The 60,948-nt window shown below is 30.5% G+C and overlaps 1 protein-coding gene across 6 annotated transcripts; it reads left to right on the forward strand.

Annotated features, from left to right (window-relative positions):
* The first annotated feature begins 39,590 nt into the window (after window positions 1–39,590).
* LOC122533599 (diacylglycerol lipase-beta-like) lies at window positions 39,591–60,424 on the forward strand. 6 transcript variants are annotated; one of them, XM_043663468.1, is made up of 15 exons: window positions 39,632–40,076; window positions 40,673–40,894; window positions 41,189–41,287; window positions 48,592–48,804; window positions 49,770–50,086; window positions 53,096–53,239; window positions 54,307–54,475; window positions 55,297–55,420; window positions 55,505–55,648; window positions 55,769–55,880; window positions 57,581–57,673; window positions 57,761–57,915; window positions 59,179–59,322; window positions 59,449–59,567; window positions 59,719–60,424. In XM_043663468.1, exons 3-15 carry the CDS (start codon window positions 41,193–41,195, stop codon window positions 59,870–59,872), a joined length of 1,983 nt encoding a protein of 660 aa, XP_043519403.1. In that variant the 5' UTR covers window positions 39,632–40,076; window positions 40,673–40,894; window positions 41,189–41,192; the 3' UTR covers window positions 59,873–60,424. The 6 variants fall into 6 exon arrangements, with proteins under 6 accessions (XP_043519404.1, XP_043519407.1, XP_043519403.1 ...); XM_043663469.1 differs by lacking the exons at window positions 39,632–40,076; window positions 40,673–40,894 and adding an exon at window positions 39,591–39,613; XM_043663467.1 differs by lacking the exon at window positions 40,673–40,894 and having other exon boundaries at window positions 39,633–40,076.
* Window positions 60,425–60,948: the final 524 nt, after the last annotated feature.

Genomic DNA, 60,948 nt, shown 5'->3' on the forward strand with positions numbered 1-60,948 from the left:
GATAAACCGTTTTGGCGTTGCTGTTGTTTGCCGTGATGAATGCTCCCGGAGCTGCTACTCATTATTTACACATGTGATATATACCCACATAACAACTTTGAATTAATTTCTCCTAAGTGACAGGTATGCAAATTAAATTTATGCATTTCTTATTAAATATAAAAGTACACTGTCCTTTATTTACATTTATACGAATTGTTGCAAGGATTGTAACTTTCATTTCGTAAATTATTGTCACACTTTGTAAACAATTTTGCTGAGACAGGCATAGTAATTATTTTTTTGAATTTATTATATTTATTATATTTGAATAATTGCGTTCGTGAAGAATAATTTTATTTACAAAAGCCATAAGTTTACAATAATTTTGAAAGTTGAAATTTTATAAATATAAATGTATATATTAAAAATATTAAATTATACTATTACTATGATAGATCTCCACTGAAATAAAATAGAGGTCCTTTAATATACATGTATTGCATACAAATATTTAAGATTTTGGTATTACAAGGTATTACAAGTGCTCAGTCAAGTAAAATAAAAAGGACAAGTTATATTTAGAATATAAAGTATTAGATGCTTCAGATTCTGGAAATATATTATTTCACTTTCAAATATGACTTTTTAAGCCGTTCAACACCATACCAAAATAATTGACCTAATATAGCAATTTTTAAGTCTCGATCAATACAACTAAAATTTAGAAAAATCTCTATGTTCAAATACTCGTTGTAAATAGTTTCTTTTTTTACAACTCTGTATATTTAGGATGATTTATATAATTCTTTCATAATTTATGAAGAAATAAATGAATATTTTATTTATATACATATATATATATATATATGTTTTTAATATGTTTATATGGTCATAAGTAAGTGAATAAAAATTTGTATACAGAATATGTAAAATAGATATATATATATATGAACAGTAAAATCATAAAACAAGTAATAAAAATTTCAATCAAGAATTAAATAATTAACAATTTTTATTTTCATTTCGTACATCGCAGACTTGCAGCATGCGAAACTTCAAAAAGCAATAAATACATTACATATTTTGTAATATGTATATAACGCTTTAAAATATAAAAATAAATTTTATATAAATATTTTTTACATATTAATATTCAGACTATTAGTTACTTATATTTATAGTATACTCAAAAAATAAGTAAAATAACAGTGTAATTAATTTTTTATTTCATAAAACGTAAAAACAGATTGACAATATTTATATTAGTTTTACATTAAAATGTCATTTATTTTTATAAATAGAGAAATAATATTTATAAAAAATTCAATTCATTAAATCGACAATTTCTTCTTTCAATTTGTATAAATCTATTATTAATTCTTTCTCCAAAATTTTTCACGAGTACAAAATGAGTGATGTAACATTTGATAATTTTTAGTCAAAAAATTGATTTTCTTCGATTTATCCGTTAAAATTACTGCTTCTTCATATGTCAAAAAAAAGTTCAGTTCATTGTGATTTTCTAGCAGTTTATTTCATGTCTCTTGAGAATGTACAATCCTTTATAATCAATTTCATATTAAATTAGATATAATATATTTGATTAAGATATTTCTTATATTATATTAAATTACCTATATATAACATATTGTATACCTTATAAATTTATAAAAGAAGAAAATAACATTTATAAAACACGAACACTTATTATTATCCTTTCACATTTTACAACTGTCTATTTAATTTTCTCTCCCCATTCATCTTAACCTTTCTCTTATATCGTTGAATAACTACACAATTCCTTTGTTATATAATTTTTGATAAAATATTTATTAAATAGAATAAAATATTTACAAAATGAAATATTCGTGAAATAAAATATTTATAAAATAAAATATTTATTAAAAGAGCCTATGCTATACCTCCTTTCACTCACAGAACGAGAACTATTGCGCAGAAGAAACTACATCGGTAATAAAATCCAGTCATTAATAAACATACGAACAAGCAATACGAATAAAGAAATTTCCATCCAAATGACTGTATAAAGTTCGTTCGCTTGATCACAAAACGTACAACGGACGTTTGGACAATGCATTAGTATTGGGTGTCTATGCAAAAGCATAATCGCGAGTATTTAAGAAGCGCTCGCACGGGCACGCACCCATCTTCAGGTGTTAAGTTACCCCTGTTGAGTCCGGCTCGGTTTCTATCGCAGATAAAAGGTCAGTTTTACTGTGACTGCCGCGGCGCGTAAACGTGCGTAACGGCTCGATGAGATACGCCGACCGTTAAACGCGCACACGATATCCAAATAAAATCAGAGGTGAGCCTATGCGAAATAAATATTAGGTAGACGATCCTTTAGGATAAGAGTGGCACGAAGAAGAGGCGGACCGAGTGTAAGAGGCCTTCAGGTCGTGGCCGCAGGAGATACAAATGATATCAGCTCGAAAACCTGCTCGGAGCCACCTTGCCTCCTGGATAGATATACGCGATTCGTGCCTCCTTTGGATTCGTCGGCCGCGACCACGCGTGCAAATAACCACAGGAGTACTTGCAATTTTTCCGAAAAAACTTCTCGACCAGTCGGGAAAGTTCTCGATGATTGATACCGCGCGGTTTAACCTTTGTACACTAACGCAGTAGAGAGGAAAGCAATGGGATTCGGGGAACGATCTTTGAAATCTGTACAGATTACTAAATTCCAGGCCATTGTAATAACGCCCTGAATCTCTTCGTTCATCTTGCCATTTGCGCGATAGAGTAACATTGCCTCCGTTTAGAGAATAAACGTTTGTTTGGAGAAACTTTACATTTCGATTGTTCTATTTAACATTGAATACATTTATGTATGTATATATCGGTCAAGTGTCGTATTTATCCGGATTGAACGGAGATAATTACTATGGAAAACAATACATAAAGTAACTTTTAAATAATAATAAGAAACAGTTATTTATTTTCATTTTAATTTTTAACAACGGAAATTTTTTTTCACTCAGAAATAGCTATTTATTAATAAATATTGCGTTCTTGTTTGTCACACTTTTCGTAGATTATATGTTTTCCGAATTAGATGCATTCTCAGAAATTTTTATTTAACGTAAATTTTTTAATCAGTTATAGTAAATAGATATGGAAGTCAAATCATGTATATGTATGTTTCTCATCGAAAAACGAAACAAAAAGGAAAAGATCACATCTTCTTCGATCGAAAAATTTTTATGAGAATAATGATTTCTTATCTTTCTGTAATTTTATATTTGTAACGTAATAGTTTGGAAAGTACAATATTCATATAAATATGAAACATAACAAGTAAAAAATGTTACATACATAATAATCTTTAATTAAAAAAATGTTGCATATCATCTGAAAATTAGACTTACAGTATACTCCTTATTTTTAACATTTTCGAATTCTTAAAATACCGTCTTTTCTAATACTATATTCATATTTTCAAAAGTCAATTATTTGTGCCAATCATTGTCTTTTATACTGTAGATAAAATTCTTTGTTCAGTTTTCTATCCGATATTACTGAAAAATTACATAAATTTAAAAAATCAGCTAAGTTTTGTTGTCGAGTTTGATGAAATTTTAATTCTAAATTTTAAAAAGAGAAAAGTAGAATAAAGGGAAATATTATTTACTACGAGCGAAAATTTCCCAAATTTAACAAATACGAATATATTATGTATTTACCTACATAATTATATATATATATGTAAATATTAATCTATTTATTTCACATTATAATTACGGCTATGTATCTACTAGGAATATAATTATTCAATTTTATAGATTATAATATCATACAACTACAACTTTTGTTATAAAAATTCTGACCTTACAGTCGGATTATTTCAAAGAAAGATACAAAGGAAAACGTTTACTTACAAAGCGAAAATTAAATAAGCTACGTTTTCAATTTATTTAATTTCCATTACGTTTAACTCACACACTACTTCAGAAACATTACATTAGGACGGATGCATACTCGTGATTAAACTTAATGTTTCGATCGTATCACATCCTGCCCGACCACTGTTACGTAGCGACGATGTAATTGAAGTAATTTAAACATCGTCAAGTATTATTAAAGTGGTACGTATCGTCGGCAGGATCATTGATGACTGTCATTAAGGAACCCATATGTTCAATTAGCACGTGAAACATTAATTACGTGGCCGGCGAGACAGCCGAAACGTTTCCCTACGATGTGCCACTTTAACAACTCCAATTAATAAATCCGCAATTTCACACCGGCGCGCAATTGTTTATACGTGCGAGCGCTTGGTTAAATTCAAAGTGTCCGGGTTCCTGAAGCGTGCATAAGTCCGGACCCCACGCTGGCCTGGCATCAACATTTTTTACCACCGTCCGGGGGAATAGGTACGGCCGTACGGAGCTCCAGTAATGATGGATTCGAACGAGCGTTCATTTCGCGCGATCAAACCGTTCATCTTGATCGTAGCCCAGCCTAGCAGATTAACCCGTGATATTCATGAAAATCAGGGAAAGGCATAAATCACTTGTCCCGCTGCGTTATTACATTATTGTGCACCTCGCTTCAACTAACTCGTTAATGTAGCGCAAACGATAATAGTTTTTCCACCGAATCTGATTTCAGGCTCGGCAGCGTTAGAACCAAAGTTCATCGATCTCGTTACACTGAAAATGTTGTGTACGCGTGTGCCGGCATGCACGGCAATGCACGATAGCATCGGTGTGTGACCGTGTGGATGGTACGTGCACACAGCGAGTATGCTACACCAGAGAGATCGATGTAACACAGAGGAGTATGTATACCTACGGTAAGTAGATATATACTACCTGCAGCCTCCAAATACACTTTATGAAATTCCATTTTATGGTATCTTGTCGGAGTCGGGGCCTTCGATTTGGTGCTAAGAACTGAAGCAACAGGTGTGCCGCTCTAGCCTCTGCGCCGTTGCCCCCAGAAGCTCAGGTAATACGTACGTTGTCGGGGCAAATCATTTTAAGAAATCTTTTATTCACCTTGCTCCCTCCGTAGTGTGGCTTGTGTATCTATTGTATTCCTCTATATACGGCGCCCTATACAATAATTGCATTTATTATGACCGTCCTCACGTGCATGGAATTTCAAATGTATCACTGACAAACATCTTGGAGGATCTCTCTTCCACTAGTGATTGAAAATTGATACGAAGAATTTTAAAATATCAATAGCTCGACGATTTGCTGATAAGAGGAAACGAATTTCAATATTTTATGTTATTGGTGATTTATCGTATTCGAAGATTTAACAGTATATAGTGCATACACTGACCGAATATTTTATACACTGTGATGTAAGTATTGTATTTTTTTTAATGTGGAATATTTTATATTTATTTTCACTAGCCACTTGTGTGATATTCTACCAATTTTCATTTGATCGTATTGTTTGGATGAGTTTGTGCGATGTCGTGGAGCCATCGCTATGGTCACGACTCGGATCTCTTAAGAGGCAAGCAAACCACTCACGCAGCGCAGCGAACCGCGAAATCGACGCTCACATATGAACTGGGTACGAGAGAGAGTTTCCTTTTTTTTTTCTCTTTCGCTTCTTTTATCTCGACGTGGAAACGAAAGAAGGAGGAACGGATCGTGTACAGTCTTTACCGGCAAATTTCCGCAACCATTTCTGCATCTTTTCACCTTTATACTACTACTACTATGCAAATACTCTATACCACTATCTCTTAATATAAACATTTTTTTCTTTTGTATGTATATCTCTTACCCATATTAAAATAAATCTTTATACGATTATTTATTCGTATAAGATTTTTCATTTCTTTTTGTATATGCTAATATTTTTGTAATATTCCTTTTCTTAATATTTCGTATATCGTTTGAAATATCATTTCACAATATTATATTTTCCTGCATTACTGAAATTGATTCTTTAATAAACACAGTCTACATAGCTTTGGATTCAGATAATTTTAAAATAGTTGTTAATCTGTATCCTGCACTTTGCATGATAATAATATTCATTATCCAAAAAATAAATTATATAATAAATTATATAAACTAAATAATTATAGATGAATAAGAATAAAATATAAATTAAATAATAAATATAATAAAATATAAACTAAATAATTATAGATGAATAAGAATAAAATATAAATTAAATAATAAATATAATAAAATATAAACTAAATAATTATAGATGAATAAGAATAAAATATAAATTAAATAATAAATATAATAAAATATAAACTAAATAATTATAGATGAATAAGAATAAAATATAAATTAAATAATAAATATAATAAAATATAAACTAAATAATTATAGATGAATAAAAGTAAAATATAAATTAAATTTAAATATTTTGAAATTAAACCAAAAATGGCTACAGCCACAATACTAAGGTAAATAATGTTATTCCCCACAAATATGTTATTTCAGTGTTACTATTTTTTATAAATTTTACTGTAAAACAGTTTTAATTACCAATCTGCAAAAAATAGTTTAACATGTACAAAATGTACGTAATTACGTATGACAACATGGGGAACATCCGTGCTTCAAGAGGTGAAAAATTCGTTGGGGGAGAAATTTTATCTGATCGCAACACGCCATAGTACTCGTGACACCCTTCTGGGGTTGCTCCGAACAAATTGCTTTCCCTCGGACCAATATGATTAATTAACATGGAAAACTGAGTCGATATATAGAAGTGTACCTATATCGCGAATGTACGATCTAAATGTACGAACAAACATTTTTCGTTCAAAGATTATGTCAATATTGATTCATCGAATGATGTTAAATTTGCAGTACTTGAATGTCAATGTTTGTGAATATTTTTGAATACTTTTAACAAAGACATTCGCGAGACATTCTTCCAAAGTTTGTACTATATGAAATGTGCAATTGTACATTTAATTGGTATTACACGTCGAAACTTGTTTCTCATTGTGGTGAAACTGATCGATGAAATGGTATCGAAATATAGCAAGCCGTTCCACGATAGCAACACGAAACTCATGATCGAAGGAGAATAGGTTCGTTTCAAGGGACACGTATGCGAACGTTTCGTTCGAAGAAGGAAGGGGAAGATAGATTTATGCTGGATCGCCAGGCACCGCCGTGTTCGTGTCACCCCTGCAGGGAAGGGTGACTAAGAAGAAGGGGTGGAAAGCAAACCGGGGGAGGGAGACAAAGAGGGAGTTTTAATGTATGCCTACCGAGAGAGGCTATAAAAATCAATACCTCAAATTACCAGGCAGTACTTAATTTTCTTGGAGCAACCAGCCCCGGCACGTTGCCTCTCCGCGACTCTCCCTCCCCCCTTTTCCACCACTTCCCACCTCTTTTCGCGAAACTCGGTTCCGTCGGCGGCGAATCGACCAACGAGACGGATTTCCCTGCATTCACGTGCATTTTACTTCCAGCAGGTCCTGCAATTACGCGACGCGGAAGTATTTTTAAATTTTTAAAGGGGAGAATGCGGTATTAAAAATGCAGCAACGACGACAAGAACCACTCTTTTCCGCGCACTCTGTCTCTTTCTCTCTAACGTTTTATTCTTCTCTCTCTCTTTCTCCTTTTCTGTCTGTCTGTCTGTCTGTCTCTCTCTCTCTCTCTCTCTCTCTACTGGTTTCTTTTTTCTTTGCCTGCCTCCTCCCCGTCTTAATCATTAAACCACGGGGATGAGGAGGCCAGAAGCGGATCTGAATTACTTACAAATAAGTGCCGATCTCGGATGTTCTTAAACTCGTATTGAAGGCCAGAGTTATCGGGGATACGAGTGGAGGGTGCTCTCGTGGCTTATTGAATTACAGAAATTAAAGTTCATTTGCGCTCGGTGGAATGATATAACTTTTGATACTCGTTGGGAAACGATTCGCGTATATAAACCACTGAAATGTTGAACGTTCCCGTTCCCGTTCCCGTGATTCTCCCCGTCTCCTCTGAATATCTATAACCAACGACGTTCCTTGCAATCGATAGAATCTTCGGGAGTGAATTGTCCCGTGAACGGGATACAAATTATCGCACGTGCGGTAAAGAAAAAAAAAAAAAAAAAATTAAATTACAAGTGTGTATCGTAATTGATCAGCGTTTACCATGTTTGCATTCGCATGCAACACGTACGTACGTCGCGTGATTTAACAAAATAATGCTAATTAATTACAGCAGCAGGAAAGAAAATGGGATCTTGTAGGCCTCGACCCTTGAGTGGCGAGCAAGATTACGACTCAACTCTAGCGGAAGGGTTGGAATCCTGCCGGTTGATTTTATTGTCCGCCCTCTCTCCCGCTTAACCACTCTAGCCGCCGTCGTCGTCGTCGTCGTCGTCGTCGTCGTCGTCGTCCCGCTTTCCTTCCTCTCCGAGTCGTCGCAGTCTCGTTTCTTTCGTTTTCCTTTTTTCCTTTCCCTTTCGTCGAGTATACCGATGGTTACCGATGGTAGAAAAGTTTCTTCCTCGTATTCGGTTATATCTTTCCGTGTACGTACGTACGCGCCTGTGTTGGTGTACTTGTGTCTGCGATCGACTGACCCACGCAAGACTGACCAGAAGAAAGTGTTTTTGCACCCAGAGGTCAAGGTATCAGGCGAGATTCTTGGAAGTTAATGCCCGCTGCTTTATTTCGCATCGAATTCTCGCATCCAGTGTGCGATTCTTGATTCAATTTTTATGTAAGACGTTGCTAAAACTGTTGTACACGCGGTTAAATGATTTTGTTTGTAAAAGTAAATCAAGAAAGTGTTCAATCGGTGAACGGTAAATCCATATCCATGTTTTCGTCATATTTATCTTGAAATTAGTTTTTGGCTGTTAAATTTAATAACAATTAAGGTACGATGATAAAAATATAAATATTTTATAAATTATATTGTGTTGGGCCGAAGTGATTCAGCATTGCTTGAACGAAGATTGATTTTTATGCAGGAACATGTACATTCAGATAAGGATTTATGGAGCGATAGCATAACGGTTATTAACCTCGTATATAATGTTTGCAAAATTTTCTTAGATTGGGAATATCGATAAATTATTGTAATAAAGTATATGCTTAGAAGTAGTAAGTATATGATCGTAGAAACTGCATATATTCATGATTAATTTAGCACATTCATATGTGCTAACTATTGTATATTCAATAACGAGGGTATTCCAAACAGTATTTTAATTATTAATGTAAAGAATTGTTATGTTAAATATATTACTAATTTAAGCAAGTAAGTAAATGTGGCAATATATAAATAACATCTATGTAAGTATATACATAGTATAGATGACTTTCAAGTTCGATATTTTAAGAAATTAAGCCTTACATAAAAGTTTCCTTGTGTAAAAAGTTTCATTTACTTTTGCATGTAGAATCACTTCCTATTGATTTATAGAGTACTTTCTAGATTTCACACTGGATATAAGACCATTTTCTTTTCTGGAATTCATAAATATGCTAATTAATAAATTATATTTTATATTTTTAAAAATAATATATTCTGTTCGTTATGTATACATAAGAAAAAAGAATATCATTTACTATATATTTAGAGACACAAGAGATGTAATTAATATATTGCAGTGCAAGTTATATTTATACTCGCACACAATTTTTTTTTTTTCAAAAGCTGTTTATCACTATCATTGATTATTGATAATCATTTACGTTAATATATTTCTGTTAAATTCTATGAAATTTTTATTAAATTTCTAATAAAAATTCATCTCGGCGCAAGACCACAAAAAGTCATGACTTTTGATATGAAATAATGAAACGTAATACTCGTTAATACTGAAAAACGTATCAATGAGCAAAATTGTATTACATTGTTAAGTATGAGATTATCTGTGAATAATTAGGAACAAGTAGGAAAAGAATAATACAGCATGAAGTACATAGGTCAAACAGGGTATCATCGTTTTTTCCAATAACATAAGAGATTCAATATACGGATGTATGGCATTATTTTATAACAGTCCTTGATAAATCGTAGATGCGTGCACGTCACAGTTTTCATGTGAAAAATTACATTAGAAAAAGAGGGATATTGCATTTGTGATGTTTACTTATAAAAGAATATCTGTTTGAGGAGGAGTCAATTATAGCAAGTATACTATTTTATTCTCTGGTTTATCTACAATAATTTTTGGCTGTTTATTCTAATCATAATTGTAGACAAAAGAGAACATGCACCTTAATATGGAACAAAACGAAGTTATCTTTTACCTTAACTTGCGCGGTCATTTGATGGAAATGTTAAACTATGTCCTTGTTTCGTGACGTTTACAATTCACAGTTCGCAAAAATCTAATTCTTTATTTTAACTATACTTTAACTTTATTTCAACATTTTTTTTTGTGATTGTAATTACATGTCTTCAGAAAATATTCAATGTTAGGTGTTCATAATTCTCTTTGAATATTGAAATACTTTGGTTCTTACAATCAACGATAGGATGAAAGCAATTTCTTTCCATCTTATTCATCTATCCTTATAATTTGACTGATAGAAAGCAATTGTGTTATTCTTAATGATTCACGTGACATTAGGTTGTATACAATAAGAACAGCAAGTTGATAAAGTGAAAAGTATATTAACAAAGTAGCCGTCTAATTATGTTCAAAAACTATTTCTCGTTCCTTCTGAAACGTATGTGTGTATTTTCCAAGTTGTGCCATGAATATATGTTGTTTCGTAATGAAAATTTCGAAATTTATTGGAGCGTAGTTGTAATTTAATAATAACAAAATCATATCGGCATAAAGTAACTTGAATTTTTATTATTTAAATTAATAAGTACTATCTCATATATGTTGTCTCGGATGATCAGATACTGATCTTAGTAATACACAATGTTTCTTTCTCTTTAAATTAAAGGCAAAGTTCCCTTGCAGTCGTTCATAACGTTCTCCAGTGAATTCCAAAGGGTTCCAAAATGTAAACGTCGTTGAACATCCGTTCTCGCGACGAAAACCACGTAACGTGAATAGTTCTTTTTCTCCAGTCAACGTATGTAAATGCACGTGTCCCGGGGGACAAACGGTTTCGTTCTCGTTGCTCAACGAGTCGAAAAGCAAACGGACTGGTTGCGACGGAGTAGTACATACAAGCGTGAACTGACCACCGCTAGATTGTGCTGGTCATGGTTGTTTCGACTCTCTTCACTCTCTCCTTCCTCCTCATTTACTATCGTGCCCTTTTTCTCTCTTATTTTACGATGACCTTCTCTCTCTCTCTCTCTCTCTCTCTCTCTCTCTGTCTTACTTTCTCTGTCGGACAGTAACCCCTGTGTTCTTTTCCTTTCACGGAACGGGTCCCTCCTTTCAGATCGAAAAAGGAGGAAAGAAAGACAGATAGGGAGAGAGAGAAAGAGAGAAAGAGAGAGAGGGGGATGGGCGGGGGCCAGGGGTCAAGGGAGAGGGTGGACGACCCGAGAAAAGAGGGAAAACGGGAACGAGGTCCGAGAGGGAAAGTTGCGAGGGTGGGTGATAAATTGATAGTGGACGTGCGCCACGCGCCCTTCCCTAGGCCAACAGACCGACAGACCAGCGGACCGAATGACACCCTCACCCCGATCAACTGCCCCCGACTGTTGATACTCTTCCTGAACTGGAATTAAATGATCACCGCGGCCGTTCAGTCACGTAAGCCATCGTTTCGCTTCACAGTCGAGATATTTAATAGAAAGCATCCGATTGAACACGGTCAAGTTTGTTTTCCTTCGTTTGCATCCTTTTATCGATGCAGGAGATCTTCACTTGTGTACGTATATGAATTTAGACATATTCGCGATTATGATATGAATTGATCTTTCGTTTCGTTAACGTTTCATTGGCAAATTCTTTTTTCCTGTTAGAATTAAAAAATTTGTGCAGAGTGCGAATTTGGATTGTATTTTATATCTTCCTTCTGTTTTATGCTTTATGTAGCATTATACATAGGTTCGCTTACAGAATTGTGACCTGAAATATTTACTTTATATGTATTTTATTTCAGAATGATCAAAGTTGAAAACGAAGCACAGTGTAGAGACGCAAGTAAAGCAAATATGCCGGTGTTCTAATTTTATTTAATGAACATAAAACACATTGTCTTCGTACATTTTTTCTTGACTGAAAGAAAACCTTCTTATTATATCCGATTGTTCTATCATTATATTGTATTCTGTCCCACTGTATCGAGTCATTCGCGGTATGAATTAATTTTGGTCATCATGTACAATGAGTGTTACTTGAAATCGTGCACTTATTGTGCAAATGAGCGGTTTGCGAAAATAGTAGAAAATTTAGTGGATATAAAATATTTTTACTTCACATACTTCAATAGATATATATTCATTTTTCCACTTTATTATACGTGTTAGAATTTGTATAGTTGATCTTTGGCTTGGTCGAACTTAAACTTGAAACACTGAAGAGGATGTTTTCATTCAATTGATTTTTTTTTCTGTTTGGTAACAGAACTCCGAAAGTGTTATTCCGTTACTTTTGATGTCCTTGTTATGTTTAAGTATATTTGCATATGTTCAAGAATATCAGTTTTGAATCCTCATACACTTTTATGACGTTGAATATATCTTTATACCAGTCATGAAAAATATAAATATTTGTTTTAAGAAGCTTCTTCAATAACGCTTAACGTTGGAAAAATACAAGTAAACAGATGTTACAAACTTTCAGTCTATTAGTTTTAGAATCGATAAAAACAATAAAACGATAAACCTTAACTTTAATTACTTTCAAATAAAAAACAGCAGAGGAATTGCATTTTCACCACAAAATCTAACGTCACTTGAATTATTTCTGATATATGAACTGTAATTATATGAGCTATAATTGTCTCAAATAAACAGATATAAGTTGGATTTACATATGTATATGTACATAGGCTATTATATTTTTAAAAAGTTTGATTTTCTTTGTTAAAAATTAAAGAAAAGTATTGCCGTTTTTTAATAAAAAATAAACTTTAATGGCTACGAATTTAGATGTTACGAACTATGAATTTTTACGCATTTATAGAAAATTTTAAAGCGTAAAATTGCATGGAATAGACATACATATAAATTTATACAAAAATCCACAATCTAGTTGTTCATTAGTCGGTTATGAAAACTTAAATTGTACTTTTAAAATTTTAAAGATACTACTGACTCGAGTTGTCAAATTTTGATTTCTCAAGATTTTAGAAAATATCATTATGATCCTTAACTCCTATGCGTTTGTTGTAAACGTATATTCGACAATCTCTGTTTATTTTTAACTAAGATAATAAAATTCTTAAATTGCAAGTGTATTTCATAATATAATGTTCAATGTATCAGTACTTTATAGATTGTTTGCTGTGTAAAATATTATTTAATTTTTCGAGTTACTTTGTTACATGTGTGTATTTAAAAGAATTAGAACTTATAAATAAGGTCTACAGTATATGTACGTGTAGCATATAATATAATATATACGGACAATAACACAGTTCATTTGTAAACAATATATACAACTCTGTACACGTCTTATTATTTTTTGTAAATTATTTTTTGCAATATGTACTTATATTATGAACATATAAAAACATATAATAACTCCTTGTAACTTCTTTTTAATTTGTGAAATATATTCAAATCAAAAGGTTTTCGCTCACTTATTTCCTGAATGCCATAAAACGATGTAGGATATGTTACGTGCAAAACTGAAGTTTATAGTCGGCGGGAAAGGGTAAGGTCGAACGAAAGATGAGTGAGGTCAAAAGGCAGAGAAAGTGGATGGGAAATCCGAAGTCAAGTTTCCGACCTTATTCGACTTATTTACATAAAGTAACATATATCTACAAGGAAATCATTACGTACAAATCTGATTCAGAGGATGTGAAAAAATGCATTGCGATTCTTGTTATATTATACTGATAAATATTGCGTTATATTACTGACGAATAATTGTTATTATTGATTAAGTTGCTATCGGCGAGACTCAGAACTACAAAAATTGAAATACATTCAAATTAAATTACGCATTTCTTTGATCAGTACAAGCATAAAATTAACATAAAATTTTTATACACGTAAAGTTAAATAATATTGTAAGTTAAACATGCTCAACTTTATTCTAGTTTATCATGGTTTTATTTCCCCGCTGAATTGGGATACTTCCTCACCTCTTTGTGTTTTATAATTTCATTATTTAAATTTTTATATAAAATTAAAAGATTAATGTCAGTTTCACTTTCAAGCAATATATTTATAGTTATTTATTCTGAATGATTTGAATTTTTAGCAACTTGAATGCTTTTCAATGATTATCTTATTGTTTTAAATAGGATTGTGTGAAATTACAAGTATATTTTGATATTGTTGCTTAATTTACTTTCGTTATTTAAAACTTTCAAGTTTTACAATCGCGGTTGTTTATTCAAAAGTGAATTTATGTTTAAAATAGAGTTCTTTGAGTTAGAGTTTCTTTAATCTTACATTACAAGTAAGTAAATATATCATTAAAAAACATAATTCAAAGCAAAAATTTGAATTAGGTTGTCTAATTCCTTACGGTTTACAAATATTCGAAAAAAATAAAAATCATTCATAAAGCCAAACAAAATATGATGTTATTTATATTAGAGAGGTGGAAAAAAAAATAGCGAATAGAAGTTTAAATATTTAGAATCATACGCTTCATTATTAATTAGCATAGATCACGAGATGAGAAGTATTAAACTGCAAAAGTTCAGAGAATATACATAAACTTAAAATATATAGATATGTATAAAATATCGAAAGTACAATGCTTTTTAGTACGTAGAACAATAGACAATGAATGGAAAGCATGGAGAAACAAATTTTTCATAATTTTATAATAAAATAAAATAATTTAGAATATACATAAATTTAGATTATATAGATACGTATAAAATATCGAAAGTACAATGCTTTTTAGTATGTAGAACAATAGACAATAAATGGAAAACATGGAAAAACAAAATTTTTCATAATTTTATAATAAAATAAAATAATTTAGAATATACATAAGTTTAAAATATATAGATACGTATAAAATATCGAAAGTACAATGCTTTTTAGTACGTACATTAATAGACAATAAATGGAAAGCATGGAAAACAAATTTTTCACAATTTTATAATAAAATTAAATAATACATAATTAAATCTGTACAAAAGGGAAATGATTAATCTCATTAAATAAATATACAACTAAAAGTAAGTTTCAATCACGTCTTTCATTTCTTCCATCTTATCCCAATCTGCCAGCCTGTCTTTCTTTCTCATTATCTTTCTCTCACACACACACACACACACACACTCTCTCTCTCTCTCTCTCTCTCTCTCTCTCTCTCTCTCATCAAAAGGAATAGGGATTAAGAAGGAATAAATACACAGAGGCAAAATATTGAACTCACCCGCTGCCAAGTAGTAACCACAGGCTGGTTGGAGGAATGTCGGATGCGACCTCCGTTTTAATCAGTACGAATCCGAGTTATTAAAATTCCTGCAGAATTTTCGCGGTTGAATAGAGCGGGTGGCCGAGGAGCGACGCGAAGAAGCGTGGCTTCGGCCACTTCGAAGGCAGTAGCGGTAGTGGCAGCGGCGGCGTCTAAAAGAAAAAGAAGCTCATTCATTCCAATAGACGAAAGATATAGAAAGTAGAGCCGAGCGATAGCCGCGTCGGGCAGAATATCGGCAAACTAAAAACGTTAATTTATTCGATGGTAAAGAAGCATGAAGACATGAGAGTACTGCACCCTAAGAGATGAGCCTGAGAACGAAGAAGAACAGAGAGAACGAGTAACTCCGGAGGAAGGCTGATTGAGTAAGGACTTTCGGTAGGGTCGAATAGGGGCGAAAAGGCTGGTTTCATCGAGGGAGAGGGAGGGAGGGTCGGAGGGAGGAAGAGAGAGAGAGAGAGAGAAGCCGATGAAGGGGGTGAAGGGACTTTGGAGTCAAACGAAAGCCTCCGGCAGTTTTTCTACCGGCTCCGTTGGAACTCTTGAGTTTCGCAAGTTTTTTCTTTCTGATTTTTCTAATTAATTATCGGTATTGATTGGTTCTCGATTTGACTGCGGAACGCCTTTGGCTACAGAACGAGGAGATGGAAATGACCGCATAGAATAACCGTAAAAGAGAGGAGAAGCCAAGCGAATTAACTGTCCATAATTTGCCCCGAGTCGTGATTAAAGAGTGGCTTTACACTGAAAGCCAAGGGAAGGATTTTTCGATATCTATTCTTTGCTTTTTCTTCCACATTTTATGGAAAGCTACACCTTTGTGTGACACGGAGCTCTCAGACTTGTACGATAGTATTTCTATATTGTCATCGATACAAACTTATTGTACGTAGACCAATTGCGTGCGATATCGATTCGTAAATATTATATAACATGAGATGTGTAATATATATATATATATATGAATTTATTGTTAATATAATTGATTACTGGCGAAATGAAAGAGACATATGTGTGCATATGATAAGGAAAGCTTGTTCTCCAACCATACTCAAAATGACTGATTTGTTCGCCTCGTGTTGAATTAAGAGTTTCTTAATTTCAAAGGTAAAAGTATAAAAGCTCTTTGAAATGTAGTCAGTGCGTTGCAAAAAGAAAGACAGATTGCCTTGGATAGTAGATCGTAGAAAGGAACAAGAATAGTGGTCAAAAGAAGAATGAACTGAAAAATATTTTACAGTTTGAAAACAGTAATTTGAAATGTTAGTACAAGTACACTGTAAAAGTTAATAATTAATCGTGAAATCGCTTGTTTTTTGTTCCATCCTTTTCGACCTGTCAGACTTAAACTTACATTACCAAGACGTTGGGAGATCATACCTACAAGAAACGGATGAGAAATGCTCCAAGAATCCACGTGGAGGTATTATACACAAAAATCGCACGAGATAGAGCGCGGAGGGAGGAGATCCCGCCGAAAATAGCCTGACCCATTCGGTTGGAAAGTAGAACGATTATTTCGATCCTCGAAGCTCTGTTTCATCACTCGTAGCCGGGACAATGGCAAATAAAGCAAAATCCAGTGCAGCGTTGTCCGCAGAACCGACGATTAACCATTCACGACTTTTTCCTCAAATCCATCTAGCCACGAGTGCCAGTGGAAGTTTCTCGGAAGGTGGTCAGTACGTTGTAAGACGGAGGATTGATTGCCTCCGAGGTTTCACGATGAACCGGCGGGAAGAGAGGACGACGAGAGAACGGGGGCAGGGGGGGGGGTTGGAGGAACCGCGGGCAAAAGCAAGAGAGACAACAACAGAGAGGGAGTTAAAACGGGAGAGTGTGGCGCAAGGTGAACGAGAACGAGAAGGAGGTAGGTAAAACGACGAAGGGGTGAGTCAAGGGTGAACCGTGGGGCTGAGAATGCGGCCAAAGTACGTGAGCGCGGAGGGGGGAGGGGAGGGGGGGATGACTTGTGGTTGTGTGTCGCAAGATAGGGTTGCTATATACCACGTGCTCTGTCCTGCGTCCGTCGGTCCGTTCGTTTCTCGTCGTATCGTCCGTTCCTAACCACTTCTCTCCTATCCTCTTCCTTGAAGGTCCTTTCCAAGACTGCCCTAGGAGAGGATGGACGAGGTGGTCGAGGGTGGCTTGCAGGGACCAGCGGGATGTTCTTGCACTTCGGACCGTTAGTTGTGTGCACCGCCGTGCCGGTGAAATTGTGTGTGAACCCGCACGTGGCTTCACCTACGGTGTCGCGGATGCGCGATCGTGTGTGTGAAGAAGCAAATGCTAGCCAAGGAATTACGTACTATCACACAGCTTTGCCATTTATTTCGAGGAGGAGCGCGAGTAGAAGGCTAGATCTATCAGGTGGCACGACTATTTGAGCCCACGTACCGCGTTGTGCGTACGACGGCGCACATTCCGATGCATGTTTCGATCTAATGAGACTGTTAAAGCTTCGCGTGCCGACTTGTGTAAATGAGGGTTTTAAACCGTGCCCGTCCCATGATCGAATGATTTAGAAGGATTCAAGTTGGCGAAGCTGGTTCGACGGTGTTGGATGTGTAATCGTGCACCTCGGTTCGAAACGACTTTGGAAACTTTCCGTTCGAATGAAAACTTGGATCTTTCGAATCACGCTTCCCAGCTCCTTAGAATGTTTCTTAAAATGCTTCAGCGACAATCGTTCTATATAAACGTCTAAAACGTTAAACTGAAACAAAAGTGTCGGACTCGATTGAATTTGTTGCAACCCTTACATAAAGATACACTCTTATCCTCCGCTCTACAATTCTCGCGAATTCAACACCATTCAAACACGACAAGTTTGCATTTATGAATTCTGAAAAGAGCGGAATATGTATGTAAACGTACATCCATGATTCGGAGAAAATTCGACAGTTAATCGTGGTCAAACGAAGAAGCAAGAATGTGGGACGGTGTCAGCCTCGGTGTCGCCAACGAACTGTACCGGTCGCGGCGCGTACAATAAGATCTTCGCACGAGTTTGTAACGAATGGAAGTTCCCTTTACAGGATGACACCCGTTAAATGCCGCTAGCTCGCTATAGGGACCATCGGACAAGGCATGTAAGGAACTCGGATATACACGTACGAGGTCTTTCGGAACGTGTGTGCGCTCGCCCGCACGCATACCATCTTGTGCGAAATCTCACGACAAATACACACATGTGAGAAGCACAATAATTACTATAGGTAGTAAGGAGGGTACCCCGCGGGGGTAGCTTGGCCAGCAATCGATATATACACACACGCATGGGGGACACGCGTACATACACATAGAGAAACCGGTAGGTGCCAGCGTGAACACACGCAGCAAGCGAGTGCGCACACCGTTACACGGTTTACATAAGTGAAGTTCCTTGGCCACCACCCTCAGTCACCACCTCTTATATACCCCCTTCCAGCCAGTGCCACCCTCTCTATCCTCCCACGCTACCCTGGCCCTCTTCCTCCTGCTTTCTGCCCAAGCGTTTCTAATTTGCATTCCCCTCCGTTTGCACTCCTCACCCCTTCTCTCGCTTTCTCCTTCGCTCGTGCCAACTTCTCTCGCTTCCTCTTTTACTTTCTCTCCTTCTGTCTTTCTCCCTTCCTCTCTCTCTCTCTCTTTCTCTCTCTCTCCGTTTCTCTCTCTCTCTCTCTTGCACGCTTGCTCGATCCCCTGTTTCAACCACCTCCGCCTTCTTCTCATCCTACACCTTCAAGCCATCCACCCAACAACCCCGTTGTCCGTCTTGCGAGGCTTCACGCACACGCGTGTCTTTCGTCCGTGTAGCACGCATACGATGGGGAAAGAGGAGGGGTGAAGGGGTGAGACAAAGAGACCACCCTTAACTTCGGGCCAGGGAGTAAGACGGCCACGGAGTGTAGGGTAAGGAGGATGAGGATCGGTCCAGGGCTGCTGCAGTTAGGTTAGGGCTGCCTGTACCTTCTTAATACCTTTCGTCGGGTTCCCTTGTATACCTATACGCTTTGGATCTTGATCGTTAAAGGTGCCGGGGCGATCTGTGTCTTATATAACAACCATGGACACCCTTGATCAGTTCTAATCATATTTTCGTTGGAAAGATGCTCTGCCCCGGGAGAGTCGTTCCGATTAGTCCATAGGAAATCAAGATTGTGTCGGATGTATGGCGCGCGACTGAAATTTGATTTGTTACGAAAACGGCTGAGCCGTACCTCGTGACTTTGTAATTTTCCTGTAGCCCCCAACTAGTTACCCGAATGGAAAAGTCACGAAACTCGTTTTGAATTTACAACGGTAATTTGTTACTTCTTTTTCCTTTTTTCTTCTTCTTTTTTTTTTCTTCATAGCAAGTTGTCCGTATTATGAATGTATAGCTGGCGAGTTTAGTGGCAAAAGTTTCATCGCGGACTGTCCTATAGCGATTTGACGCCGCGGCTCTTAGCACCGAGTTGAGATTTACGTTTGCATAAATTAGAAGCCGGTAATTTGGATTAGCATGGGACAACTTTTGAAAATGTTACAATTTTCAAAATTGTCAAGTGAGCTGTTACCTCTGGCGGATTTTCGTTCGATCGACGTTAAGACCATGTTCGTGTAATTTACGATTATGGGGCTACGTGGTACACGAATATAACTCATCACCGGGAGGAAGTGTCCATATCCACGTATATACTTTTTACCATCATTCGCATCATTCGAAAAAAATCTCTCTTGTGACAGTAAAAGTCCGTGCATAAAATCACACAACTGATGACATCTTGTAACAAAAGATTCGCATAATAAAGAAGATGAACGTTTGATACGTGTCCAAGTCCCGTTAAAAGATCCAGCGGGCCAGGAAAGTAGAGGAAAGTATGGAAAATTGACCGCGAGGAAGCTTTATCTAATTAAAGTAACTGATACGCGATCCATGGCAACATTGACCGAATACGAAGAGCCTTCGATGAGAACAATGGTAGCAATGGAGATAAAGAAGGGTCGCGGCGGGCATAATTCCGAAGTGTGTTAAGAGATCCGACTGACTGACGTATCTGTCAGGGATGGATGGCAGTAAGGGTTACGAGCATCACTCATCAGTAGCGGCCATATTGCCTGCCGGTACCCCCAACCCTTCGCGAGGAACGCGAGCCCTGATAATTCCCCGACCCCCTTCGCTTTCTATCTCCCTTTCTTCCCTCTCTTTCTCGCTTTATCTCGCGTTCGCTCGCCCGCTCACCCTTAGTGCCTTAGTCTTACTGGTTTCTTCTCCTTTTCTCCCTTCTTCTTCCAGCAACGCTTCTTCTTCTTATTTAAACCCCCAGCGCGCGGTGCCCGGGCTGCTTAATGAGAACCTCCACCTCTTCGTACCACTACCACCACCACCACCACCATCACCATCACCGCCACCACCACCGTCGCCGCTGCCGCCGCCTCCACCACCGCCGCTCACCACTCTCGCCACCCTCCTCTCACCCCCTGGTCGCCTGCCCGTTCTCCACCACCCTCCCGTTTCAACCAGTAACGTGGGGTTCACCCAACTCCCAACATCGAGCTATGACCCCTACACGCGGCCGGCCTGCCACACACGCTAGACATTTTAGACTTTTAATATTGATCACACGTTGAGAGATGAACAACATATCGTGTTGGCAACAATCACGTTGGATCTCGTGGATCCGTTTCTACGAGACGGCCAGTCGTTGACAGACGCTTCGTTCCAGGTGAATACAATACGCGCGAGCGAAAATTTAACATGCGATTGTGTACCCGTACTTTTCACGAAGTCGCAGTTGGATACAATTTACTGTAGGGATGTTATATTTTTTTTTTATGATTTGTTTGATTGAAAAGATATTTTAATAATCGCTACGTCCGGTTGTTTTGTATTAATGATAAATATTCTGACGATCAGAGAAGTCAAATAATGGTCGACAGTGATTTGTCATTTGGTTTCTCACTTGAAATGTAAATGCGTGTTAAGTAGATAAAGACGAGATTCTCGAAGTAGTAGAAGTCAGTAAATCACATTCCCGTCTTCTTTAAGTTCAAGTTAATTTGTATAAATGTTAGTAAACTGATGAACTTCTTATGAAAAGCTGACAATATATTTGACATTATAATTTATTATTAATGTTGCTCACGCAGTAGTAAAGTATTTACGTAGTAAAAAAAAAAGAAATTTAATTAAAATCGCGACCCAAATTCCTAGTAAAAGTATTCTTCTATTTAATCATAAATTTATATCTGACTCTGATTATAAAATCAGACTAGCTACAGTTCTAATTAATTTCTAATTTTAAATCTATTATCGAAAGACGAAAGCAAGTTTGGCACCGCAACGAAACTAAATTTCAACGTCAAATTAAATTGCGGCATTGTCAATAATGATTGCCGAATGCTGCTGGCTGATGCGTATTAAAAGAAGTACGATCGTTGGCCTTTAGGTTTCGTGATCAATACGGTCCCTTAAATTTGGCCTGGAAGGGATTATTACTGTTTCGTGTGTAGTTAACCAAATCAGAGTTTCAATCTGATTTGTATGTCCTGGTCATTGATTACATGCGGACGAATTAGGTCACATGTAAATGAAACTCATAAATCTCTCGGTTTCCCTTTCTCGACTCTTTTCGTATTGTTTTCAAGTACATTATCCGAAATTAACAACGAATAAACGATATAAATCACTTATTTTCAGCTTGTTAAGTGCCAAAGTCTCGTAAACGTATGTATGTACCGTAAGTAATCAAAATTTGTCTGATTTGTATTCAAATGACAAAATAAATTGATTGATACTTCGCGTGATAATACCCAAGTTATTTCGTATCAAGGGGAACAACCACGTATACTTTAACAATACTTCTTTTATGAAAACTGATTTGAATCGTTAAATGAATAAATTTAAGTCGACGTATTTATTGTATAAAATCATCTTAATAGTATAAAACAATTACGTTTTTTTCTTTCCATCTGACAAATTGTTTTCTTATTTTCCACGAAAATTTTCTGCCATAGAAACACGAAAATTCATTTTCAGCAAAACACGAAATAGAAACGAGGCGAATATTAATCCCTAAAACTTCGACACAAATCTACAGATGTAAGAGTCACGAGGAATATCTTTCTCTGTCCACCTACTTGCATAGCACAATACATCTTGGACATATTTACGACTGTTTTCTCCATTGGCAATTGATCAGCAGTCCAATGGTTCATTGTACAGCGTACCAATAAATAACTAATGTTTTTTATTTTTTTTTTTAATACAAGCTCTAACCATAGGTATATACCTACATGAAAATTTCCTATGTAGGATGAAACGGAAACAATAGGCGATGGCAATTTTTATATAATTTTTCAACATAATTTTGGTAAACGATGTAAAAGAATTTGAATGGTAAATATATATATATATATATCATAATTGAAAATTAACTCTCTACATACAGCTAGAATTCTGTTTACACATAAAAGAAAAAAAAAAAATTATAATTCCGCGTGGATACGGGAATTTGTTATTTTAATCGGAAATCTAGAAATGAATAATTATTACGAATAGTTTGGTTGATCCTAGCTGTAATGCCGTACGAATGAAGTATATATATATGTAGAATGGCAAGTAAAGAAAATGTAAAGAAATAGATGGAATGTATATATGTATGCAATTATTACGATACTAGATACAATGGTAAAAAAAAGGTAAAACACTCGACCGGCGGTCACGTAAAGATGATCGAGAAACTGCGTAACGAATAGCCTGAAAGGGAATCTAACGATCGATTGAAATACAATACAAAATGAGACAAACGAAAAGAGGGAATTTCAAGAATCTTGTCCGGAAGAGAGAAAAATCGTTAACGAGCCGTGTCGTTTGATTAAATCGGCTTGCCGAAACCGCGAGGGAAGATGGACACGTATAGTAGAACCGAGCCATTTATCGTATTAAAATCTACACAACGACATGATTCCTGTCTGCATTCTCGTCTAATCGCGGCACCGTGGTATCCATCCCTTCGGCGAAAGCCCTCGGTTTGCATGTATACATACATTCGCAGGCTATTACGGGAACGGCATTTGTATTTCTTTGTGCCGGGAAAAGCGAATAATAGCAGGGACGTGGATTAAGACTGTACGGATAAGATCGTTTCAAGGATCCACTCGAGAGCCAGGACCATTGTCCCGATCGAAACGATCTACTAACCGATCGTCTCCTCCACTCGTCAACCCTCTCTCGTTTCCCTCTCCTGTCACCGTTCCTCCTTCGTCTCGTTCCGTCCGTGTTCTCCACTCGCTCGCTCTTTCCAGACACCGACTAGCAGCGTATCCCTCTGCCTATGGTCTCTCATCTCAGCCGTGCAGTCACGTCTTCGGGAGAGCAGAACGAAGAAAGACGGAGAGAATCTCAGCTGAGACGTGGAAAGAGAGGCGGCGAAAGTTTAAAGGACGGAAAGAAAGAGAAAAGAAGACAGAGGGATAGACAGTGGATAGCGGGAGGGAGGGGCAAGGGGAGGGGGGGAAGAAAGAGGGGAAAGAAGCGGAGCGAGGAAGAAGCGTGTAAGGAAGGTGCGGAGGTGAAAGAAGGAGAGACGGTACCGCCGGTGGGTCGTTATTTTTGTGCCTGCTTCGTCTTTAATTTCTCCCCTCCTTTTGCGCCACGGCGCGGACGCCGCGACGCCGAGCAGAGGAGCCGTGGCTGGTTGGTGTGCGGTTGTCTTAGTTCGTATGCATATCTCAGTGCCTCACATATTGATTCAGGGCGTCATTACGCGTCTTAGCTCGGCCCACTCCCACCATCGCCTAAACCACCCTTCCCCCCCTTCCTCCTCCACCTCATCCTCCTCTTCATCCTCATCCACCTACTCCAGCAACCTCCACCTTCGCCTCTGCCTCCTTCTTCACCTCCAGTCCTCCTGTGGCTCTCCTTCGCCGACACAACCACCCACCCACCTACCCTTGCCCGAACCTTTACTCTCCACGACTCGAAGAATCTTCTTGCAGACCGCTTCTTCCCCCACCCTCGCTATTCTCTCTCTCTCTCATCCCTCATTTGTGTGTTCATCTGTGTATTTTTTAATTTCCACCTTTGTTGCGTATATGCATGTAGTTGACGTTTCACTTGTGTGTTTCACGTGCCTCTGTGAAAGGCGAGCGCGTGTATGCACACATGTCCGAGCACATATACGATGTTATTAAGTTATATACGATCGACATCCGATTTTTGATTTCCAACGAAATTGCAACTGCGATTTCATTTGCGATCTGAGGATGACGCAAAACGAAATGGTTTTGACAGTTGTGTGGTATGGCGCTTCAAAGTTTCTCGCAAGAAAATGAGAGAACGCAGAGAAATTGTTGAGCGATTTTAATACGAGAATGATAGACGAGAAAATGGAACAGGCCGTTGATAAGAATCGGAAGCTTCGAAATTAAAGAACGCGAGAAGAACTTGCAGTTTATTGGTACAGATCGGAGCTTCTGTTCTATTTCGAGATCTTTGTAATTGTGGCGACCGTCGCCGCTATGATTGAGGAATGAAAATCTTAAAGCGCGTGTACGGACTTTGCCGAAGTAGTTCGAACCTATAGTTAATCAGACCAGCGACTGAGGTTTAGCTCCGAATCTCCTGCTTACAATTAGCTACGTTATAGCAATATATGATTTTTTCATAATAGACAATTAAATAGATATTTAAATAGAAGGCATTTTTAAATATAGTAAATGTTTAACATTTCAAATATATTTATGTAAATTAGTAAATGTTGAAATAACTGTTCCGTATGATTGAGTACTTTGTTGTGTAAACTTTATACATTGGTACAAGTGCATGTTTTGTTGTACCGGATGATGATCTTTTTAAAATGATCAAATTAATTTTTCAAATAGATTAAACTGAAGATTTTTTGAGTAATTAGTTAATTGTTAACAATTAGTTAATGAAAGATAATTAATTTACAATAACTGTTAATTACTACGTTTGTTTTTACTTACAATTAGGAGAAAATATTCTCCTTGTTTCTTTCTCTTAATCTCTTCATTATCTCATAGTAACATTGATTAAAGAATTTAAAATTTTATATAAAACTTTTATTAATTTATTAATGTAGTTATTTCTATCTTATTAATTTTATATAAAATTTTATATCTTCTATATTAATTTTTACATTATATTTACATAATAAAAGTTATTTACGAATGGAATGTATTACGACATAAATAAATCATTTCTGTTACCGATGTCTATGGAGCCATCTACTGGAAATACAGTTAACAAAAAAGTACTGAAGACATAAGTTGAGAAACATTTAAGTTTACATATTATCTTCCTATTATATTGTTTTTAACGATAAAGAAAAATCTATGTTTAATTTTACACATTCGGTCTCTATTTCATAGTACAGTTTACATTGTATAATTTACTTATAATGAAAATAAAACGTTACATGTAAAAATAAAGTTGTAATAACAAAGAAATTGGAAATTAAATCATTTATTTAGCCAATAATTATAAATAAGTTAAATATTTTAAACAATATAGTACTTTAAACGATATGCAATTTGTAAATTATCGACTGATGGTAACAAAACTTTTCACAGATTACATCTCATAGTTTGAAATAAAGTCCCCGGTAAGCGTGCAGACTCGAGAATTACTAAACGAATGTTTACACTATTTTCATCATTCTATAAAGCATTTTTTGAAAAAAATTTGGATTTATAAAACATAAATCTCTATACAGTATAAAAAGAATCTATGACAAAAGATATATTCACACACCTCGTCTGTGCTATGACAAAAGGGAGCTGAACTCAGCAGAAGAAAAATTTCGAGATCATTCTTAGCTTGCGTAGTCCGAAGCATTAAATATATACGTATTAGAACAATCTATGGAAAAATTGTCAGGCATAAAGAATTCTATAAAAATGTTTGCAATAGCATGCATTTAAGGCAAAAGATAACTCTCAAGCATATTTATACTACAATTTGCAATGTCAGAAAGTCAATCTTAAACTTATGAACTTATAAACTATTTTTTAAAATTAATCTCTTAATTAATCTCAGAATTGTTTATTATTGTTTAGTCTTACGTAGATTAAATATTTTTTTATAATTTGTACGTTTTTAGAAAATATTATTAACTCAATGGAAGCGAACTCATTTGCGAAATATTGCATTAGAAGAAAGACTCGAGCCGTACATAAACAGAATATCAAAGACATTTTATGAAAGTTTTGTTAAAAAAGCCTATTGCTGTCAATTTAAAATTTATCAGGATGGATCATCAGAATTAATATGTCTGTAATACAAAGGAATTTAATTAATAACTGGGCTACATAATTATTTAATATTTTAATACTTACTTTATTGTTAAAATATTAATTTAAATTCTGTGTTTATAGATATATTTTACTTATATTTACGTATTTAAGAAACAGGCAGCCAATAAAAGTATATATACATATTATTTTCTATTTTAATATATTCCGCAAAGAATATTAATAAATCAATGTTATATAATGTTTTTAATATTTATTAAGAAATATTCATATATGTAATTTAATATAAGAAACATTTCATATATATTGAAAATAAAAAGTTTCGACCTTGTATTTTATATTTCGTACGTTAATATATCCACTAATGCGCTAGAAGATGAAGTTACTAGTATCTCAAAAATTATTAATACATTAGAAGATGGACTTACTAGTGTTTGAAAAATTATATAATTCCATTTAAGAAAAAGAAATTGAAATTCATATTTCTTCTATGCGTCCACTTATTAAAAAATTATTAGCAACTGTGTGCTCCTCGACATCAAGTAAGTTCGACATCTGACGCATTTTTTTTATCATTAATAACAATCAGGATATGTAAGTCGTTTGTTTTAGATGACTGTGTTCTAGATGTTTATATTGGCATGTAGTTCAATGTATTTATTTATATTTTATTCTCTTCCCGAAAACAAGATACAAGAAATTGCATTTATGCTTTTATATTTTCAAAAAAGAAGATACGGTTGAATCGTTCAAAAATGATTCAAAAATTTTCATGGTAAAAATATTGATCTCATCAATGACAAACATTTTGGAATTGTACGTCTTTTATTTAAATTAGTCTTAATTAAATAAATCTCTTATATTAATTTTTTTCAAGCTGTTGGTAACATCGAAGATATTTTACATCAAAATGTTGCAACTAGTAAATGTGTTCATCGGATTTGAAAATTCGTTATTGTCATATATGTTAAGTTTGTTACATACAAATATGTTAATATAAATCATTTAAAGTATAACTAATTTCGCACGATAATTTAATATTTTTTAACGATATTTTGTACATATTTATGTTATAGAACAATCCCAGTACGATACAGGAAATTTTATTATATAAGTTGAAAACAGTGAAAAATCAAACAAAACAGAACTGCGTTAAAAATACTTTATATAAAACATGTTTTATAAAATTTTATGATTTGTAAATATAAAATATTATCAATCTTATTTCTATATTAATAATATTGTACATTAAAATATAAATATTTTCTTACAAAAATGCCAATGTTTCATTACATTATTTATAAATATATATATTAATGAAGTATGAAAGAATAATTGTTGATTAAAAAAAATTTATCATAAGAATAATTCAAATTCATTATCCGAAAATAGAACGTTCACAAAATTGAGGTTACATTATAATTGTACTAATGAATATGTAGAATACCATTTTATGCCATTTAGATTTCATTCAAATGTTTATTCATTATATTCATTTATACTGTACTGTGATATTAATATATTTCAAGGATTTCTTCAAACGCTTACTCTTTCATTCAGTCTGCTTGAATAATGAGTTCTTTTTTCAAATTGTCAAATAAACATGATTGAACAATTTTTTATGAAATTTTAGAAATTATTTTTATATGCACACTATCGTATATAAGTATTTGGATACTTGTAAATTATTGCAGTATAAAATTTTCAATTTACAAGTTAAATGAATCTTTTTAATTTAATCTAAACAGTTAATAAATGTTAATTAATGTTAATCTAATAATTAATTTAATCTAAACATATATAGTTAATATTGATAGAGAGAACAGCTAATATGTAATATTAATAATTTTGTATCTTACATTTTAGTAATTATAGATTTATTTTGCAATTGTAGAAAATATATAAATATAAAAAGTACCTATTAGCTAAATATTCTGCTCGGATAATAGTTATTCAGATAATAGAATATACGAATAATAGGAGTTTGGATATAGAAAGTTCTACTGTACAATTGAACCATTTACAGGTCAGAGTGATTCATTTTTTTAATTTTTCGAAATTTTAAATTGAATTTTTTTAAAATTTCCTAAATAAACTTAACACCAGACTATTAACTATAGAATAATAAATAATTTATTTTAAAAATCAATGTAATTGACCAAATATAATTCCAATATACGATTTTATGCATTTTGTACGTCATTAGTTAAAAACTATGCCTATAATAATATATTGTATAATATTTATTAAAGTTTCAATTTTAAAAGGAATTTTAGAAAAATATATATACATATATTATCTTATCAATTTTTCCACCATATTTATAAAATTAATTGATTTCACAAATGAATGATTCAATTACTAATATTTCATAAACACTAGACTCAGAGAAATAGAAGAAAATGATTCTGTGAATAAAAGAATTGCACATGTGCAATGTAAATTATAATACCTCGATAAAAAATAAATAATCAATATTCATATTTATACATATATAATTTCATATATAATACATATTCTTTTCCTGTTTGCATATGTTTCACGCTTATACGCTTAAATGATATATTTTTTACATATTTTGCGTAAATATTCGTACTGTAGCTATGACCAACTGAAATATATTTCACTTATCAATAACTATTATAAACGGCAAGAGAATAATGATTATCGGCAATGACAAATATTTTCAGTCATTTATAATTACCATTTGTATCAAAAATGTTGAATTTTTTTCATCACGTTGTTTTTTGAAAATTTTCTTTATATTTTGAGATACTGTTCAACCTAACAACTTTCAATATTTTAACTTTTTTCTTAAAATTTTTTGGAATAACTATAATTTTTGGTCGATGGCTGTTATAAAGTATCGCCAGATTCTCGAGATGCTCGAAATCGAGACTGATTCGCGTAAGAATCGTCGTGTGAATACCATCCATTTGATTACGTGCGCGTATATTCGATATTTATCATATGTGTATCGCTACAAGTATCTGAAAGGGGCCAAAGTTAATTCGTCTTTTATTTATATTATATATCAACGAAAATTAGGCAAGTTTGGATAAAGCTGTATATGCGTGTTTGTAAAAAATATGTCTTTTATAACTCGATTAACAATGAATATTCGGTTAGTATTTCAATTCCAGCTTCCATAATGTTCGTACGCACTACACTGGTTTATTAAGATACACAAAACCGAATAAATTAATAACTTGTGACGATTTAATTACAAAGTAGTATGTACTGCTTACTGCGCACCAACTATTTCTTCGATTTGAACGCAATACAAGTCTCAGATTCAGAAAATATTTAGGGAACGATCTGTACTGATTAGAGATAAAATTTCTTTCAAGTAAGCGAATTGTATCTTTTTTCTGGTATCGAACGAGTTCTCTATTGTATGTGATTTGCACTTTACCGGAGTCAGACGATTCTTCCTCTCCCGAAAACCGATGGAAAATTGAGAAAGACTTTCTCGTTTTGGAAAAGACTTCTCTTTTCATTGACTTTCCTTCGGTTTTTGGGGCAAATCGTTAACATCATTTGTCAACTTCACGCGGAACGCGCTTCGTTTAAATATTTTTTCATCTGACTATGTCACGCTATCATCACCTGATTCTCCAGTTCCAATGAGCGAGGACGTGCCATAAATCTGGCCACCACTAGAAGTACTCATATACTGTTTTATGATATACGAAAATTGCAAATGAATGATCTCTTTCGGAATATGCAGTTGTGAATTTATGAATTTTTATAGAAGTTATTTGTTTGGGTTTGAAGAGGGCGATAGTTGTGCCAGTAGCACATACACACTTGCGAGTGTGTCGCAGATGCACATGTGTATATTGGTAGGATTCAATAAGTTAGTAATTTTTTTGCGAATATCTCAGAAACTAAGCGACTATAACTATATATATACATACAAACACACACATACATGCACACACGCACGCACGGTATACTATACCAATGAATACAGATGAATAAATACATATATAGAAAAAACTTATTCAAAATATTAATTTCTGCAACATATTCAAAAATTGTTCAAATAGATGAGGAACGAGGCAGTTTCATCGACAATTGAACAACGAGTAAAATTTCATTTGTTATCTGATATACAACTTTGCTACATGACGCTACATTTAACATTTGACAAATCTGAATATCAAACGGGTCGAAGATCGGAAGTCCACTGTATTACTTAACTATTCATTTTTGCATTACATTATGAAGTCCAGTCTTCTCATTTACATTGAAGTTTGATGTAGACTAAAATCTTCAAGGCATTCAGAAACACTCTTTCATTTTTCAGGCATTGTCGATTCACCGATCAAAAATTATTATTTGTTATTTCATTAAAAAAAAATTGAACTTTTGTTTCATGAATAACATTACAAAAATTGGAGTATATCATACTAATTATGAAAAACATTACAGCCTTTTCTCGTTTCACATTTTTCAAAAATCAGCATTTATAAGAAAAATCCATATTCTGTATAGTCGTCTTTACAAATTTTGCTGTAGTCTTACAAAAAACATTTTTCATAAATTATCATTTCATGAATCGTAGCAATCAAGTCGGGCAATTATGGCTGGCCCGAGTGTCTTGTCCATTGTTGAAATTTCAATACTAAATGGTATTGAAGCACAGATTCATGATATTATTAAAATAATAATTATTATAATATAATAATATCATTAATTCATTATTTGGTTATCAAATGAAATAATTTGGTATTTTATTTTCTATTTTTTGTATTTGAACAAAAATTTATTCGAATAATTTCTGAAATACTTTCTAATTCTTGTCAACTGCGCCACAGATTTCAAATAACCTTGTTAGACTATTTGTCACTTTTATTTCATAATCGAATGAACTCAAATAAAATAAATTATTTGGAAATGATTTACTTCACTTTACTCTCATACTAAATAAATACTTTCCCTATTTCATTTCCAAACTACCATGATAAATTAGCTGAAATGATTCATTATTTCAGTTTGTTTTTTTTTTTTTTTTTGTATTTCATTTCGAATAAAAAATGCTTAAATCTGATTTGTGTCAATGTATCCGAAAATTATAAAAATCGGTGAAGTTATGTACAATAACCTTGCATATATTGTTTCAACACTGATTGAATGGGAACAGAAGTATATTTCAGATATTTACGATGTTCGTGTCGTATATTACGCTAATATTTCACTTTCGAGAAACTACATACTTACTCAACTGCGACACGATCACGTAAAATAGTTCAATGGACTTGTATCATTCTGCTGAAAGTGTTCTTAAATCAGTTGTATTCCGATTATTATTGTTATTTGAGTTGGTCATATTTTATAATAGAAAGAATTACTGTTCAAAATTTTAAATAGTACTTCGTAAATGAAAACATATTAATGCGACACTTTTCCTTATAACTACAATTTTATATAGGAGAATAATTTTTCTAAATCAGTAACTTTATCGCTCTGAACAAAACAAAAAATCCAAACTTTGCATATTATAATGATTAACGGGAGAATATCTGTTCAGAATATTAATAAAAGAATCAAAGATATTAAAAACAGTTCGAGAAACAAATTCTTAAAAGTTTATTTATGTACTGGTTAATTACTCTGAACGCAATAAACAACTTTTTCATTATGATTAGAATTCGATTCAATATATTAGCTATTTTATTACTTCCGAACACAAAACGTATAGCGTATTTTATTATTTAGTATTTTAATAAAATATTCAACATCCTAAATATGTACAGTTGAGAGGAATAAAATTAACTGAAAATTAAAGGAAGAAATATTTTTAATAGATTTAAATAATTTTTAAAATAGAGAGATAATAAAATGATATGAAATTAAGATATTTATCCAGTAACAAAGAATGAGAGAAAAATTCAATATTCTGTTTGAATAAAAAATTATTCAAATTTCGACTAGAATTTTATGATTGATTAAGTACTTGATTCTCTTTTAGAATACTAAATCGTACAAACGTATTAACCAAGTCGTGTATTTTGAGAAAAATTCTTAAATATTTGAATTTAAAGAATGAGAAATTTATTCCATTGAAATAAGAAAATTATCCCCTTAAAATATGAAATTTGTAAAATATGAAATTTTTTTGCAACCACTATAACTACATAAGAATTAAAATTATCTTAAAATTTCTAATTTTATGTTTTATACATTTAGATTTTAATACAGTTGATTTTCGCAAAAGGACGTATAAAATAAAAAGAATACATAAAATAAAATAAAAAAAAAAAATACAAAGAATAATATTTAAAAAAAAGAAAAGTTTAATTTATTGGTTTGAATAGTTTCCAATTATTACTTTTTTTATTTAAGACAAAAGTATATAAGATATGAAAATATTATTCAATAAATTGAAACGTAAGTTAAAAGAATCAAACAATTACCTAGATTTGTATAGTATTTTTATTTACGTTGAAGATTAAATGATATAAATAATAATTAAAAATAAGAAAACATTCATGTATTATTGATAAAGTCATAATTTTTATATCTTTTACATCTTTCTTTTTTATTCATTTTTAGTAGATTTGATATGCTTTATTATTTCATTTCTTATGAATTACTTTAGTAAAGCGAAATATAGAAATTGTCTATAAATACATACATTATACATATGTTTACTATATGAATTAATGTATTTTATTCCTTGAATATAAAAAGTTATAAATATATATTTAAGAATTAAAGCCCGTTACATGTTTGTTATCTTTCATATTGTATTAACAAATGTATTAATTTTCAAAATTTAATGTAATAAATTTAAAAAGAAATTTAAGACGCTTCTATGTTCTTCTGGATATGTTGTTTATACGTCCGAATTTATAACTATATTTTTAATATTACGTCATTTTTCTCATATTTCTAGAATCTATTATTAATTAGTATTATTATAATCCATTATATATTATTATTATTATTATTATTATTATTATTATTATTATTATTATGTAATATAATAATATATAATCTATTGTTATAACTTATTTAATATTAACTTATTTTTACAATTGAACATATAAATTCGTATTTTCATCAGATTTAAAAATTGTTTCCGTTCTACTACTTCATTCTCTCTACTTTTGCTCTTGTACTTTTACTTCTACCGAAAAAGGGTGTCTCATTAACTCGAATACATTAAAGTAAGTCACAAGAGTTTGCAACAGCACTGACTCCAAGGTTTACTTTCATACAAATTGTGTTGCTTCCTGTGATTAAAGTAACTGTAACGTGGTTTCCTTGTAACTCGTCTGTCATAGTTAACATTGTAAAAAACGGTCACTTTTCACTTTAGAGTGGAATTTAAAATGTAATCATAGTTTGTGTAAGAAATACCTCGTGAGATTGTGACACAAACTGTATAAATATCAATTTTATTCAATCACGCTCATATAATATTTTATTAACTGAACGAAGAAACTAATTGTAAAATTCCATAAAAAAAACTTAACTGTGTAAAAAAGAAACATGTACGTATTAACAAAAAATTGTGCTTTTAAATGAGATCTTTCGATAAGAGTATAAGATCATGAGAATTTATTTTTGTTTTAAAGCAATAAAATGATTTCGTTTTTATCTACGAATTGGATACCAACATTCAAAAGAGTTTAAAAATAAATAATTTTCTGTTGATAATGAGAATAAGTTATATAGACATGAGAAACTTCAACTAATATACAGGTGTTTCGTAACTTGTGGGATCCACTTCGGGAGCTGATTGTCCCCTTAAAAATAATGAAGAAAAATCGTATAAATATACATCCTATCTGTTTTCGTTTATGAGATATAATGAATTTTATAAACAGAGCAAACTTCCTGTCTGGTCTCTCTTTACATAGGCAATAGTTCGTAATTAAGAAATCGCACTGTTTACAAATAATACTTACTTGACATCTTTCATGTGACTATTTGAAGATTCAGCAAATTTCGCAATACTCTCTAAGTCAGTTCTTACTAATAATCGCAATACATGTCGTATAAGATCGTGTTTGAAGTGATAAGCGTTATTCTAATTTAGAAATGACAGATATGCATCTGATGTATGGGCTCGCTATGTGTAATACAAATAAAGCAAGACGTTTATACTCGGAATATTTTCCCAATCGGCGTATACCAAACAAGAAAACATTGCAAAGAATACACGAACGCATTTTAGCCGAGTGGCTAGGCAATTTTTAAATCAACACTTTGCAAATAAATGGATTGGTCCTGGAGGTCCTATTGCATGGCCTGCTCGTTCTCCAGATTTGAATCCATTAGATTTTCATTTGTGGGGACATTTAAAATCTATTGTATACGCAACATCGATTGAACATGTTGAAATACTAGAAAAAGATTAGAGCAAGGCTTTCGACAAATTCGAAAAACACCAGGAATGATAGAGAGAGTAACCAGATGAATGACAAGACGCGTGCAGGCTTGTCTTCAAATGAAAGGTGGTCATTTCGGGCATTTTTTGTAAAAATAATTAAAACAGAAAATTCATTAGTATTCACAAGTTACGAAACAGCCTGTATAACGATTTAGTATATTATAATTAATGAATGTATAAAATTAAATTGGAATTGGATAATTGTCCTCAATATTTCCAAAATTATACATTATAAGATAAATATTATAATAATGTATAATATATAATATTTAATTAATATTAACGTATAATAATATTGTGTATCATAAATAATAATTAATTTAATTTAATAGTTAAATATATATTTAAGATTTATTGGCTTTGCGGTATTTTTTATTCGGTTCAATACATTTCTATAGAGAATAACAAACTGAACTATTTAAAAAAACAAATTTGATTTTCAAATGTCTTCTATGCGTCCACGCTAAAAAATAATAATTACATCAATTAATGCCCTTCTCGAAATTCCATTTAATGTTTTATTTAAAACATTTTTGGATATAATTAATTGCTTAAAAAATATATCTTAGCAAAAATATATCTTATCAGCTTAGTTTTGCTCTTTACTCTTTATTTCAGTTTAGGTGACTCAGTCGGCTATATAGGTACACATACTCTACTGAACAAAATGATATATGCTATTTCTAATTTCTCGTAGACAAGTTGAATATGACAACACAGAGAGAAACACTTAAATACATATATCTTTTACAAAAAGAAAATTTATATGAAAATTAATAGAGGGTATAACCACCTTTGTTTCTTATCATCTTAACTATTCGATTCTATAATGATTTATAGAGGCTTCTGATTTTATCCTGAGGTAAATTTTCCTATTTTTCCTTAATTGATCAGTCATTCAATTAATTAATTGCTCAATACCTTTCATTTTTGTAGACAACAAGTTCTTCCAAACAGTTTTTAATTATGTTGAAGTCAGTTGACGATTAGGCATGCCATGATAAAACTAATATTTTTTCGTTTGAAAAAATATACATATGTCTCTGTGCAGGATTATCATGCTAGAATATATTTTCAGTAATGCATTGTGCATGTTTATTAATTTCTTCTGTAATTAAATTTAGATTTCCTCTTCAATTTTGCTTTGCCTTCTGTTTGATCCCACGCTAAATCATTACAATTCTAATTTGCTGCCATTTTCTTATAATTTTCTCTTTTCATGAGATATAGATAATAGTAAGTAAAATCATCAGGATCATCCAGATAAACTTCTTTTCTCTTCAGCAAATGAAATTCGTTTATATTTATTTTTTCGTTTATATTTATTACATTAAATTTTTATTTATAATTATTATTTCTTATGTCGCGTTGTTAATGACGGACTTTTCATGGTTTCCAATCATTCGATAAATTTACATTTCTGGGAAACATGACGGACACTTGTAACATTTCCTGCAAATTTTAATTTCATGAGCAATTTCGCATGCGACCAACGTTCAGTTTGAGGTGACTCGTATAATGGTCTATCTTTCTTATTAATATCTATCTTAGCATTGGACCTTCCGTAACCTTTTTTTTTTTTATAATTTGCATATTCTTGTAACAAATTGATAATCCTTGAAATTCTAATAATAACTGTTATCTTTTGCTGTTTTTAATCATTAATCGTTAAAATGTTTGTTTCATTTAATTCATCTCTATTGCCCATATCGATATTAAATTACATAAAATGCTATACTTGATCATAATTAACAGATAAATCGCAAATCACTAAATAATGTTCACAAAAAACTCAAGTAATTTATCATTTCAGCTTTGATATTTCTTCTGTATTTTTTCTGCATTCCGTAAAAGCAAGGACAACATATTATTAATGATATTTAGGTATCATTGCTTGTATTACATTCAGAAGATTCAAAATTATCTTCGAGAAATTGAAGATAGCACACATATGTTATTGCTTTATCGCGAACAGAATAACACAACTTAGAAAACGCGGGTTTCGAATTATCACTGCAAGAATATTGCAAAAACACAGTTTGTCTAATTATGAAAATTTTATTCGTTTATCTTTATACTTTGATCAATAAAGAATAATTCTTGATTTATGGACGTGCTGTACCTTGACTTTTGTCCTGACTACTAATAAAAAGAAGTATGTGCTTGTTGATAAAGTAAAAAAATGTATTTACTTTGAATCATACTACTACGAATTTATATTCAAAAATAACTGTGTCCTGCAAGATATACTTTTGTCAAATTTTAATGTCGCTTTTTTCAAAGTGAGATATGATTAATATCACAAGAGTATGTTCAAATCTTTTTTATCAATTTAAAAATACAATGATATTTTTTTCATGAACGAATGTTTCTGAATATTTCTTTTATTTTATCATTAATTTAGGTACGACTGGCGTGAATTAAATTATTACTTCGATTATATTATTTGAATGCAATTTGGAAAATATCTTTTTACAATTTTTTAATTTTATAATTATTCAAGGAATTTATTAGAATTTATAATTCAGGAAAAATAAAAAGATTTTTTTCTAAGAAGACATAGTATACCAACAAACAAAGATAATCATTTATTTAAAATCCTCGACTTCTTGGAAATACTTTCGCTAATTCGTATAGAATATGTACGATACTTGTCAACTGAATAAATCCTTTCTATCCACAAATCTATATTCCACAGTTTTTTCTATGATATATTTAATTGAACTATCTTTACGTTATACTTCGATATGCTATGTATAAAAAATATAAAACTATCAAATTGTAAAAACTTAAATTATAATTATTAATGTTATAAATAACAAGCAGTATAATTCATAAAATAAATGGAATATAGAACTAAATTTAATCATATTAAAGAAAAAAAATATATCTACATATAAAAATGTTACAATCGTTGTAACAGTCATTATAAATTATACACTAAATTATTACTCCGTACAATTATAAATGATTAACAAGATATATATATACATATATGATAATTAAATACCAATTTATAAATATCAAAAAGTATTAAAGTTAAAATATCATAGAAAATTAATATCTTTGATTTAATTTATCTCTTTTAAAAAATAAATTTGAAAAAAGTTACAGAAATTTCAGAGCCAGTTATCTTCGTAAGTAGAACAGTATATTTTAAAACATGTAATTTCAGTCAATTCATTCACCTGAAGTCGATCAAGGACATGGATTGAGAAAAAGTAACAAAAAAGGAAATACACACTTACAAGTTTTAAATGCTATAGGATTTCATTACACTCGAGGTAACCTACATTCAACATGTAAACGCATTTATGGGAAATAATTACTAAATTTATGCATAGAATTTATGTTAGTCTGAAAGTTTTTGCAACAAATAATAAAATGTAATTGCTTTGTTTTGTACTTGTAATTTGAATTCAGTCTGTTTTATTATGGTTACACTAGTATATTAAGAAATCGTCTTAATTGTGTAGAATATACGAAGTAATTCAATTATATGTATTAGTATTTTTTGTACTTTATAAATATAATAATAGATAAAAGAAATATTTAATTATAAATTATTAATATTATGTATACATTTCACTTCGTATATTATTTAAATTTTAAAATTTTCTCTTCATATATTTTTCAAAAAGAGAATCGCTTTAATTTTTATGGTCATAAACAAAATTTTAAAATATTTATATTAATTAATAAGAAACTATTATTAAACTTAATGATTGCTCATAAACTTTTACGTGAATGTGTATATTAAAATTAATATCGCAGGAAACTGTAGATAAGAAATAATACAAAATTTATTGAATGATATACAGTGTGAATAGAGAATGAAAATGTTTCATGTTTTATTCTACGATATCATACACCATTAGAAAAGGTATAACTGCTTAATAAGTATTTATGTACGATCTATAAAATGGTTCACTATGTATATTTATATGTAAATTTTCTGAAATTTCAATCGCACAAATCGAAACATATTAAAATTTGTTTCTACTATTTATAAAGTATAAGAGATTTATATCATAATTATTTATAAATTATAACTATATTATAATCATTTATAAAGTAATGCTCAAGAATTTTAAAATCATTGATGCATGAGACACATAATATTAGTAGCTGTGTATTTCCAGAATCACCTATCAAAACCGATATTTCATCTCCGTTATGAATTAAATTAATAAAATTGTGATTAAAAATTTGCAAGTCAATTTTATATTTAACCACAAAATAAACTTACTTTTGGACGCTCGATGCGACATGCGATAAATAATCAATAACGACAACTGAAATTAATTAATCTTTTCAGTTTCACTTTTTTTTTTTTTTTATATGAAGTACAGCAGTGTGATTACCGTAATCGCAAAATTGCTAATAGCGGTATATCCGCGTGAAGTGCTATTGGTTTTTTCGTTAGCGAAGGAACGTGTGATCGAGAGGAACGAAGGGAAAGTTCTGGTCGTGCTGGACAGCTCCGCTAACCAACTCGTGAGATTCAACGGCGGGATGCTACGAAACAAGGTGAGCGGGTTTGCGAGCAGTCTCTGCAAGCCGGTCGCAAGTGCATTGTGTGTGTACTTTGCTAGCCCCGGTGTCGCGAGCCAACGCGATTTTCTACCAGTCGTGTCCCACCGCGCTATCTTCGCAGACGAAAAGTCGCTTAAAGCATCGCATTCCTCGCAGACCGAGTTCAGCGACTTTCAATCTTTTACGTTTTGCGTATTACCGTCAATAGATCGGTGCGTATCGTGATTGATCGGTTGGATCGTGAAGCAACGAACACGACTATGGATGCAGGCGAGCCGTACCTTTTTCCTTAGAAGAAATTGAAAAACTCTTCGTGCAAGTAGCTAAAACGGTAAATGGTATCGGCCTGCATCCTGTCGGGACGACGCTCTCAAATACTGATTGTACATGTGGGAAAGCGACATCCTGTGAATGATCGAAAGTTTACGTAGAAATACCGTGACAGCCCATCCAACAGGTAAAATATGTATATCATGATTTCGATTAAGCGTTTGTTTTATTTCATTTCGTTTCGTGAAATATGTGTGTAGTACAAGTAACGTGTAATAGTTATAAGTAATGTAGCATATGATACATTATCTTCGTAAATATCCATAAATGATACATTTAATAATAAAATAAAAGATCGAACAACGATTATTTTCTATACAAAATGGGATGTTACCGTAGGTCCACGAGAATTATTATTATTATAAAATTGTTATATTTGTATATTAGAAAAATCATACGTACAAAGAGTTTAAATTTTAGTAATTAATTGAAACGTGCGTATTTTGAATAATTATCTAATATGTGCTTAATATTATTCAATGAGTCATTAATCTTACTATACCTATATTTAAAATTTACCAGCATTAAAAAAAGCGCTAATGACAGTAATTAACATCATGCGAGATTCTGTATACATTAATATATGATTGACGATAAATCTGAAACGTGCAGCTTATGATTTTGCTCGCAATAGCAAATAAATTTTATTCAGAGTAAAATAGAAATGAGAGTAAAAAATATACATTTTTATCTGTTATATAAATATTCTTATTAATTCAACAGTATGGCGTATGAAATGTAGAAGTATCAAGAATTGAAAGCAGAAAGTATCACGCAACCAAGGACAGTTGAATTTCTTTATGAATAATGTAAAAGTAATCGAAAAATTTGGAAATAAAAGTTCGATCTTCAACAGTGTCAGGGTCCAATTATAGACGCAATTAAAGTTATGTCAGTACTCTCGGATGTAGGATAGACAAAGACTTTCTCCCAACGCTTTCTCTGGTTCGTAATTTACTATCAAAGAAGTACGCTTGTCACAGCGTGTACAGTTATCCGAATCTCGAGAAACATTTACAATCGATAAAACATTCCAACCACTGTCATATGTTACTCACACGTGAATATTATAAAACATTAATCGTTTGATTTTTAAATTCACTAATGTTTATCTGTTTCATTGTATGAATAATAATATGCAGTTTCATTCATAATAAATAAATTCAAATATATCTTACATAACAAATGCATCTTCCCAGTCAAGATGCAGTTTCTTAAGTCGTAATATATGTTTCACAGAAAAATGCCTGCGATAAAACTCTTTGGCAGAAAATGGCTAGCTGCAACTGACGATCTTGTTTACCCAGGTTTCTTTGAAATTTTCGTTCGAGCCATTTGGTAAGTCCTCCACTTTTTGTTTCAAACCTAGAATTATGGAGATTTCATTCCACTGAGTACTCTGCTAGCTAGGTCGTACCAACTAATTAAAAGTTGCGTTAATACGTTTCATTCGCAATTTTTTCTTCATTCACGTTATTCAATTCTATTTTTAACATTGTAGCCACAGAAATGAATTCCAAAGTTTGTCTACTATTTTTTCTCTTCTCACCTGGATTCTATAATTTTATGAAAAAAGAAATTGAAGTATTTAGAAACGTTGTGGTAAAATGGTAATAATTAATTAATCACTTACAATCTTCTTCGTTTTTCATATGCTTTTAACAAATAATATTTTTAGATATTGTTTCATGGAGTCATGTTCATGATCATTTTCCTATTGATTTTCTAATTAATTAAATCTTTTTCATCAAGCTTCATCCGTCCCTTCAGTTTGATACATATTTCTTAGAAAAAGTTGTATTATTTTGCTACATGTACGTTCATTGACGTTTATTTTTTGTATATATTACACGCATATATATTATAATTTGCATTCATTATAAAATCATGATAAACAGTAATAATTTCACTTTTAAGTAAACCATGATATATTCAACGATATTTATTAAAACCATGATAAATTCAACTACATTTATTAATTAAAAATTAATGTAATTGTTATAATTACAGTATATAATTTATAAGTAGGCTGTGGATTTTTATGAACATGTAAGAAATTTTAAAGTGCGAAATAAATAATGCATTAATAATATAAAAAAGTATATAAAACGAATATCGTTCAAAATAGAGTATTTTCTATAGGATATACTATGTGAAGTAATTTTTTATAGATTTTTTAGATAGTTTCTTTAATCAAGTTCTCAGAAATATAGATTTGTATAAAAATTCTCAATCTTTTCATAAACTCAGATTTAAACCTCTTATTGAGATAAATCTTATTAGTTAAGAATTAATATAAAATATATGAATATTTCTTTCTCTCCTTTTTACGTGAATTAAAATTTATACAGCATAGTGTTATTATTATTTCAAAATTATTTAGTGTTATTATTATTTCAATATTAATTTAAATATTATTATTTCATTTTAATTTCTTATTTTATATTTAATTTTATTTATTATTTTAAAGGTACACAAATCTTTAGCAAGGACGACAATCTAGTATGTATAATAGTTCCTTTTATTTGTCTGCTCCACTGAACCATAGAAAACTAATCTCCTCCATACTTATTTAAGTCTGATATCATGTCATTTTGCCTTTATGCGAATTGTGACGAACTGAATCACTCACAGTGATATGCAAACGCACGTGTGTTAGTCTATTAAACAGTAAAGGAATTGATTAGCTTATAAATAGAATGCGGATTTTTATACATTTATGAAAAAAATTTATAAAATATTCAAAGCACCTTTTAATTTTCTACCAAAGGTATATCTGTTTATTTTCAAACATATAAATTTGCATAAAAGTCCAGTTACAAGTCACGACATATATGTACATAAATATGTAGTATTGTAAATAATTATATGTAAACATGTACTTACATTTTTCACAACATTTTAACAATTTATTTATCTATGTCCCTATTGTAATTGAAGACAGAATTGACATAAAGGAATTAAAACTTTTTGCACTGGAAATCTAGCAAAATCAAAGTATCTCTTAAAATAAAGTTTAATGATATAAAAAAATATGAATTCGATATTGATTTTTACATTATTACTTGTTATTACATGTAATAACTAGTTTAGAATATCGTTAATTTGCTCGTATATAGTATTGTTTGAATTATCAGGCTGAAGCAGATTTTATTCTATTTTTCTCAATGTTCTGAATTTGTTGCTTTACCTATCAGAAATATTTCTTCGGGAAAATAAAAATTTTTAATGCTGACTATGGTAATAATTTGACTCCAAATTCATTCAATTATTTTCTTTTTGTGGAAAAAGTTCAATGACTCATTGTCTGTATGTTATTTCGTTGAAAAGTGAATTTATTGTCTTATGTCACGAAGCAAATAATTATATATAGATATTTCTTTAATATCCAACAGCATTCAATTTTTTTCTTTTTTGTGAATACTATTTCACTCTTAAAATTTCTTTTAAAAGCAGCTCAAACCGTGATTGATTCAAGTTTTTAATTTTTACACGACGTGATTTTTTTTGCAATAGTATATCGAATTTTTGTAATAATATTGAATGCATCATATCCATTCGAATTTTTTTGTCATTAAAAATAGTATATTTCTATATGTTTTCTTCTTAAATTAATCTGCAAATTTTAGTCTTCGACATATTGCTTTTATAATGTCGGTTTCCATATTTCGATACTTAAATTTATCTGAATACAGACTACAGCTTACTTTCAACTTACAAAAATGAGATTACATTGTAAATAAAATTGAGCTCCACTAACAATACTTTGAAATTTATTCTATATTTGCAATTTTCCTATAGTTCTTTAAATTTCATAATGCTTATATACGTATATAATTTATTTATTATTTTTCAAATAAATTTATACCGTTTCCAATAAATTACTCAAAGGATTGATATGATATTTATTTATGTTAAAAATGATCAGTGTTTTAAACAAGCAGTGAATAGAGAAAAATTTTCTCAAAGTAATTGGCCATCATGTTATATATTAGTCGAAAAATTATAAGATACATATGTATTTCTAAATTTCGTATATTTAAAAATTTCGTATGTAAAAAAGAAAACTGATAAAATGGCATTTCGTTTTTAAAATTTAAACTCTAATAAATATTGTATTATTATAGGCATAGCTTTTATCTGACGACATACAAAATGCATAAAATAATATACCTTTGGAATAATCACTTCCAAAATAACTTATTTATTAATTATTTATTATTGGCATAAATTGATATAATTTTTATCAATTTCTATAAACTTTATATGGTGCTCTAATTTGAGAAAAATTTATTTTAAATGTAAAGAATTAAACATTTAAAGTTTAAAATGATTCAAAAGTTGGATTCAAATGTGAATATCAACAGACACATTGGATGAAATTGCTAAATACTATTTTTCATTCTTATAATTTCTATCGACAGTTATTTGGCTAGAAATGGGAAAAATGAGAATCTGTCATTTATTTATAATATTAATTCATTTATTTGAAAGAAAAAGATTTAAAATAAAAATAAAATTACATAAAAATAAAGTCGACTGAATATTTCTATTATAAATAGAAAAGTATAATATCCAGAAAATTGTAAAATTATTGAATATAAATCGCTATGTCATATATATAAAAAATCCAGAGGTTTATAAAAAAAAAGAAATAAAAAAACTCGCGTTTCATTCAAACAGACAACTCTGTGTATTGCTTTGAAAGAATGCAAGGCAAATCATCGAAGAAGCAGGAGTACAAATAAATATAAATACACAACCTACGTAATAAGAAAGCAAACATATTAAATACATAAAATTCCAAATGAGGCTTTGCATACGAGACGAGCTTCAATCTTCTAATCTCCAAGCCTGAGAAAATAAATTTTTCCTTGTTTATGTCTTTTGTATTAATATGTCCAGAACACATTGCGTTTGTACTGTGGTTTTCCACACTTGGCCTTGAATGTGTTAATCAAGAAACATAATGCAGCGTGTTTGAAATTTTCTTGTGAACACATTCACTAGGTGAAAACTTAGAGAAATATTATTTGTAGCAAATTGAATTTAGACGACTCTAAAAGATAGAGTTGGTATTTCCATGAATTTAAGAAACAAAGAACTACGTTTAAAGAAATGAATAAAAAAAAAGCTACGTCATGTTACGGACTAGTTGACCTATATATAAATTGAAATGAATTTATTGCTGCATAAATATGCATGGAGTAACATCTATATTCAGATTACTAAATATAAGACTTCTTTCGTAAGCTTTGGATTTCCTGGTACATTATGTGCGACACAATGACTTGTAATAATTTCGCAATTTTATCAATACTATATTTTTCTCCCCGCAACAGAACGATCCGGTTGATTTTACTCTTATCTGACTTTCCCTCGAATCGTTACTTCCTTTTCTCAAATAAATGAAATAAATATCATAAATAAATAGTAGATTCTTACCTTTGTGTTCACTTACAATTGAATAACTATTGACAGAAATTGACAACGATAAATGACACAAATGTGTTATAATTTCGTTCGACCAATGTCAGTTTATACCTATTCATATCTCTGTTTTCAAATTTTATTATTGTACATGTATTGTAACATTGTATATCATACAATGTTAAGATTCTGTATATTCACTTTATGATATATGATATTTATGTAAAATATTTTATAATTTTATTCTCTATAATATACACATGCAAAAGAGATCAATAATCCTCAATTTCAAAGCGACATTATGTGTATGTGCACATTTGAATGTTACCAGTTACATGACGCAATAGGAAAAAGAATATAACGTGCACAAAAACATCGATGATCTTGTAAAATTCGAAGAAACAACTTAGAAAATAAAATATTGTTTTATAAAACATTTTTTACATCATCGTAATTAAAATAGATTAATATTATATAGATGATTTTACCTAAATTATAAATTCATGTATCGACTTAATAAGTTTAAAAAATAATTCGATATTTTTACAACTACTAGCTAATTATCTAATTGTAACTAATTAAGTATGTAAGTATAATTATATACTTAAGTATATAATTAAGTATATAACTAACTAAGTATATAATATAATTTCAGAATAAAATAAAGTAAATATTGCGTTTAGAGGACCCATCTCCAATGATTTTGATCTTCGCACATACTACGAAACACCTCTAAAAGGTTTTAACCGTCGTTCCTTATTTGTTAAAAAGTTATTAAAAACTTCCATAAATATATATAGAACATACAAAATTTGTGTTATATTTAATATCTTAACACTTACCACTTTGTCTTAATTTTTTTCAATCTAGATTTTCCATAATATCAATACTTACACATATTCAGTAACAACTTTTCAAAATTACGAATTCGATATATCTATTAGAATAAAATGTTGTATAAATTTCTCAATTTGTGTCTCTCATATTAATTTAAACATTTTTAATAATTTACAAAAGCATTTATTTCAGCGAATCCCTTTGCAAATTCACATCGTTGTATCGTAGGGTTTAAAAATTTTTTAAATCTTTATTTTAATTGTATATTGTACACAAAAAATATTTTTACTTATGTAATCAAACTTTTGTTTATACATATGTAAAATCTGATACGTGAGAAAATTCTTAATAATAGAATTCAATATGGCGATATTCTATGCAACTGCGACTTGAGCTGTTGACGTCAAAATGAGAAATATAAAATTCCAAGAACAACTGAATTGAAATTTACGTTTTTAGAAAACATTACAGGACGTTTCTCAACAGGCTAGAAGATGCTTTGTTAGAAAATTATATCAAAAATAAGAAATAATAGTGGACTGATTCGATATAGCGTGACAGATTGGCGATATTTCGTATGCATACATTAGTTCAAATTGTCGCTCATTTTCATAAATACGGAACTGACGTCTATCAACAAATTGAATTTATTACATTGTAAATATCAGGATACCATCTCGGATCATCTTCTGTGATGCATAAATTTTTTGCATTCTAAATAAAATATTAAGAAATCTATTTTAGTATATTAATGTGCTAGGGAAATTATACGCTCCAAAGATGATTACTCAATCAAAATTCAGGGATAAATGTCCGTGTCGTCCGCTGCAGTTCGAAAAGACATCATTCTGTGACTAGATGATGTCTGTATCCTTGGGGAATAATATTTTTAGGCAATGTAACGTCGAGTTGCTTGTTGTTTCCCTAACTCTGCATTCATATAAAAGCCCCACGACAGCCAATAATTATATCTGTGGGTTGTTAGAAGCGCAAACTGTTCAATATATTATATTAGTTCTACTCGATAGTAGTTCCTATCATAAATATAAAGTCGGAAACTAAAGAATCCTCTTAGAAAGAATCTGTCAACGCTAATTTCATATAAATTTACTTCATTAAATAAAAATTAATGGAAATAAATAAAACTGATTAATATAAATAAAAATTCAATGGTATTTTATATGTAACTAATTGATTTAAATCTATTTAATTTTAATGAAAGTCATAGTCAGTGAGAAACCCGCGATTGTTTTTTTCTTCTATGTATACATGCAATCTTAATCTTAACCATATGTAATAATAACGAATATAGTACACAAGCTGCGATTCTTCTTTTAAACCCATGAAATTCTCTTTCTGATTAAAGACCAGATAAAAATTCATATACATGGAGAACTAGTATGAAAAATTTTTGTTGCCTTCACGTAAAGAAATCAATAATGTAATAAATTTAATTTTTTATAGATGTCTGTTCTGTATTTATAAAAACAGATGATACTTTCAATTGAAACTAACCAGGCAGCCAATCTATTTTTATGTTACACGAAAGTTGAATCGTTGTTATTTCGTATTTTTAGAATTTTTTTAATAAGGTTTTACCTTTTCTCTTATTCTAAATGTGTTGGCAACGTTGCAAAAAAGTGCAAAAAAATACAGGGATTGTATTTCAACATCGTCAAACCTAACTTCTTATATATTTTATAACATTTTTAATAAGTCATTTTCTCGTATTACTTTTAATACTTTATATTTTGACACGTTAAATACTATGTTAAATTTCAAAAACTGACCGATATACAATAGCATATTTTATTTAGGGAAATTAAAAAAAAACTAAATAATCCTATCGTTGTAACTGATTTTGGAATTGAAGAATTCTTTTGTAAGAATAACAGATTGGGTTATGAAGAAAATAAGTATTTAATTAATAGACAATAAATTGTCATCCTTATGATCGTCGAAATTGCATTAATATTTAAATACTTAATGAAGAACGTACAGAGTCACATGTAGCGTTCTTATCATAAATCATAGTCAAAAATATTATTACAATTTTTTGTCTCAAATTTTATGCGTAATACGGGATTTAAGTTTTACGAGAACAAATTTTGAACAGCGATTAAATTAATGGAAGTTTTATATTTAGAAAACTTCATATATCAACTCATAGTTCATAGGGAAAAAAGATGTGAATATGAATTATGCATTAAACATGAAAGATAATATTGCTCAATCACTGAATATTAAGATTTTCGTCACGCATGGCTGCCTACAGAGAGAATAATTTTGCATAATTATTCTTAATATCAACGTACTTCCTCCTCAAATGAACTTAAATACTTACTTACTTTTTATTTAATTAATTCTGTTCGCAGGTTATGCCTAATTGTAATTGCTTCTGTCAGATATTACGAGTATACATGGAGCTGTCAATTAGGCGGAGAATTGGTTCGCGTGTACCTCCTAGGAGAAGTTGCATTTCTTGCCGTATCTATACTTTTCATGCTCATCGTTATAAAACTCAGCTCAAAAGGTTCTATCATGGAAACGCACGCTCGTAAATATGTTGAACCGCTCTTGACAGTTAAGTAAGTAAGCGTTTGAAAATTATACAGCAATTTACATATCGCTGGCGAATAACACCATTCATTATAAAATACCGGTGAAGTGAAACAACATTTTTCATTCTGGTCATTATCAGATATTTCGCTCGTGTTATTAACTCCTCTCCCAATCGTGATCATACATATATTTCAGCAATCTTATATATAATTATATACTAGGTTTCGAAATCACTAATCAATCACCATGTTGTTTTCATGATATCTGTTTCATGTTTTATTACTGCCTATTAATTACTTATTTTTATTAATTACTATATTATTGTCAGGGGAATGCGAAACTGCAGCACCCCTAATTTTTCTCGATACATAAATATATCTATTAATTTATTTATATTTGCTTGTATTATTTAGTTTCATTATCAACAATCGTACACAATTCCCTTACTTTATATAAAAAGTAATAAAAATCCACTGTATTTATAGTATGTATGTATATTTTGAAAGTTGCAGCATCTCCACGAATGGTCATTATATAAGTTTTTCATATTTCTTTTTCATAATATTACGAACTAATCACGTATTTTTTTATACTATGCGAGTTAATTATCGAAATATGACACGAAGAAATATGTCAGACGAAAGTTAAATGGCTTTAAAGAGCATATTATTTTTTATGTGATGTTTTGAAAATTAAAGTTAAAATATCTTTTGAATTAATGATTTTTGAACATATATTTGCATTAAACTTTTGTTCAGATTTTGAATACATTTGTTTTAAATTTTGAAGCATGTTTTAAAGCAGGTTTCAAATAAATTTTTAATACTCCTATAACAATTTATCGTGATCGAAAAGTATTTATATCTTGGAAAAAAAGAGCCTATGTTCTTTTTTTTTCTTAAGGGCAATAGAATATGGTATCAAAGTTCGATCATCTATTTCCTTGATGTCCTATATATTTCTAATATTATAAGTTATTGTGATTTTACAGAATATTGTTTCTGCTGCCTGAGATATCATGGAACATTTTAGGAAGTTTATGGTTGTTCGGGCCATATGTCAAATGTGATTATGAACATTACACGATGAAGGTAACTCAGGCGTTGGTAGTTTTTGACTGGATTCTCATAGGTCTCGCTATTTTGGGCCTGTTAGTGATCTTCGATCCATTAGGTTCATTAAGTAACAAACATTTGGAAAATTTGGACGAACATGGCAAGATCTTAAAAATTTGGCAACGGAGATTCAAGTTTCTCTGGTGGATGAGAAAAGATGAGAACTGTAGCGTGACTTTTCAATATGTTGCTGGTGAGACATAGGTACGATTAATCTAGAAAAGGTCCTGCCCTAATTGAAATCGGAACGTCAATTTTTCGTCGCATATTCTTTATAAAAAAAGGTTTCAACACCGACAAAAAGAAAATATTGAATTAAATGAGGGGAGATTTAGTTTAAATTTGTCTTCTATTATAATATATGAAAATAAAAAGTCAAAGAGAGAAAGTTATAAGAAGTAGAAAATAAGATAAAAATAAAAATTTGTTGGTTAGTTCGAAGACAATTTTTCATACATTTTTGAATTTATATATATGTATGTTAGAGTAAATATTCTTAAATTTTTGCATAAATTTTTTAACGAACTACTATGAAGCAATTGGTATGTTATATGATATATAAATATAATGAACAGCATAAATAATTATTTCACATAAGATTTTACTGTTGACCTTACTGTTGACATTAAAATATTAAAAAATGCACACTACAGAAACAATTTTGCACAATTAACGCTAAATAGTTTTTCAAACTTTCGAATATTTTTTATTTGTTTATAACAAGAAATATTCATTGATTCAGTGATATGAATAAATAAATACAATCAAAAATGCCGTTCTTTTTTCTTTTGAAGAAGAAGGAGAAATTATCAAATCCTACAGAAGATTTTGTCATTTTCCATATTGGTAAAAAAAGAAAAACATAATCGTCGCAAAATATACAAATGTGTAAAAAATATGTAGCAAAAGAACCTTGTTATCTGGAAAAACATTTTTGCAGAAAAAACGTCAAAGATGATTTATGTACATGCATATATATAAGACTGAATTAATACAACTTTATACCAAATGACTATCTTCTATCTAAAAACTGATTACGATAGAAGATAGTCGTCGAATGCAATGGAGCTTAATTTGATGAACTATTGGGCAATCAAACAATTGTGTCTTTTTTTCACTAATACTAAAAACAATAGAAGGTTTTATAGGATCTAACATTACACTTCAACACGATTATAACAGAAACAAACTATGCAAAATTCGGCTCAAAACATAAAAATTAGATACATCGGTGTGACTGGAGTAAATTTGAAATCTTGACGTTTTTAAGAATCAAAACGAAAGATATAAGAATCCTATGAATATCGATGAATATGGATATCAGCTCTTGAATAATTGATAAGACTTAGAAAAACAATGTTTGTTTAATATTCGTGATTACTTTGTCGCTAAAATCTTGTATAATGCAAAAATACATTGATGCCGTCATGAAACTAAGAGATTCTAAAGTAAATATTAATAACTTATTAAAGCTAAAAGTTTTATTGAAAAAAATTATGTAAAACAGAGTAAATATTTTTCACTACAGGATTCATTTTCGCTACTGAAGAGAACATTTGCAACATTCAAAAATTGCTTATATCAACTTTAATTATCTTAAATATTTTTATTATATTTATTCTTTGTATATTTTAATATTAGTATAATTTAAACAAAATCTGTGATTAGTAGTTACACTTTTTATTGTGTAAGTACACTGTGCAGGCAAAGGAATACGGGTCTGATTGGCTATTACTGATATATGTATATAGAATAATCGTAGAGATAAAAATACGTGACTGATAGGAAAATGACATAATTATATATTCACATTCTGTGCAATATCATGTCGCATAACATGACAATGAGTGAAAAAAATTTATGCGTATATTTGTATATATTATCGTTGCTCCTATTCCTGTTAAATTTCTTCTCATCTATGCATCATATCTATATATTACATATATATAAAAATATACACAATGTTTCATAATGATTGTTATAAGATATATGTCGAAGATGTGTGACAATTATATGATAATTCACCGTACCGTACACGTGTCATATATGTATTTAAAATAGATAACGTTGATTTTCTTTTGTTTACTCAAAAGGCAGGACTTTTTTTCGAGACGTTAATATACGCACGGAAATTAAACACTCTTTTACTTAATAATTGACATTCTAATTATTTATAAAAAGAATTGGCAAGTTTATCTTGATCTTGATTTCTTCAAATATTCTTTCGTTGGAAAATAAGATAAATTGGTTAAACGTCAAATAAGGAATTCAACTGATAAATAATTCACGCTCTCAATTAGCTCAATAAAAAAAAAGAGATATTTAAAAATAAAGGACAAAAATGGAATGAAAGTAGAATTCATTATTTTATTTCTTCCAACGCGTGACAAATTCTCTTATACTCTGTTACTGAAATGTAGTCTATTTTAGAGTTTTCCAAGAATTTATTTTCGTTCATTGATTTCGAATTGAAATGATTTTAATTTTTTCTCTCTTAAGATTTCGGAAAAATAAAAATTATATTGGATATAAAAATACCCGAGAATGTCATTGATCACTCGCGATGCGTATACTGATGGGATTTGAAATACTTTGAATCGTGTCAAATCTATAGATGTTACTCTCATAAATATTCGTTTTTAGTTTATATATAAATAATAATATAATCGTATCAGTTTAAGAAACATGACTTTTTTCAAAACTTACAAGGTGATTTCAAACATTTGGACGATAGTGCGTGTTCATATTTATTTTTTTATTTATTTTAATATATATTTTTGCCTAGAAATGACATGCATTTATAAAATATTCTGCATACATAGTAATTTATTCTAATAGTACATTTTCATTTCCGCTTTTATTTTCTTAAATTTAACGTTTACATGCTATTTCGTATTGCACACAGAGTAGAGTGCTCAAATTACATTCACAATTCTTTTCCCTATTAATTTCACTATAAAGTATATCATAATATATTTTTCGTAAAATGTTTTATCTAAAATTTTTCTTTGTTCTAAAATGAAATTTTTTATTCAACTATCTATTTTTGGTAGTATTTGCTATTTGACGTTTTGCCAAATGTCATGTTTTATATGTTTTCTATTCGCACATTATGTGTGAAATAAATGAAACAAATTCGCGTGTTTTGACTTTATATTTATTTTCTGTTAAGAGAATAATTTTGACACAAATTGTTTTTTAGGTTTGCTAACCACTTTATTCCGTGGAACGGATTTGATTCCTTCAGATGTTATGGCAGGTCTTATCCTGCTAAGAGTTCAGCAAAAACGAGAAACGCATGAATTACGGCAGCGAAATTTCCTTCCGGTTCCAAAATATACCTCCAGTATGTATTATAATTTTATTTCAAAATTGCAATTTGCATAAACTAAATTTTTCAAAATTTAATGTATTTAATGTATACGTATGTATATGTTAAGTTTAGACTACATACATTCTAAAATTTTAAAATTTCTTTATAAATTGAACAAATTCCTTTTTTCGGCTTTTATATATTTCTAAATTCTTTCCAACAAAATATCATAATTCACTTGATTGCTAATTTTACATTGTATAATTTACATGTAGATATGAATAGTATTTAATAAACGAGTTTAATACAAACAGTTATTTGGTAATTAAAAATAGTTATAATGAACATTAATTTTTTTATATTAATCTTTTATTCCTTCAATTCCAGATATCGATTTGCGAATTAATATTTATTAGATCGCATACGGCTAGTTTTAAAAATTTTTGTGGCTCGTGATCTGTTTAATTTTTTTTTTTTTTCCTTTTTACAAAACTTTTTAAGATTCTATTTCTTATAATAAACTTAACTCAATTAAAAGTACGTGAAAACAGTATTCTAATTAACATCTATATTTTTCGCCATTTTTTTTTTTTTTTTTACTTAACAATTGATTATATAATAGATGAGGGAAGGAGAGAGATTCGTTGTTACAGCCTGCAACTAATACGTGATGTTGCGCACGGCACCGAAGATCGTGCATCATTTATTTAATGTGTTTGTTCGAATGATCATTAACTCAAAGTACTCAAACGTTTGCGTTTGCATTAAAATTATACCTACAATGTGATAGCAAAAAGCATGTCTCAAGGTTATTTCAATTAAATTAGAAAATAATTATAATTTAACAACAGGACCTGTAAACAAATATTGTCAATGGCCCATATAAGTATTCGGATAAAAAATAAAAATAAGAAATAAAGTTTCATTCGCCACTTTTGAATAAATATCCACTCGAATAAGCGTTTATCCGAATAAAAATTTAATCGAATAAGGATTTATGACGATAGACTGCAGTCGATATTACGTCACCCAGCGATGACGAATTACTGCTTTTCGGAATTATAGCCGAAGTTTAAAACAACTCCAAATGATTGTTCTAGATGCAGCTGTAATATTTGAAAATACACCAAGTTGGATGACTTTAAAAAACGCGTCTCATTATATGAAACTTTCAATAGCCTGTTATGGATGGTTACTTGCCATGTATTTACACATATACACCGGATGGTTTCGTGTTCTATCGAATATGACTTGTTGCGCTTGTTTTCGGTAAGTAATCAGAGCATGTTCATTGTCTTATATAAATGAAAATATTTTATAATTACATATTTCATAATGATATTTTATGTTATAAAATTTAAAAACTTTTTAAATAAAATTTTAAATCATACGTGTATAATATTATCAACATCTTCTTGCTGCTGCTATATTAATATATGTAAATATTTTTTCATAAATTTTTCAATTTTGCTTTCTATCAACTATATTTTGCTTTATCGTTTCTACTTTGCTTATTCTACGTATGCATATGTGTCGTATAATTAATATATGATAATTTTATTGCTTACGTACAAGTCGTACTTACGTCTTCATGCTTATTTTAAAAAATATATCGTGTACAGATATATACGAATATTTATAATAATAATAAGTGATGGAAGAATGAACCAATATTATTTTCTTGAAAAAATGAAAATAATATTATGCTTCATTCAAAGAAAAAAATATTAGGAATGAAAATAATATTATGTTTTATTCAAAGAAAAAAATGTTAGAAAGAACAATATATATTGAAATAATTATATAAAAAATCTTTGAGATAATTAGTTATTTATGTAAAATAAATAAGGTAACTAAAGAAAATAAGTAATAATAAATGAATCTCAAATTTTGGAAATATGAAAGTGAATAAAATTATCACAGTTGAAAAGACACTAAATAATGTATTAAACTAATATTTTACAATAAATAAAGTATTATAATGAAAACATTAGTTTACATTACACTTTAAGGACAAAAATACCAAATATATATTTCTATAATTTATGTCATGAAATTCTCAAATCTTAATTAATTTATTCTAATTACAGAAGAAAACGTACCCTAATTAATGGCGATAATTGTTGCTATTGCTATTTAGCTGGTATAAAATCATTATCAAATATATCTACAGATGACATTCTATATGCATCATTTAAAAACTATTTGTGCGAGGTTGGTGTGCAATAAATTGTTATTTACTTATATATGTTTATTCGTAAAAAAAAGCAGTTTCAAAGTTTTATAAAATACTTTTAGATACCATTCTGTGTAATAACGGATAAGGAAACAAATAATATTGTCATTATTGTACGAGGTTCTCTCTCGTTGCGCGATATCATAACTGATATTACTGCAGATTCTGAAGTTTTTATATGCGAAGGTGTTCCATTAAATGCTCAGGTAAATATTAAAGTCAAGTATGAAACTAACACTACGAATTTTCTTTTTATTGTACGCCAAGTTTAAATTACGTTTCTTTCTAAATCAATTGTTCATAAGTATAAAATGTTACATGTGTAGGCACACAGAAGTATGATAACTGCTGCTAGAATAATTCTGAAGCAATTAGATGACAACAAAGTTTTAGAACGAGCATTCAATACATATCCTCATTACAATTTAGTTCTCACAGGTAAGTAGAAATGTTACATGTGTATTAGAAAATTTTACGTTTAGAAAATTTTAAGCTTACATGTATCGATCTCAAATTTTTTTATTTATATACTTTCGTTCCTACTTTTCTCTTGAATAAAATGTTAAAGAAACAAAAACTTTTAATTTTTTAATTATATTCAATTTTAAGTAAAAAAGGAAATGAAGTAGAAAATAAAATAAAAAAAGAATAATGAAAAAAAAAGAAGAATTGTACACGAAATTATTAAATCACATACAAAAATATAGAATCTACATAGAATTGAATAATTATACTGTATTTTTGTCGTTTGTTTGTATTTAAATATTTATATTTTTTTGTTTGTTATTTTCTAAAACAACTGTTGTATGACCATTGAATAATCATAAAATAATTTTTTATTTCAATTATATTAGAAAAATATATCTTAAGAACGTGACTAAATTGCTACTAAAGTAATGGATTTTTTAAAAGTATATGGTAAATCTGAGATAGTTTGATAGTTTGACATTGATGACATTGGCCAATGTTTAATATTTTAAAATTGAAGTAAAGGCACTCTGAGTCTCATCGAAATAAAACAAATGAATCATTTCGTTCTAGATCTCGCATCGACAATTGTCACAAAAGCTAAGTTATAAATTATATTTGCAACTTTTAACAGATCTGAAATCAGATCTTTTTTGTTCATGTTAGAATGTTACTAATATTTGACAGCAAATAAGTCTGTTTATAGTACTTCAATATTAGCGGATATAATTTGTAGAAAATTGCAATATAATCTGAATAGTATGCATTTTAACTTTATGTTAATAGTAATATAATCTGAATAGTATGCATTTTGATTTTATGTTAATAGTAATATAATCTGACTAGTATGCATTTTAACTTTATATTAATAGGACGATCGATCACTGCTATGATTTTGGTATAATTCGACCATATTGATTCGGGATAGTTCGATCATATTAAATAAATATATACAATAATATTATCATAACATTAATATTAAATAGTTCGATAATATTAAATTAACAGAAAATGTCTGTGATTTATAAAAGAAATAGGAAAACTAAATAAAGTGTTAATTTCTTAAAAAATACGGAGAAAACTATTTCAAAAGCCTACGATTGATTTAAATATATAAGTTACAACTGGCTTCATGTTGGCTTTATATACAGAAATATTTTCGATTTATGTGGAAAATTGAAGAAGAAATCTACATATCAGTTAGTTTCCTCGTTCGTTATATTCTTCATCTTGTATGAAAATCTTGTTAATTACATTGTTATTTCTTACATTTTGTTATTTCTTCAAGTCTCATTCGTAGTAAGCGGACGATCTAGCCCGACATGATTAGTATCAATATTTTTTATTAGAAATGAATATAAATAATTGTAATTGTCGCAAAATGTGATTTATTATATCCTAAATCCTAGATTATATCTAGATTATATCCTAGATTATTTCTATAGATTATATCCTAAATAACACAGACATTATTTAAACTTGCTCAAAATAATAAAAATCTGAAGAAACAATCTGAAGAAGCAATAATTGTACAATATTGTTTCAAAAAGCGATCGAATTATCCCGGATTTACCCTATATCATAATAGATGTTACTAAAAAGAATTTTAAGATTTATCTATATTTTTTATGAAAATTTTCAAATAATTTCATGTAAGAATATATGTACAGGTCACAGTCTAGGTGCTGGCATAAGTATTCTTTTAGCATTTTTATTACGTCCACGATATCCATCTCTGAAAGTCTATGCATTCGCTACACCAGGTACAAATCCTTGAAAAATTATATGTTTTACTTATATTTTGTGATTTATTGCTGAATTTCTAATTAAAAAAATATTTTTTTGTTTAGCGGGTCTCCTCTCAAGAGAACTTGCCAGAATAACGGAAGAATTCGTTTTTACAGTAGGGGTTGGAGATGACTTCGTGATGAGATTGAGTGTTGAAAGCACTGAAAACTTACGAACATCTTTACTTAGGGTACTTCATGCTTGCCGATTACCTAAGGTAAAATTATTTTACAGTATTTGAAACATCCATTTATCAACAGTTATAATTTAATTATTGTAATTAATTATTTTAATCAAACAAATTTATAATTTGAAATTATATAATTCTGCAAAATTTAAACTAATAGCTACAAAAATTTTTAAAGTCTTTGTTTAATTTTCTTTTATTTGTACTAAATTATTAAGTTTCTATTACATTCTAATGTAATTTTTGGGAATCCGTGGTGAGAGTAATCGATAGTGGATCGTTTTATGCACTATCATAGCTACATCTTGACTAGTATTGTGTACTACCATGGCAACTTTTTTTTTTCATATTTCTTTATTACTTAACTTGAGTTGGATCTTGCAGTTGTGCAGAGTGACTAGTTCTGACTAGTAGATGACTAGTTCTTTCATAAATTCTCTGTGCCTGTTCCTTTCTTTTACGAGGTTTTGTAATAATGTGATACAGTGGGTTTGGGATGTTGTGTGCATTGCTTTATATAGGCTGTTTAAATTTGATGATGAAGGGCTCTGATTTCTGTTGTGTTCTTTAGGTACTGATTTATTTTTTGTTCTTTAGGTACTGATTTATTTTTAGTTCATTATAGTGTTTGACGTACGCATTTCAGTCGATCTATTTTATTGTGTTCTGTTGAGTTGTTTGGAGCGAGAGTGTTACCACTGAGTAGTTGGAGGATAAGTCATATATGGTATGGCATATGTGGTAAGAAGGGATGTTTGACAGAAAGATGTCGATATTCGAGGCAGTTAATTCGATTGCCAGGTGTTGCGTGCTGAGCTGACCTCGACGTATAAGGACATGAAATATGGTCACGGGAGATCCCTGTCGTCGAGAAATTAAGTCAGAAAATTGCTTTCCTTCGCGGTACGAATTTCATCCACATTGTGTTTGGTAAGGCCGAATACCAGGTGTAGGTTGAACTATGGATGATAGTTGTGGAATTCCGAATGGTTCTTGATAGTGGAGCCGTTTAGGTTTTTTCTGAGATTATTCCAGATGCGGTTAACTTTGCATTAAAGTTACTGCCTGTGATGAAGTGACTCGAACCGTAGGGTGAAATGAATGAAATGATAGAATCTAGATCTCGATATGGAAGATCTTGATTTTTTGGGTGCATAAGCCGCTTCTATTGTGTAATAAAATCAGTTATTTAAATTTTCTTAAGTCTTTTGTAAATAAACAATTAAATATTATATATTAAATACACGTTACGTCTTCACAATAAATGCATAATACTAAATATTATTTTTCTAGTATAGAGTAGTGTTAAACGGACTGGGTTATATGTTATTCGGCATTCCTGAAAAAGACCTTGAAAAAACATGGAACATCGATATAATTAACACCGTATCGGGAGCAACACCTTTACTCAATAATCGAAACTTAAATTCAATAGAGGTACATACGTATGTGTTGATAAGTTATTTTAAAATTTAATTATATTTCATTCGTTTCATTTCATTTATTTTTTGTTATTTAATTTATTTTATATAATATTATACTGAAAAAAGATTTATATTATAGGAGAATAGAATATATGAGAGAGATGTTACGAAGAGGAGATATTCTAAAGTAAGATTATATATAGGTGGTAGAATTCTTCACATAGTTAGATGCAAGCCTGAAAGCTCAGAAAATGAAAGGTCTGGTATCTATTTCATATTTTGTCAATTATTTATTTTCGAGTTTATAAAAATTCATATAATATTAGTTATTTATTCATTAATCTCGTGCAAAATCAAAAAATATTTCGGAAGTGCGGAATGATAAACCGCATTATATTTTTTCTTACAGCAAAAAACAAAACAAGGAGGAACAGAAATTTGAGATGCGATGGGCACAGCCAGAAGAATTTTCAGAATTACTTGTGATGCCGCGAATGTTACTGGATCATCTACCAGAAAATATAGATAAAACCATAACTACGTTGTTAGAACAACAAAAATAGTTACCACAATATGTGCTTTGATTCTTGACATTTAACAGATTTAAATAACGTACAGAAAATTGTACTCTATTGTATTATAAAGAAGTCTACTTTAAGTATACTCTAACTCTAAATATTTTATAAACTAAATTAAACAGACGTTGTATATATACATCTTAAAAATATAGTATGATGTAAGATATTCGGATATCTAACAACTTCCATTTCAAAAATATCTGGAAGATATTGCGACATTATGAACTTAGGTTGCAAATATTTTATTTTTAAAATAATTAGTAGAGATGGTGCTAGTCCACAAGATTTTTAACGTACTCTCTTTTACTTACTTTAAGTTTCAACATTTTTTATTGTTAAAGACGTCAAGCACAAGAAGTTTAAAGAGATCAAAAAGTAGGAACCATTGGTTGAAAATATCTTAGAGATATTTATGTAGTATTCGTAATATAATTATTATAACTATAATATTATAACATCGTAGATAAAATAGATTAATTATACAGTAGTAGTATGTTTATTCATTTAGCAAAATAATAAATAGCTGGGAAAGTTTTACACTGACAATTACTTTTTATCCCTCTTAATCAACAGTTAATCTTTGCTCTAATTATTTCAATCATATGACAAAAAAGGTTAATAAAGTAAAGGCAAGATAAAAATTGCGACAGATTATCAATTATTTTCATTTTGTTATTATTATTTAATACGATGTTATTATAGAGTATTGCAATGCTTGTGATCATTTTATGATGATGAATTATTTTTCATTGCTGTACATATTGCAAACAATAGTATATGTATCATATTTCTTCTGTTAGTGATAATAAAAATATATAATACAGAATTACTATGTTTAACTACTTGGATTATATTAATGTAAATATAAACAAGTTCAAATATGTGTCAATCTTTTTATGTATTATAAAAATATTTTTAAAATCTTAATTTTTACAATACGTTTTTGTTACTGTGTAATGATATTTATTATAAAAAAAAATATATTTATTTTTTATATATATTTATTTTTTTGTAATACGTGCGACACGAACTTCCATAAGATATCATGTCTATTCTTTATG

The sequence above is a fragment of the Frieseomelitta varia genome, unplaced genomic scaffold (genome assembly GCF_011392965.1).
Source record: "Frieseomelitta varia isolate USP_RPSP 00005682 unplaced genomic scaffold, Fvar_1.2 scaffold_541, whole genome shotgun sequence".
NCBI lineage: Eukaryota > Metazoa > Arthropoda > Insecta > Hymenoptera > Apidae > Frieseomelitta > Frieseomelitta varia.

What these genes read in the sequence shown, in the direction of transcription:
- LOC122533599 (XM_043663466.1), top strand. Translation starts at nt 41,178, where the DNA reads ATGTTTCACAGAAAAATGCCTGCGATAAAACTCTTTGGCAGAAAATGG. An exon ending in ACTTGTTGCGCTTGTTTTCG is followed by an intron (nt 54,476 to 55,296) that starts GTAAGTAATCAG and finishes TTCTAATTACAG; the next exon opens with AAGAAAACGTACCCTAATTA. An exon ending in GAAACTTAAATTCAATAGAG is followed by an intron (nt 59,323 to 59,448) that starts GTACATACGTAT and finishes TTTATATTATAG; the next exon opens with GAGAATAGAATATATGAGAG.